We start from the raw sequence: 72,089 nt of genomic DNA, 5'->3' as shown, positions 1-72,089 counted from the left end.
CTTCAGGCAGCAAAATGTGTTGAGCAGGCCTGATTTTGATGTTGAAATGATACTCATGTGATTGGCAATGGAGACACCATGATCTCCAAATCTGCTGATGTTGTCCTAGGGCAGGGTTGGGGAACATGTAGCCTTCCAGATGTTGTTGGACTCCAACTCCCTACAGCTCCGGACAGCCTGGCCAATGGTCAGGGATTCTAGGAGCTGGACTCCAACCACATCTGAAGGGCTGCAGCAGGTGCTATTGCTAGGTTCTTAAAACATCTAAAAAAGGCCCAGAACACAAATTTGTGAGCGCACGTGTATATATATATATATATGTGTGTATATGTATATTGCCGAGTCTAAGCGGACCTCTAATATGTGTGTGTGTGTGTGTGTGTGCGTGCAGGAGGTGCATGTGGTGTGCTTATGTGTGTGCATAGATTACATACATAAGAAGTGTGCACTGACCCCCACACCCCATTTCAACACAGACCCCAATTCAGCATTTTGGAAAAAATCCCACTTCTGCTCGGTCCAGTTTGTAGTCAGTCCACTTCAGCTCAGCACCAAACTTGAGTCAAGGTTTGGAAAATTGAGTCATTATGCTTCCTGTTGACTACCATGGGAAATTGGGAAGAAAAACTGTAACTTTCTTCTCTTGGTTGAAACTGGATGATAATTTCAGGCACAGTAGCCCCCTAGAAGGGGATTACACCTGCCCAATGTCAGAAAAAGTAGGGGCAGGGTTCATATTTTGATTTTCTTTTAAAGGGAACTGCCAGTAATCTTGTTATTCCTTGGAAGAACTCAATAAAAATTTCAGGATTCATTGCCCCATCAGAGGAGATGATGCCTACCAAATTTCACAATGATAGCCACAAGGAGTTTTGTGCAAGGGTGGCCTTGACATTTTGAGGTCTCCAAAAGAGGACATATTTCCCTCTCTATGTTCCTTGTGGACCATTGTTCTGAAAATTACAGACAGCCTAGAGGAGTTCCTAAGTAAGAAATCAGCAATGTTTCAGAAGGATAGGTGCAGCAGTTCATGTGAAAGGGGAGTTCTCCACTTTGAAGGAGGGAGTGATTTGCTTTTCCTTCCATTCACCTCCTCCCCAATAGTTTTTGGGAAGATTTGTATGAAAATGCACAAGTCATTAGGGGTGTCCCTCAGGCAAGAAACCTGCAAAGTTTCTGAAGCATATAGATGCCTGCAAATTTAGAATTACTAGAATTTATTTACAGTTCACCAATGTTAGCAGCAGGGGAACATGGGTGGGAAGGTGCTATTGCACTCATGTCCTGCTTGTGGGTTGGCCACTGTGTGAATAGAATGCTGGACTAGATGGACCTTGGACTGATGCAGCATGGCTCGTCTTATGTTCTTAAATAGAGAGTGCCTCTGAGCATATGCATAATGCTTTTCTTTTACCACTGAGCACTTACATTCTCCCCCTAACAATTCTATTCCTCTCCATGCAACCATCCCTCCTCATCCTACCATCCCCCAGCAACTCTTCATAAAAACAGATGTTTTGTTTCGTGCAACTCTCCTCTACCTCTTCCTTGTTATGCACAAGCTCTCATTGTATCTTCCTCCCCATAACTTAATTTGTGCCAAGACTTCACCAGAACTCAGCCAATGAGTCTGTTTTCAAAACTCAGTGAGTCTGTTTTCAAACCTTGGACTAAGTTACAGAGAAACTCTGAGCATGTACTAAATGCCTTTCCCTCACCATTACTGGCTGAAGTTAGAGTTCTTGCAAAACCACCACCACCCACAAATGACAAAACATGCATAGGTCTGACCAGAAAGGGTAGTCAATTCATTAGTCAGAACTGGGTAGGCATTAAGCCTAATGAATATGGACTTGAGCACACTCTGGGAGAGAGTGGAGGACAGGAAGGCCTGGCGTGCTATGGTCCATGGGGTCACAAAGAGTTGGACACGACTTAACCACTGAACAACAACAACCATGCTCACAACTCAGGACTTATTGTTGAGTAAACATGACAGAACATAAGGGTGCAAACCTCCCTGCAAAAGTAACTTGTGCTGGAAACCTATGCACACTAGGGATGGCGGAAAATGTCTCCCCGAATCTTCGGGAGGCCGAGCGCCGAGGCATTCGACCCCCCGAAAGTGTTGGGGAAATTCTCTGCCAGCCCCCCGCCCCCCCACCGGGATGGGACTTACCGTGGCCAAATGTCCCTCTCGGCGGCAGGTCCCGGCGGCGTTTCGGCGGCGTTTCGGCGGCGTTTCGGCGGCGTTTCGGCGGGGGCGGCAGCCGGTCTCCCGACTGGCTGCCGCCACCACCATTGCAAAAAAAAAAAGTGTGGTAAAAAACAACAACAACACCCGTGATAGGCTACGTAACGATTTAGGTAGCCTATCACGGCTAGATTTCCAAAGTCAGCCATGATAGGCTACGTAAATCGTCACGTAGCCTATCACGGGTGACTTTTGGGGGGAAAAAAAAGCGCGTACGCATATGGCGGCGGCCCATGGGCGCCGCCATTTGCATTCCTTATTTTGGCACGTCTAGTCTACATAAAGATTTAAGTAGACTACAGCGAAAATAAGGGAACGCTATTTGCGTTGCCCTTATTTTCGCCGTAGTCTACGTAAATCTTTACGTAGACTAGACGTGCCAAAATAAGGAACGCAAATGGCGGTCCCCATGGTAGCCGCCATTTGTGTACGCGCTTTTTTTTTTTCAAAGTCACCCGTGATAGGCTACGTGACGATTTACATAGCCTATCACGGCTGACTTTGGAAATCTAGCTGTGATAGGCTACATAAATCATTATGTAGCCTATCACGGGTGTGGTTTTTTTTGTTTTTTGTTTGCTTTTTTTTTCGCAGCCGGGTAGACGGGGCGCTTCTACCCGGCCTGAATTTCGCCGGCGAGGGATGGGGCGCCTCCCCCCTGGCCTGAATTTTGGCCGGGCGAGGCGGGGCGCCTCCCCCCCTCGCCTGAACTTCGGGGGGAGAACCGAAGCGCCTCCCCCCCACCGCGAAGCAAGCTTCAAGGACAGGTAAGGGACTTTCACCCATCCCTAATGCACACTTCCTTGAGGGTAAGCCTCATTAAACTTAATGGGGCTTCTGAGTAGGTATGCATAGGATTGCACAAATGAGCAGTATTTATCTCCCCTCCACTTAAAAAACAAACCCCAAACTCCTTTTTTTTTTTTTAAATTGAAGCTTTCTGTTCATAGGAACATAGGAAGCTGCCTTGTACGGAGTCAGACCCTGGGTCCATCTAGCGCAGAATTGTTGACACTGACTGGCAGCAGTGGCTTTCCAGGGTTTCAGGCAGGATTCTTTCCTAGCCCGACCTGGAGATGCTGGGGATCGAACCTGGGACCTTCTGCATGCCAAGCAGGGGCTCTACCACTGAGCCACAGCCCTTCCTATTGCTGGATAATGGCAACTAGGAGTGGGTGGATCACTCACCGTCTGTTCCGTGATGGTGTCCAGAGTGGGGGGGGGAGGCAATCCGTTCCTCCCCCCCGGAATCGGTCCAGGCCAGCTCCGCTCCACCTCAATCCTGTGGAGCCAGCCGCCAGCTCCGCTTCGCTGGCGTATGTCGATACGGCCTGCAGCCATTGCCGTGCCTTTTCACAGTAAGTAAGTCTCCAGATGCAAATGGCGTAGTGGCCGCCATTTGCGGCTGTAAAGCTGGTCGATTAGCCTAAATGCAGCCGTAAATGGCTGCATTTAGGCTAATCGACCAGCTTTACGGCCGATTAGTCCCTGCGTCCCTGCTTTTATGTGATAGGCTACGCAGATATTTGCGTAGCTTATTGCATTAATTAAAAGCACGGCCGCAAATGGCATCCCGGACACCATTTGCGGCCGCAGTCAATCTGGCCCACCAGCGATACGGCAATGACGGCCGTATCGCTGGCACTTCGGAGCCAGCCAGCAGGGAGGATCCAGCTGGCGAAGATTCCTCATGGAGGTGGAGGTAAGTCTTCCAATCATCCACAGACTCCGGGGGCCCAGATACTTTTGAATCCGGCCTGACTGGGGTCCGTGGAGGATTTCTCCCCCCCCCATCCCTAGTTGTGCAACTGTGCTTGCCTTGTGCAAATGTAATTTTGTTTGGATTTTCCTTTTGTACATAGTTCGAAACCTAGTTTTTGCTAGCACAATGTCGTTTGTGCTAACAGAATGACGCAGTTGGATGCTGCCCAATGAACTGAAGTTCAGGGTAAAATCCAACATAAGACCTACTCAGAGTAGACCCATTAAATAAATGCGACAAGATAGTCATGTCTAACTTAAGCCCCATTCATTTCAGTGGGACTACTGTTAGTAGAGCTTATTGGATTTTACTTTTAGTTTCTTACAGTACAATTCTGTGTATATTTACTCAGAAGTAAATCCCACTGTGTACAATGGGGCTTACTCCTAGATAAATATGCTTAGGATTGCAACCACCATGCCAATTCACACTATCCTTGGGCATGTGGCAGGCTCCTTATTTTCTATCAAAAATTCAACACCCATTCTGATGTGTGTCCCATTCAAAAAAGCCCTTAGGTAGATTTGAGCAGATGAGTATGCTGAACTCAGATGCGCACATGTTGTGGAGTGCTCTGACAACACTTTGCCACAAACATTGTTAATTCAAATCAAAACACACATGCATACACTTATTCCGAGCCAGAAAATAAGCAGTCGGTCACAGGTTCAAAGGGCCAGGTGAATCAGATCTTAGTCTTCTCCAAAATTGTTACACACTAGTCAAAGATTGTAAGATAGGATTTTTTCAGTGTGAAGGCTTTCTAGATTGTCAATTATAAAATAGTATTGATCATTCTCTTGTATCACACAAGGATAATAAATATGATGGTTCTCCAGTATCAGGCCAAATAGAGGGATTTTCATAACATCCATATATTGAGATTCTAATCTCTTACTCCTTCCATAATGCTTGAAGTCATAGGTTTTCAGTTATTATTGAGTTCTCTGCCATATCAGAAAGTGCCAATTGCTTGGATTTTCTAGCTCGGCGCCGTTAACTACAATACTAGAAATAGAAGGATATACAAAAAAATGAAAACTAGCATGTGTGTGTGTGTGTGTGTGTGTATATATATATATATATATATATGTATGTATGTATGTATGTATGTATAACTGTATACTAATTCAATAAGCACCAACATGGAAAGCCTGTGTGGAATTCAAGATAGTGGAACTCTTGACACTGTTCTCAATATTAAGAAGTACGAAAGATATTATAACTACAACCATTTTATTTTTGCTATAGAAGGAAGCTCCATTTTAGAGAACATTTCAGCTTCCTTTCCTGCTGCAATTAGTTTTAGCCACACCCCTTCCACTTAAGTACATAGTTGCTTGGTCTATCCAGTAGTACATATCCTCATAAAGAGACCTTACCTGACAGTCACTTTGGATGCTGCTGCAAGTTATTTCATAATGCTGTCTACTCTTCACCAAACCATTTAATGACTACAGTGGCCTATAGCATTGGTCTTCACTGCTGGTGGATTGGAACCCACTGAAGTGGCTCACATTAGCAGCATTACCACCATACAAATATCTGGTTAGAAAATTAAGAAGTTGGTACTAAAAGCATGTTTGAACTAAAGATGGGCCCCAGGTCTGTAAAAGTTGAAGACTACTGCTCTGTAGCACTTCTTTCCACTGCAGATTAAAGCAGCTGCTCCTCTGGAACTGGAGTGGAGCCTGTGTTTTCCTTGTATGTACTGTGATTACACTGTAACCTTTATCTCGTTGTTAAAATTTAGTTATCACAGAAGAGAGAACCCCCCCCCCGCCTTCATTCACTATCTTCTAGGGATGTACGAAAGTTACTTACTGTTTCACGGATCTGCTTCGCGGTGGGAGGGGAGGTGCTCCGTCCCTCCCCCAGAGTCCTGCCCGGCCGGCTCCACTCTGCAGGGATTCCGCAGAGCCGCCGGCCAGCTCTGCCAGCAGCCGGACATCTGGCCGCTGGGTAGGAGGGACGCAAATGGCAGCTGCCGTAGCTGCCACCGTTTGCATCCCTGTATTCAACCATGATAGGCTATGTAAATATTTAATCACGTCTGGGTTAAAAAAAAACAAAAAACAAAAATCATGCGTACGCAAATGGCGGCGGCTCATTAAACAGTGAATCAAAAAGGAACGCAAATAGTGCCCACTACGCTATTTGCGTTCCCCTTTATTTTCACTGTAATAGTCTACGTAAATATTTATGTAGACTAAGACGTCGAAAAATAAGGAATGCAAATGGCGGCCGCTGTAGCTGCCGCCATTTGCGTACGCGTGTTGTTGTTTTTTTAACCCAGACATTCAACCGCGATAGGCTACGTACTTCTTTACGTACTATCACGTCTATGTAAAAAAAAAAGAAAAAAAGACCAGACTGCAAATGGCGGCGGTGGCAGCCGGTCGGAAGACCAGCCGCCGCCACCGCCAAAGCCGCCACCGGAGCCGCCACCATCCTGAACATCTGCCCCAGGTAAGTCTCGTCCTGGGGGGGATCCGCGGGGTGGCGGGGGGGTGGCAGGCCGTTCTGCCATGGATTTTGGGGGGCCGAATGCCAGTGCATTCGGCCTCACTGAAATCCGTGGCGGAATTCTCCGCCATCCCTATGTATCTTCTGTGAAGAGTAGATTAGGCAAGAAGGACTTTGGATCATTTTAATGCCCAGTCATCTCTGATTGACTGCATGTGGCTTTAAATCAAGGATTTGGGAAAATCTACTAGCTAGAATTAAAATTCAATTTTCTCATCTTTCCTTTCCTTTCCTTTCCTTTCCTTTCCTTTCCTTTCCTTTCCTTTCCTTTCCTTTCCTTTCCTTCTTTCTTGTTTGTTTGTTTGTTTGTTTGTTTAATTCAATTCAGAAAAAAAAATCCTATCTGTTCTTTCAATATTGGAGTGCATGTCTACAGTCTCAGTGCGCTGGCTCCTGTAGCAAGGAGAACTGGGGCCACCAAATGAAAAGGCATCTGACAAGTGGAAAAATAATGAACCCACCAATCCTTCTGCTTAGCAATATACCTTCCTTCTAGACTATACCAGCTGTATAAACCTTTCCAAAACACCTTTTCCTCAATCAGCTGTGTGTGTGTTTTCTTCTGGGGATTAGCGGATTTGCCTGCAACCTGCTCTCTTGGCTGAAAGGACAGACTTTGGAGTACAAATGCTGTGTCTAGTTATCTTCATATCCTGGCTGGTCCTCCTTATTATGTGCAGTACATTTAATAAAAGAAATGGGACAGAGAGGGCAAACGATATAACGCATTAGCGTTTTTCATCACAGGAAACCTGGATCAGAGAGCTGTGTTGGGTCACAGATGCCATGGTTTATGTATGATGCTGCAGCTTCAAGTTAAGCATTTGTTCCTATCTTCTTCTTCCTTTAAGCACACATTTCAGATATTTCTGGCACTTCTGGTAATGCACCCCCTGGGGAGGCTGCTACTGGAACAGGAGAGCTGCAGCAAGACAGCAGTGAGTCGTATTGTGAAGGACAGGCAGCGGCACCTGCTCCTATTATGCCTGGCACTCGCTGGTGCCATTTTATCTTTCACAGCACCCAAGATAGCTCCCCATTCAACTCCCCTTCCTCTTTATTTTCTGCTTTTATGACACTGAACATTTACATTTTCTATTCTGTCCTAGTCACCCTGTTTACAGCATACCCAGAACAAAGCTATTTTGAGTTGACTTATCTATTATAAAGATACAGACCATGTGTGGCGATTCACACCAGATCACTTTTGTAAGGTGGAGTACGGATGACACTGCATTGGAGTTGATTTGATGTATATTATATTTTCACCATGAGGCAAACATATCATTTTTCAGCCCTGTGGGTGAAAGCTACTGTGACCCCTGAATGCACCCCAAAATAGCATACATAGGAAGCTGCCTTATACCAGGTCAGACATTTGTCCTTCTAACCCAGGAGTGTCTACTCTGGCTAACAATTATTTTCTAAGGTAGAGATATTTCCCAGCCACTATTACCTCTATTCTTGAAGATACAAAGAATTAAACCCAACGTCTTCTGTATGCAAAGCAAGAACTCTACCACTGAGTTATGGCCCCATATGATAATCAGACACATAGAATGACATCTAGTTCTTGTCAATTGGATCTGTTTGCTCCCCTGAAAACCCCTTCAATTGCTCAAGCCCATAAATGAAGACTTGTTCCAAATCCCATTGTTGTCTGAAGTCAGGTTGGAGTTCCCAAAGAGCAGAGCCTTCTTAGTGGTGTTGCCTTTGGTTTTGCCCAAGGGAAGCCCTCCAAGCCTGCTCTCATATGTGTTCAGAAGGCTGATGGGATATAAGGATGCACTGAACATTCATCATGGAAAGAGGGCATTATTTCCCAAAACTGGGTGCAGGGAGCAGGTGTGAGCAACTTCCTACTGAAGCCCCCCTTGTCATATCCCAGGGCTTTCCTGAGGGTCCTCAAATGTTGAGAAACCTTTTGGTGGGTTCAAGTGGCTATAGTAGGGTGGAGGGGATGGAAAAGCACTCTTGGTGAGCAGGCTTCTGCTCAAGCTGCATTCCACTCAAGTAGAATCCAATATATTTTACAATATATTTCCTGAAAATTTCCGTCTCAGATCTGAACAAAGTCACAAAACTACCATGATGACTTGCTAAAATAAGATAGCTCAGAAAAGTAAGTAGTACAGTCAGAAGGTATACAATGGAGCTATTGTGATTTTAACTAGGTAAGGATCTGTTTCCATAGTCTCTGCCCAAATCAAAGAATGCCTTAAACCATTTGGCCTGTCTTTCCCCACACAACAATAGTAACCAAAAGAAAAATTCTCCAGGTGGCGTGGTATCCATCTTGACAGTGCCCATTGCTGCTTCTAACTTTGACAAGTCACTAAAGCAAAGCAATAGGAAGGCATACATATTCTTTGTCTGTAATTCAAAGCAATGGGTGCCAGATGTTATTCTAGAGTTCTTAGCTGTAGTAACTGAGAATCAGAAAAAAATTGAGCTAAGTAATTCAGAGGATCTGATTCCCTTAAAAAAATAAATTTAAAAGAACCTTTATAAAGCTGTTAATAACCAATTATACTAACATGTACGTAGAAGTAAATCCCATGAATAGTATTGTAACTTAATTCCAGCTAAGGCCCAGTTCATATACCGTCATTCCTCATGGCCATGTGGAAGAAGCAGCAGCAATGGGATGATGCAGTTTTCTGGCAACAAGTGTGGGAAGTAACATGGAAAAACATATGCACACATCTGTACTCACACACAGAGATCATTGCTAGGAAACTGACTGATCATGCCATCTTATACTTCCTCCACTGGGCAGCATCCACAGGGGCATGCCACACAACGTTCTTTAATGGTGCAATCCTATGCATGTTTAGAGAGAAGAAAGTCCTACAACGCCCAGCATGCCCCAGCCAGGCCTTTTTTCTGTCTAAACATGCATAGGGTTGCACCCTTAACCTCTCAGTGCAGCAAGAGACAATGCACCCATGTTTTCATGGCTCTTCCCTGTCTCTCTTTCTTGCCTGATGAGCAAGACTCAAGTTGCGGGCCATGGAGGAAATGGACAATGAGGCTGGGGATGGAATGGATGGAGGGAACCACAGTGGCCTAGACCCCCGTTTCACCTAGAAGTGGAAAAGTTTATGTTTAGGAACCTTTTCTGAGTGAGTTACAACATGGCGACCCAACGATATGAACTGGGCCAAACTGCTTCGGACTGAGTGTTATGTATCCACAGTGCACCTGGTTTTTGCTACAGTTCAGAATATGAGAGCATAAGGTTTTTCATGCTGAGTCATGATCAGACTAGCCCAGTGTTCCATTTAGTAGCCATCCAAATATAACCCTATGGAGCTGATTTCAGATGTGTGCAATGAGTTGCAGGGGAAAATTGCCCCCCGCCTCTCAATTCCACTGGTGGATATCTTCCATCAGCAAAGTACCAAAGTATCTTAGGGCACAATCCTATGCATGTTTATACAAGAAAAAAGTACTACAACTCCCAGAATGCCCCAGCTAGCCATGATGGCTGGGGCATGCTGAGTTGTAGGACTTGTGTCTGTCTAAACATGCATAGGATTGAGCTCTTGCAAGTGAAGAGAACTTGGAAATAGAGCTATTTCCATTGTTCTAAGTAGTACCAAATCTTCTCCAAACATGATGAATAGAAAGACACATTGTATAGAGAATTAGGCACCTTTTTTCTCAGTATCAAGTACCTTATTACCAAATATCAATATATCCTGGTGTTTATCTTTAAGGAGAACCTTATTAAAGCATATGCATAGTCGTCACCCCATTTAGTATCAACATATACTGAATATCTCCTCATATAACCACCACAGTAATTTTTGTTCAAAGTTTGATTAGCAGTTGTGAGATTCTACTGATACTTTCCTGAGGAAATGTTGATTTTCTGTGAAGACTATTTCAAAATTAGCCCAACGTGTAAAATTAAACTTTGGGAGAAACTTGAGATCTCATAAATGAGATGTTTGAATGTACTGTTTTGCTTCAGAAGGTGGGGCTTTGAAATATTTAGGCAATGTATAATTATGAAATCCAGGTTTTCTGAACCTTCCACCTATTACTCAAGCTATTTTAATAAAAGTCATGGGACTCAATCTAGGCGACATTTGATTGTGACATAACCCTATTGAAAAAAAGTAGAACAATTTAGTGATGATTACCCATTGCATTCATCAGCTGAACTTAGTCATGACTAATTTTAGCTGTTTAATGCTTCTACATTAAAGAATAGATACTAGGCATCCAGGAATTTCACTTTAAAAACATAAATTAGGTAAAATATATCAGAACTTAACAGATCAGAAAGTAAAAAGTGATGGGTTGTATCCAACGGTGTCCTTCTGCCAGTGGAACAGACCCTGCAGGCAGATCAAATTTCCCCTTCTCTTTGCAGCCTCTTGTGAACCCCCCAAATTCCCCCCCCCAGATGGTTGGGGGACCCAGTGAAACAGATTTGGGGATGTGAGAAGGTCTTCAGGTGGACATGTGGAAGGGAAAGCATGCAAGCAGAAGTTTGTTTGTGTAGCATTGGATTTACCCTGATACGTATATTTTAAGAAGAGACTTACAACCAGTGGGCAAAAGCCTGATGAGGGCAGGTGCTTAGCAGAAGTAAACCAATGAAATCACACTGGCAGATGGCATCATATGACCAGGCACTGCTCAGGTCAATGAAGCTAGAAGGATTTATATAACAAACTCAGGTGATAGATCACCTTTTTCTTCCTTAGCAGGCTTCCCTATTCCCTCTTTTTAATTCCCCCCCTCCTTCTCAAGTGTAGTTGCTTTAATTATTTTCTCTACCAGCTTCCACTGGCCCCAGATTTCTCTCACTTCATTTGCAAGAACCCTCTGCTTAGCTTATTTACATGTGAACAATGTGGAGCATCATGTGGTGAGTTTCCAAGGCAGACACAAAATCCCATTCAATTCTCATTTCCTCTCTGACAGTCACCATTGAATCAATCATGTTCGCCATGCCCTCTTCATGACCACCTATGAGATCCCAAATCACTTTTCATCTAGTGTGTCAATCACACTCGGACCATGTCCACTTTTCATTACAAACACACTGTCATGTGACTGGCTAATCTGTCACTCTCTGACAGTGGTTAGTGTGCCAATTGATTTAATTAGCAATCAATTAGCTTGTTACTATTGGAAGTAATTACCTTTTATAGAGCAAAGAGTGCAGCTGGCCACAGCACTAAAACCCAACTAATAAAACTGCTTTTAACACCCCTCTCTACATGCAAAATCACTAGCTCACAAAGGCTTGGAGAATTATTGGTGACATCCACATGACTTGGAGAGCCCAAGGGAATTCCTTCTTTTCTCTTATTATGCTGGCAGACTTATCTGTTAATGGCCCCCAGTATTTATACTTTAAGAAACAGATCTCATTAGAGATGTTGTTAATGTATAAATTATTTACATTGAGTGACCAGACTAACGAATGCTTGTTAATGACTTTGGGCATAGTCCACTGGAAGGTCACCCAGGCAAGCCCCCATTGAAATGAATGGGAGCTGCACAAGTGAGATGCCATGATCTTACACAGTTCCTATTCATTCAAGGCAGTTGCACAGTGAAATGTCCTAGGGGATCATGGTCCCAACTTCTCCTAAAAGGTATGCATCTGTACATATAGAATGTGGGGATATTTATGTTTCTGAAATCCAAATGTTTCAGAGGGGCTTTAGTTCGGTGAGGTCACAGGTTCAATCCCATAGAATCTCCAGTAATCCAGTTAAAAGCTTCTCAGCTGGCATGGGCTGGGGGAAATCTCACTGTCTGGGATTGTGGAGCGCAACCGTCAGTCAGAGAGTAGACAGTACTCAGCTAGATGGTCCAACTTCATATATTCAGTATCACAGTGGACACGAACTCAGTTGAACTTAACATGGAGCAATTAAGAGTGCAATCCTATGCATGTTTAGACAGAAAAAAGTCCTACAACTTCCAGCATTCCCCAGCTAGCCATGCTGCCTGAGAAATGCTGGTAGTTGTAGGAGTTTTTCTGTCTAAACACACATAGGATTGTGCCCTAGGTAACACTATCAAGATACACTGATCAAATATTGCAGATATAGAACAGTGGTGAGCACAAAGCATGTTCAGAATATGAAAAAATCCAGGTTGAAAAGATCTGTATAAATGGCAGACAGAATTATATAAGTGCGATTTGAATGTATACACTAGTATAAATAGCTTATGTAAACCAGTGGAATTCAAGCATCTTGGACTGGATTGGGTCAAAGAAGGTATTCCTCAAATGCTGTAGGATGTCTTACTGATCCCAGTACTGTCTTATTGATCCCAAACTATTCTAGGTGAGTTTTATTTATTATTATTTTTATTTAAATTGTGGAATGTGTGATAGGAAAAGGGGTCGATTATGATTATTTTTTGCTTTCTGCTCTCAGTTTTACAACCTGACTTGAAGAAGTTAGTTACTATTTGTCACTTGCATTACCCAACATGCATGATCATATATTTTAAAAAATCTGCTATCTTGCCATTTCAAAAGCTAGTGCAATTGTACGTATCCTGCCTGTCTGCCATTAAATTCAATCTGCAAAATACTCCCAAGGCACACAATGACTCGCTACATTAGCACTGTGGTGAACAGAAGAGTCAGTAATGAGATGAGTAAGTAGACTTGTACTCCATTCATCATCCTGTTTGCTTCAATATAAGTGTTCTTTTATCAGCAGTATTGGTACTGATGTCATCACATGAGGCATAAATCACTGCAAATGTGACAATGTCCTATTAAGGGTCATGGTCTAAAATCATTATTGACAAATTAAAGACCACAGTTTGCCATTTTTCCCAGTGCATTCTCATTTTGAGATATGGCTAGCACTTCACTGAAGAATGCAGATTGAATAGTCATTTATAGCTAGGAGTGGCAGCATGCATTAACATACCAACCCTCATACTCTTTATTCCATTAAGAATCATGGTGGCACTCAGAAAATATATGGGGCTAAAGAGGTAAGAGTCTGATCACAGAACACAAGGAACTTTGTTGGGTCAAATATATAGGGCTGCTTTTGGGAGGAGAGGGCCATAATTCAGTGGTGGAGCCCCTGCTTGGCATGCAGAAGGTCCCAGGTTCGATCCCCAGCATCTCCGGGTAGGGCTAGGAAAGAATCCTGCCTGCAACCCTGGAGAGCCGCTGCTGCCAGTCAATGTTGACAGTACTGGGCTAGATGGATGGTCTGACTCAGTATAGGGCAGCTTCCTATGTTCCTAGGGGCTTGCTTTGGTAAGGCTTCAGTCCTATGCCTGCTAATGCGGGAGTAAGACCAATTGGATTCAGTGGGGCCGATGGCCTTTTGGGCAAGTGTGCTTAGGATCAGGATGCTGCTGCACTTATTATGCATGGTGGAGAGCACCAGACTACCAAGAACCATGGCATAGTCTTCTCTCAAGCCTTCATGAGGGAAAGATAGGTGTCAGTGGCTATTTGCCATAACAGCTTAGTGGAACAACCACATACAGAGCCAGCACATCTATGTATTTCTGATGCCGGGGACAAACAGCCTGGCCACTGTTGGAAGAAAATGCTAAAATAAATGGTCCTTGGTTTGATCCAGCCAAGGCAGTTCTTACTGATGTCCTTATGACACAGCATATTTTACACCCAGGGTATGATTTTCATATGGGTAGTGCTTTCAAATGAATGACTAGAGCAATACGACAATGGAACCAATTACCCAGGGAGGTGGTGGGCTCTCCCACACTGGAGGCATTCAAGACGAGTCTGGACAGCCATCTGCCAGGGATGCTCTGACTTGGATTCCTGCACTGAGCAGGGGGTTGGACTCGATGGCCTTGTAGGCCCCTTCCAACCCTGCTATTCTATGATTCTATTACTTCCTCTTTTAAAAATTGAGATGGTACAGCCCCCACTTAAGGACTGTAACACCTTAAACTCACACCTTTGTATCAGTTGATGCATAACACAGGGGGTGGGGGTTTGAAAGCAAACAAATAATATTGAGGAAGTCATCTTTTCATAGTCTGCCATTTACCATCCAGATTCTGTCTGCAGAAACAGTCTTAACTAGACTTAACAAGAGCCCAATGATGCACTTCGCTTCTGGATTTCTGTGTTACTGTTTGCTCTTCTTTTCCTCCCTTTTTGGTAGAAAAACAGTACTCTCCGCAGTTATATAAACTTATGCTGTGACATATTTAAGCAAGTACAGCCATGTGGTATTTGTCTCTCTCTTGCCAGAGTCATGCCATTGAAAATTGTGAAAATTGAGATGTAAAATACACCTCTGGCCTTCCACCGTCCAACAGTGATGTAATGACTGTCTTGTACAGGTGTGGCAGGAAAAGGGTGGTGATGGTTAATCATAGGCTCTTGGTTTTAATATTCTCCTTGTTAGGCCATTCTTGGCTTTCAAATCTATTCAGCTCTATAATTCCACATATTAGGTAATGCAATCCTTTATAACGCTTATGCCTCACAAACCAAATTAGACATTATTATAACAATGGGAGACAATACTATTAACATGAAGTTATCCAACTTTTCTTACTAGTTGTGTGGGCTTAGTGTTGGGAGATGATGAACAATGTAGGGCTTAATTGAGGCCTGCTGAATCTTCCACTGGTAGGTAGAGCTGAAGGGCATTGCAATGTTATGCAACTTCACACTATGTGGAAGCAGGATGGATTTATTTGTGCCCCTTTGTGCCTGTAATCTTCTGGGTGACACTGTGTTCAAGTTCCTCCTCTGCCACAGCCTGGTTGTGATAGAGTAATTATCTCTCAGCTTCCCATCTATAAAATGGGAACGGTGTGACCTATTTTACAGAGCTGTTATGAGGCTGAACACACAGCCAATACTTTGTGAGAATTAGATGTGCTGTAACAAGACCAAAAAAGTAATGGAGGAAAGATTAGACTACGGCAGGGATGGGGAACATGTGGCCCTTCAAATTTTGTTGGACTGCAACTCCCATCATCCCTCACCATTGGCTATGCTGGAGCTGAAGGAAGGTGCAGTCCAACACCATCTGGAAAGCCACACGTTCCCCAACCCTGGACTACAGGAAGGGTGTTTGATAGAAAGAGGTATTTAATTGCGCTCTCCAAGCTAGTGAGCAGTGACAGGAGGACACAAGCAAGGAGAAGAGCCTCCATTCACCTTGCTCTCTCCCTCTGAGCAGTGGTGCAGATTGGGCCTAGAAGGACAGGGGAAGCCAGTGGGCAGCAGAAGGGAGGAGGAGGAGCCTCTTCAGAGAAAGGAGGGCTTGAGAGCACCTTGACTAGCCCCCCACCCCAAAATTGGTGATCAGGTATGACACTCAAATACAAATTAGATGTGTCAAATGCAGATAAGTATACTTCTGCTGTTTGCCAATTTATATAATGCCAAGTATTAAAATATATGCCAGCAGAAGGCCCACGCTTTCCCTGATGATCACTCATTTGAATCTTAAGGGGACACTTCATACATGTATGTTGTACCACTGAAAACACTGCCCAGCCAGTACCGGCTCCAGGTTTCAGAAGGCCTTTGGGCAAGATATTCTCAATGGCCCCATCTCTCTCTCAGTGAGTCTTCTTCTCACCAGCATTGTCAGCAACTGTTGCTGATTCACTTCCTCTTCCTCATCATTGCTACCACAGACAGCCAGTGAGTATCTACTGCTCCTTCACACCACTGTTGCCTGGGCCAGAGTGAAAGGTCAAGGTGGGTGAAAAAGCAGGTTGCAATGGTGAAGAGGAGGAGCAGGTCCTGGGGGCTCTTATCAGTGGGCCCTCTGCTTTGTGTGGCCCCTTGGCAGGTGCCCAACTATGCCAGTCCTTGATGCCAGCCCTGAACCCAGTCATCTTCTGGTTCCTAAACTGTTAGCAGAAATTGCCAACATGTTTTCATATTTACTTACTTACTTACTTACTTACAAGATTTATATACCACTCTACATCCTGTAGGATTCCCGAGCAGTGAATCAACAATACAGAATTAAAATACTTAAAATCAGACGATAACAATAAAACCGTAAAAGTGTGCCTGGCCCATCAGGGAAGGCTTGTTTAAATAAAAATGTCTTGAGCAGGCACTGAAAACAAAACAATGTCAGTGCCTGCCTGACATCAACAGGCAAGAAGTTCCATGAAGAGGGAGCCAGTACACTGAAAGCTGTACTCCGAGTGGACTCCAAATGGACCTCAGCGCCATGTGGAACCACCAGCAGTGTCTCCACAGTCATGAAGTCATTTTTTTCCCTCCATAGACATGACAAGTAAAAGTCTGCAAGGTTGAAATATAAACTGGTAACCAACACACACGTGCATTGCAATCCTAAATTGAGAGGGCCTTTTCTGTGGTGGCCCCCACTCTGTGGAACTCCCTCCCTAGGGAACTCCACCATGCCCCCTCTTTAATGAACTTCTGTCGTGCATTAAAAACGTGGTTGTTCAGGCAGGCATTTGGGGTGGGTTAGGGTATTTTAGAAAATGTTTTTATTGTAGAATTTTATTGTTTTAAACTGTTTTATTGTATGCTGTACATCGCCCAGAGTGGCTGGGTGACCAGCCAGATGGGCGATTAATAAATTTAATAATAAATAAATAAATAGGGTTAATCAGAGGTGAACTCCACTGAGTTCAATGGGACTTACTTCCTGGTAAGGATGTTAAGATTTCAGCCTTTCAATATAATCCTACATGTTTGCTCAGAAGTAAGTCCCAGTGAGTTCAATGAGGCTACTCCAAGGGCAGTGGTGTTAACTCTTGGCCTTGATCACATGTGAAAACAAATACACATCTGTACGAGTATACTTGACCAAGACGGAAATACAAAGATCTTGAGCAAAAACAGAATGAGAGTATATAAACCCACTGTGTTCAATGGGGTTGCCTTCCAGGTACAGGTGCATAGGACTGCAGCATGCTTGTTTTCTTTCTTCTCTTTTTGCTGTGTAATGGGCTGATCATTGATGCAACAAAAATGGATGTGTCATGTGTATTGGACACCACAGAGGCTTGCTGAGGAGAAGCTGGCTAGCTCCGCTAGATGCTGGCAATGTAATGAGGACAATGCCTCATTGAGGTGTAGGATGCGGGCATGTCCTGTAGTGCCTTCTTTTTGGTTGGAAGTAATTGCGTATAGAAATGTTATTCTTGAAAAATCTGTGATAATAGCAGACTTACATGGGCTTTTAAATGACGTCCCTGTGATTTGGGGTTTAATGGACAGCAAAAGTGGATACTGAAAACCCTTACAGTTCCAAAGAGACTTCAAGCTTGGAAGGGAAAACTCCCACCACCTATCACTCATGGACTGAAAATCTCACTGATCTTGCTACATTTGAGCATACCCCCAACAACCGTCAAAGTCATATGGACGCTTATTTAGATATATGAATTACTTATATTAATGTATATATTTGCAATGGAAAAATGTTAATTCTCCCCCCATATTTTCTTTTTTCCTTTTTGTTTTTCTTTTTCCTTTTCCCTTTATCAAGGGAGATGTTAATGATTACTATATATTGGGTTGCAAATAAGAAGGCTTATATTTAAGAGAGGCACCACGTAAAGACAATTGCTTCAGAGAAAAAACAATCCTAGACACATCTACTCAGAAGTAAGCTCCACTGAGTTCAATGGGACTTACTCTCAGGTAAGTGCATATTCTTTCAATATAGAAAGCATATATAAAAAGACAAATTAAAACATCAACTCTTCAACCAGTATGCCAAACACAATGTTCAATTCAGTTTAAAAATGAATCAAATTTTAAACTGTGAAATCATAAAATATGTTCATGTTAAAATGTTTAGGCAAAAAGAAACATTTCAATATGCTGCCAAAAATAAAACGATGTCAGTGCCAACTGCCAAGCACATCTCCTTTAGGAGGGCATTCCAAGTTGAAGTGCCACCACAGAAAAGGCTCTTTCCTTTGTAAATGCACAGTATATGTCTCCTACTGATGTAATCTGGACAAGGATCTCCTCTGAAGATCTTAGGGCATGGCCAGGTACTGTGGGAGAAGGCAGTCCTTCAGATATTTGGGTTGTTTCATTTTTAATTTCCCATAATGACCCTGAGAGATGCTACGTTGGGGCATTGTGGGTAATATAAAAGGCAGTTGGTTCATACCCACCTGTTCCAGCTTATGATGCTGCTGATGCTGCCCAGCACCGTTGGTATGCTTGCCAGGTGCCCCAATGATGTTGAAGTCCACCCCCTCAGATCTGGAGCTGGCCTTGTAGGAGAGACTCAGGAATGTACATGGCTGCTTCAGGCTCCTCAGGAATGCTTCAGACTACTCAGAAATGTACATGGTTCCCCTACATGGATACGTGCACACACACAACCACACCCAGAGTACATGGATGGTTATTCACCACGCATACCTTCCCTACTGCCACTTGGGTAGCAGGTGACTAGTGCTGTCAAAAATTTTAGGTGGCAGGGTGGTGATTCTGGCAAGCAAAGCTAAAAGTCCAGTACTCCTTTTTCACTGGAGAAGAGTAACTCAGCCCAAACAGGATTGGTGGTTAGAACATTTTCATCAGGAGCTCTATTCTGGGATCAGGGATGCGCAAGCTGTGGGAGTAAGAAAGAGAAAAGGGGTGGTGTCACTAGGGATGTGCAAATCTGCCTGGGTCCGGTCCGGGGGATCTCTGTTGTGGGGAGATCTGGCTCTCTTGAGACTTGATAGATTTCCCTGGAGCCTCTGGACCAGCTTGCAGATTTCATCTAAATTTTTTCCTTAAAAAATGGCAAGATATGTACATTACATAAGCAATTTGTGTATCTTGGGCAAATTATGGCCGTAATTAGCGTATGTTACACAAATTGTAGCCATAAAGTGCTTAGTTACGTGTAAACTGTGGCCACAGTTTATCTGCAAGCAGTGCATCGTCCTCCCACTCTCCCTGTTGGTGTTAACACCGGCAGGGAGAGCCGGTCCACTGCAGATTTTGGAGGTCAGATTCTTTGGAATCCAACTTCATCCACTGAGGATTTCTCCAGCATCCCTAGGTACCACTGCCACCCATTGTTGACATGCAGCCACAACAGATTATTAGGGGTAGGAGAACCAGGGAAGTTTGAGCTCATGAAAATTCTCCGAATGTCACTTCAAAGCTCAGCTTGGCTCACCCTCATTTTCATATGTGAACTGTTCTTCAGTTCCTTTGAATAGGAAAAGTGTGACTAAAGCATGAATTTTTTTTAATGCACATTTCAAAGTGCACATTTTTCAAAAGATACACATTGTCTAAATGCGATTGCAAGCTTGGGGATGTGTGACCATTTTTCTAAGACTTGAGTTCCCATTCATGTTCACCTTCCAGGTTGCAAAAAGGGCAAGTTCAGATGATTTATGAACTGAAATGAAATTTTCATACATCCCTACAGGTTATCCCCAAATAAACGCAGACCGAAAAAAGTTTATGTACCCTGGCCCAGAGTAATCAATAATCCTAGTTCTCTGGTTTGATCTCAGTGTGATTCAAATTCAACCTGCTTTTGATAAAAGAAGTACATTTAGGCTGCAATCCTATACCCACTTATCTGGGAGTAAGCCTCATTGAACTCCAGGGACTTACTTCTGGGTAGACCTGCATAGAATTGCAGTTACACGGCTTTCACAAATTATGATTAATAGTGCCCCCTATACATGTCTACTCAGGAATAAGTCCCACTGAGTTTAATAGGTCTTACTCTGAGGTAAGTGGGTATAGGATTGCAGCCTAAATCAATTTTTGCATGTCCTGCTGGATCTGAAAAGTGAATGCAAAACCATTTTGGCTAGAAAGTACATTCAGTTTAAAATGGATCTGTTCCATTAATAACATTCATGCTTCATATGTTCCAAACTAAAAGCCGTTGTTATCATCACCTGAAATTTTTTTTTTCACAGTATACTATATATAAATAGACCCTGGAACCTTAAAGACGAAATGAGCTTACAGCACTGTATTTTTTTTTAAGTGTTAGCCTTATACAAATGTATGTTGTTTGGAACATGGAACAAGTTAGAAATCTATATGACTTCTGAAATTATGGAGACAATTTGCTCATATTGAAGATGCTTTTAAAAAGAAGCCTATTGTTTGTTTAATAATTTCCATAGATCATTTTTAAACATTGCTTAAGTCTGCATATTAGGAGTAATCAAGAATTCGACATTTAAAATAATTGGTTGAGAACAGTGGCAAAAGAAGTATACAGGGTTACTAATATACACCAGGGTTTAAGCTGACATGAATTTTTATCTTAATTATCAGACACATTTGTACTCCCACTATTTAATTCAATTTGCATGCATCGGTAGACACTTATTAAAGGTAATATTACATCTGTCATTTTAAGACTGGTGAGAATTTTATCATATGAGCCGCATGAAACAGCTACTCTATTATGTAATGAACTCCTTTGTAAAGCTTAAAATAATCAGTATTTGCATCCTAATTAACTATTTGGAGGAGGAGAGAAGAAATGTTTTTGCAGCACAATTACAAAGCTTTTATGCATTTCTATGCAGATGTTTGTCTATTGCAAACTATTTCAGAATAGCAGTTTTATATAAACATATACCACTTTACGTTAATATCACACACTAAAACAAAGTAAGCCGCAAATGTGGTATGATATTGAACCAGTCTCTTCCAGTTAAAAGATGTTAGGACAACTGCATATGATTTCATCTGAAATGAATCACAGTTTTGCCACAAATTGCAAATGTCAAAATGACACTGATAAAGTCAACATTTTGGGGGGTGGGGGGCTTCCGCACATGGGCCTTTTAAAAATAAATAAATTAAACAAAACTTTAAGATAGCACTCCTTATACATTGGTGACAGATCTATTAAACTAAATATCAATACATAATTATATGACATTATCTAAGAAGACTAGAAATATATAAAGTTCAACATCAATGGTATTTGCCCAGATTTGTTTTACAGGCTTGTATTGGGAGAACAGCAGCTTCATTAATTGCCTGGGAAAACTTACCTTTAAAATATAACTATATTGAAACAGTTGGGAAGATTATAGTAGTAAGAGAACCACAGAGCAGGAACAACTGGTGTGTGTGTGTGTGTGTGATAATTCGCGTTTGTGACAGATCCCCCCACCCAACACACACCACCAAACGTCTTCAACTGATGGGCAAGTGACTTAGAGCAGGTAACTTCCCAATAAGAGAGAGAAAATGGATGAATTCAGCTGGGGATTAATTCAATTCAGGATTCAGCACTGCTGTTTTCTTTTCAGTGCTACAGTGTTCAAACTGTGGGGGGAAGTTGGGAAGTCCTTTATCAAATCTACAAGCCCTGATCCCTGATTCAGCCAAATCATGCCTTGCCCCTATACAGTAGCTAAGGAGGCTATCACAAAAGGTAAAGGGGCTGGGCCCACTCTTCCTTCTCTCTGCCCCCATATTACAGCACTGATGCTACAGCTGAATGTGAATATTGCAAGCTGGGCGATCAATGCATTTTCATGGAAATCTTCTGCTAAAGAAAGCAATTGTAATGCAGATCCTGCTATGGTAGCCTTCCCCAGCCTGATGGTCTACAGATAGTTGGACTACAACTCCCAGCATTCATGACCCCTGCCCATGCTGGCTGAGCCTGATGGGAGCTGAAGTCCAAAACATCTGGAAGGCACCAAGTTGGAGAAGGTGGTGCAGATTGCTACTTTAAGTTCATTTCCTACAATATAGCCATCATTGCATCATGTAGAAATGTCTTCAAACTAGCGATGGGAAAATTTACCCCAAGTGAATTTCATTATTTACTCAGAAAGTAACGAATTCGTCCATGTTTGCTCAGACAAGTGGTCTTAATCCTTAATACGAACTCTTGTTCTGTATACACAAGGTTTTGCACATGTGCAATATCAAGGTGCACCTTGGGAGCTGTAGTTTGGAATTGGGTAGTGTGGCATGATGTCATGGATCACCGACTATGTGGCTCCTTTCTGATTGGTTGTTTTCATATGGCATGTCTGCGTGATGATATAATGAGACGTTTACTTACCTTTGTCGATCGTTAGCATGAAGATGGACCCATAGAGTTCTCCTCCTCCTTGGAGCTAGAGCTGCAGCAGCAGCAATGATGAAGCAGCTAACGAGACTGCTTCCAGTAAAATTTGTGTGTGGGGGAGTCTAGGTGGTAGGATGACTGAAAATTTAGGAGGGGAATCAGTGTACTAAATTACTGTGCATGTTCTGAAGCTCTCAATCAATTCTGAACTTAATAAAAAAATTCACAATACATCAATCCAGGCTTGCTACAAAGGTGAGCATTACGAATGGATGGGTTTTGACCAATGAGCCAGGTAATTGCAAAATGTGGTGGCATCAGTACTTCAAACTGCCTCTGGGCAAATGGTTGCTCCATGAAATGATCTGTTTCCTGTTTGCCTTTATGATGCAAGCCTCTTCGGGGAACATTCGACAGTGTCGTAAAGGAAACGCCATTTCTTGCAGTGAACCAGTTACACATGAAATGGTTTGCCGTATGGCCAGGTCATGAGAAGAGTGCCACTGGGCCATTTCACACTGCTAGCAGCAATTGCATGTGCAGCATAACACGTGCCCCATCTTCAGGTTTGCCCTTGCTTTGCTGATCACATACAGGCAACCTAGTATGAGAGGGTCTTCCATATATGCCTATGTAATGCTTATTTCCATGATGTCTTCTGTCTAGTAGGAGGAGCTCTAGCAAAAAAAAATTCATGTAAGAACATAAGAGGACCCCTGTTGGATAAGACCTATGGTCCATCTAGGCCTGTGTTCCCTTTCTTTCAGTGGCCAACCAAATACCACTGGGAGGCCCACAAGCAGGCTGTGAAAGCAATGGTCCTCTTTTGTTATTGTTTCCAGCATCTGGTATTCAGTGGCATGTTGCTGCTGAACCTGGAGGCCCCATAAAGTTATCATGACGAGTAGCCATTGCTAGACATATCTTGTGCATCAAGAAACAGGGAAGAGACCTGTAAGGACCTTTATAGATCTGTAAGGACCTTTATTGATCCATAAGGCCATCAATGAAGAGTGATCTTGCTTGTGGTACTGTGAGCGGTTGACCATCGTATGACAGTGACCGGAAGCAAGTTTTTTTCTATAGCAGTGCTGGCTCTTTGAAACACCCTCCCTGGCCTGCTGCCATGTGGGCAGAGGCATAATATGCCATGTGTTTTAGATGCCTGCTGAAGATGGACTTGTTTGTTTGGCGTTTGCTCAGACGTTCCCTGGCTCTAGATTCTGGATTTTATATATTTTAGATGTTGTGTGCTGTTTTTTATGGTTTTATTATTCCTTTGTTATTGTACACTGTTTAGACATTGTTTTATGATAAGCAGTCTAGATATTATGTTACACAAGTAAATGAAATTATATTAAATTAAAATGCTGCTCCAAGTCGCGAGTCACAGGATGGAGAAAATGTAGCAGTCCAGCAAGCACAGTCTGGAGCATACTCGTTTAAGGACACACACACAAACCCACCTGATTCATTGTCAGTTCTCTTGAATAATAAAAGCACTATCAAGCCATCAGAACTGTTGCACTATCCCAGTTCCCAGGTACTGCCAAATCTCTTTGCTGCCTATATGGACAGGGTGGGAGGCCCAGTGGAGCTGCTGCCTGCATGGACAGGGTGGGAGGCACCATGGAGCTGCTTATGGATTAGACACTTATTACAACCCCCCCCCCCCAACCTTATCATGCAGCAGCCTTCCCCAACCTGATGCTGGCTGGGGATTATCGGAGTTGTAGTCCAACACAACTGGACAGCACAGCATCAGGTTGGGGCAAGCTGTAATACAGGAAGGAATTTAGGAGTGAGGATTGAGCCAATGCATATGAAATTTCTTTTGTGGAATTCACTGGCACAAGCTGTAGGTGACAGTCACTAGGTTAGATGAGTTTACAAAGGGACTAGAGAAATTAATGGAGCAGAGATTCATTATAGCCATTAGCCATTGTAGCTAAATGGAGCCTCCATGTTCAGAGGCAGTATACTCAAGGCTGGCATATCCATTAGGTTCAATAGGCACCGTGCCTAGGAACTATGAAACTCCCAAAGACCTATGAAGTATACCTCTGACCTTCAGCTGCTAGGGGACAAACAACAGAGGGCAGCTGTTGCCTTCATGCTTTGTTTGTGGGCTTCCTGGAAGCATATGGCTGGTCCTTTTTGGAAACAGGATGGTGGACTAGATTAGCCTCCCCCCTCCCTGGGTTCTTCCAGAGGTTTTGGCCTAAAACTCCACCATTTCTTACCATTGGCCAAGCTGGCTGGGGCTGATAGGAGATGTACTCCACAATACCTGGACAGACCCAGGCTTGACTAAATAGTTCCTTGGTCTGAATCAGCAGGGCAGTTTCTATGTCCGTAGGAGTGGCTATGTGTGTTTTGAAAGTAGATGTTAGAAATCGTAAGAGTGGATGGGAAAAAAATTGAAGCCCCAAAGAGTGTGCCAAAAAAATGGTTAAAAGGAGGATCAGCCTATTTCTTGTCCATGTCAGTTTCACATGTGTCAGTTCTGATGTTGTGATGTTGTCGTTATTGAAGACACATGAAAATTCACTTTTAAATTGTACATATTTCCCCTAAAATGCTCATTTTATGCATTTCCTCCTAAATATGTATTCTTGTATGCATTTTTGACACAAAAATTGTATTGCAAAATTCAAAGAAGAGTGCAGTCTGAAGGATAACTGTGTTCCAATCCACATATTCATCTAGGAAGGGCAAATTAGGTCAGTTTGCATTAAAAAGCAGACCAAATGAAATTCTCTAGCTTCCCTAGTGAACAGCCTTCTGCACAACCACTCCTATTGAGTTCAGATATGGACCTCCCCCTTTCCACCACTCTCTCCCATCAGTCTAGTATCCTGATAACCCACTAACTCCTTCATCCACCTAATGAATTTATTAAGTAAAACACAGCCACGGCCACATGTGACTCTGAAAGGATGGCATAATATGTTGATTTTCTACAGAAGCAGAAGTCAGAAAATGGTACAAATGCTGTACTTCTGTGATTCATGCATTTTTTTAAAACAAAATCCTGTTTCTTTACCATGCAACACAGGCTGGCTTTGCAATAATAAATGCAGGCGTTCAAACACTGGATTGTAAAGCCACAGCTTTAATGCAGTCACTGCCAAAGATTTAATCTGATCAGGAAAATGGACAAAGGAATGAATCATTTGCCTGGCATAGAGGAAGTCCTGGTGAAAAATTCTAAACAATGTAACAAAGAAATGGGGACCGAACAATCACTTGATGTTTTGTCAAAGAACAGTCCATCAATCTCAACACCCCCCATCCCCCCCAAATTGTGAAGAGAACAGGTTTTTCATGCCTGTGCGCTGGGGGAGTGCCAAATCTGTGTTGCCATTTGATGGTAAGAATCAGTGTACACCTGTTCCTACCAGCTGGCAACATAACCTGTGTCAGAAGGATATGTCATAGCCACACTAATTCCAAACTGCTAGCTGCTTCTGTGTGACAGACAGCAAAGACAGAAAGAGGAACTTGGGGACCAAAAGAGGAGGAGTTTACACTGGCATTTTAGGGACACAGATGTGTGAGGAGTGTGATAAAAAGGAGGAAACATCTGAGGGAATACGCTCAAACAAAAAAGCAAATGTCATTTGCATTATGCAATTACGGACAACCATTGAGTGCATTGTAATAACACTCAGTAGGGCAATGTTAAACCTACTGCGGGTGCTAAAAGGGCTTCCGCTTGGAAAAAGGTCAGTGTGAATTAGTATATATTTGCAGATTAATTCTCAGTGTTCCTTCATAAATTTTGTAGGTTAATGGGAGTGGAGAGGAGCAGGGCTGACACTAATTCAATTCAAATAGCGCCGATTCAGAGTGGACTATCTTCTAATTTGTTGCAATAATTTGTGGCTTGGAGCATAGAGATATATGTGAAAATATACACGGATGTCTAGAATGTGGTATCTTTGCTGGGCACATTAACAGAGTCACTTTCTCTCTTTATGTGCTCTTGTCCTAAGCAGCATCCTCAAGACCATAAAGCTCTTAAAATGAAATAAAAATGGCATGGGTTGCATTATTCTGCAACATAGTGGTGCACAGTTGTTACGAATTCAGACTGATGCGTTATTAAATCTTAGGCTCGTGTGCACGTGGCTACTGTCTTTCATACCCAGCTTGCCACTGATCACCTTGAACAAATAAACAAATTGCTCTGTGACATCACGACAAGCACTGGTGCAATGCATTGTAAAAATGTACAACCAGAAGGGTGGATGCAAGCTTTATCTCTAAGGCTTGTCTGCAGCTCCTGTTGTATATTCAGTGTGGCAGCAGGAACGAGAAGAGACTAGGAAGAGGCTTTGCACACTCTTCTTAGGTGCCATGAAAATGACTAGGAGCGTGGGTTCCAAAGTTACCCAATGTCACACTTTTGAATCAATATGTGAACCAAAACTCAGTTATCCTTTGAAATCCTTTGAAACTCACACTTCTCCAAATTTTGCAATGGAGTTTTCCAAATAAAATGCATACAAAAATGTGAAAATTAAGGGAAAGGGCACATCAAAAATACATATATTACTGAAAATAACATTTAAAGATGTACTATATTAGAAAACGTACTTGCAAAAATGTGTATATTTGGTAAAATTGTGCACAAAATGCATGTATTTGGATTTGTACACATTTGCATATACATTTTCATGTGAACTTAAAAAAAATCAGTGTTTGGGGCAAACAGAACTTGGTGCACTTTGGCATTTTGGTGTTCCATGTTATAAGTACAGTTTTACTACTCTGGCTTCATGCCTCCAGTTTTCTGTGGGGCTGCCCCTGCATTCTGTTTATGTTGTTATTTCAATTAGATAACAGAACAGTTACAAGCACCATTCCCAGACCATGCTGACTGGCCCAAGTCAGACCAGCTAATGAAAGCACATGCTCATTATGATGCCATGGAATCAGGGTATCACAGGGAAATCTATGCAGTAACAAATGGGGGAAATTGTGCTAGCTGTACGAGTAGGGAAGAGGATCTCCTTCCATTACTTTACCCCTTCCTTTCCTCTCCCACTGGTGTCTGCAGGTCTCACAACTCACAGCAAGCTACATCCATGGATGGCACTCACACAGGGAAACAGCAGCAGCTCTCCCTATCCAGCTGGGGGCCATCTCACTCCTTGTTTGGTTTCACACAGATCCAGCTTCCATGGCCCAGTAATTTTCCTGGGCAAACTAAGCCGCAGGGTGGGTCAGCCTGAAAATTAGGCAGAGTGAGATGTGGTGAAGTGGTGGAAAACAGAGCTGTGTGAGCCATGCAGCCTGCCCTGCCCCCTTTCAGCTAGCCTGCTATCCTTCGGTGTTGGAGGTTGTTGTCCTGTTGCCGGTTCAAAGAAAGATTCAACTGCCAGTCCAGTTGGCTTCTGTAGGTAGAACGGAAGTGGAGAGGGGCGTGCCATTTGGTCCTTCTCCTCAGGCAGCAAAATGTCTTGGGCCAGGCCTGCTAGACAGTTAACAAAGTATTGCTGTGAGGCAGTCAAAGACCAAGGATTACCTTTATTGGGCAGTGATCGTGGTGATGGAGATGATGGGAGTTGGCACATGGCTTCTCATTTTCCACAGCCCAAGATCTATTTCTTGGTGACGGTTCTTCCTAAACACTCATGAAATACTTGGGGCTTTGTTTGGTTTGGAGAGCATGGGCAGCAGACTGGCTGGCCCCCACCTCTGGCCTTATTTGACTCTTTCCTTTTCCCATCTGTGGCTCGCCCTTCCTTCCTTCCTTCCTTCCTTCCTTCCTTCCTTCCTTCGTTCCTTCCTTCCTTCCTTCCTTCCTCTCTCTCTCTCTCTCTCTCCCTCCTCCCTCCCTCCCTTATTAATTTCTTTTCTATACTTTCCAATAGCCAAAGCTCTCTGGGCATTTCACAAAACAAAATATATGTGCAGTAGCGTCGGTTGTCAAAACATTGCCAGGACTGGAACTGATAAATAAACAAGGACTCCAGTGTGCGTGTGTGTGCGCGTGCATGTACAGTGGTGTAGTGGAGCCAGAGCTGACAGGGATGCAGCAGCACTGGCACTGTTTTTTTTTTTTATTTGCAGGGATGCTGATGTCATCTGCCAACTGCCCAGGCTTCTCTGTTCCCTCTGAGCTTAGCTGCAATTCTCACAGTAGCTGAGGGGAATTGATTTTTTCCAGCAACAATATATTGTTCCCTGTGGTAATGAAAAGTATTTTGCGATGGCTTGGTCTTGAATGGGCAATTAAGACTCATTAGTTTTACAAAAGAGCTGCTCCTGGTGGAGATGAAAACTACTCAAACTGGTTTATTGATATGGATGAGCTGCCTGCATTTTTGGCCTCTCCTTGGAGATGTGGTTTTGGGGACAGTCATAATGAGTGCCTGCACTTCAGAATTTACCACTACACCTCTCTCTCTCTCTCTCTCTCTCTCTGTGTGTGTGTGTGTGTGATATTTGCCACAAAAGGGGGAGAAGTTTTCAAAAAATGTCAGAGTCAAGAGCAAAATTATTTAGGGAAGATGAATCTCACTGGCAGCTACCATTGTTCCCTTAAGGCTCTCAAAAATACACTGTATGATGGAGCATCACTCTTACAGAGGCTTCTGGCAGAAAAATGGTGGATTCTAGCTGGCAACCACCAGGAGGAATTCTACTGGTGGTGGTGAGTTTTGCTCCTTCTTTTTCAATCCCCATGCCCCTGAAAGCTCATGGTGGGGTTGGTTATGGTTGGTTAGCCTCCATATCTGACCTGAATAGCAAGTAGGGATGTATGAGAAAGTGGTTGCAGTTCAGTTTTTATCAAGGTTTACCCAGTTCATACCTTCCACTAAACACAGACTTGGACACAATCTGCAGTTGAAGTCCATACATTTCCCAGCTTGTAATGTGAATCATGGACCTCCCCAAATGCGTTTGACAGCACGTGTACATTTGAAGAATGTACATGAAAAAATGTGTACTTTTGAAAATTCTGCACAAATACCCTTTAATCACAGGGAGAAGAATGTGTACATTTCAAAGATGCACACAGTTGATGCATACATTTGGAAAAATACACATGAAAATATACACAGATTTTCACAGGAAAAGAAAAAAAAACTTACAATCTGATATGGACTCGAGCCAGAACAAGATGGAATTTGGAGAACTTTGGAGAGCTTGAGTTTTGCTGATTTGCAAATCTTTCACTGCAAGATTATTATAAAGTCATAAATCACTATGATACAACAACAATGGTCTGAAGAACTGCAGTAAGGATAGAACAACCATTATCTTCATAGGGAAAAAAAGGTCTGTGATTGTTCTGCAAGTAGGCGTTCTTTGCATGATCTTATGTATGCAAATAATCCTTCTGAATAGGGAATCATCATTACTCTTGTAAATAAGGGTCTAAGCTCAGCTCTGTTTCAGGTGATGTGTGATACTGAAGTCTTCCTGGGCCCACACACTGCAAAAGAGTCCAGAAAAACTTTGTTCACCTAGTTCTTAAGAGTAATGCATACTCTTGTATGAACCAGTAAAACATCACTGAGGGTCCTGCCGTATATATACTGAAACTGAAACTCTCAGTGGTGTTTACTGGTGCTTATGAGTACTAGTGTTTGTATGGTTTTTTGAAGTTAGAGCCTGGAGTGGTATTCCATTGCTGCTTTATGTGCTCATGGTTGCACTGAGTTTATAGAGGTATGCAGTTCTGCATGTTACATTAATTGTGCAGTGTGTGTAGCTGAGGTTAATCTTTCTTTTTACTCTAGAGTAACTGCATGCAGCCCTGATTTGCATTGTGACCATCACACACTGGGAGGGGAGGATTAAACTCCCCCCCCCCAAATCCCCATTGTCAGTGGGGGCAGGGAGGTTTAATCCTCCCCTCCTCGTGATCCTGATCCAAATTGGGGCCATGCACACTTACTCTAGAATTTTTTTAAAAAAATTACCAGCTATACAATTAACATACCATATAGTTTGAAACTAGGAGGCTTGGTTGTATATATGCTTGTTAACAGGTTCATACAAGGAATAATCAAATTGTAATATTTGATCGCTGAACAAGACAAGACGTTATGGTCGAAAAGTGTTTAGTTAGCTTTAAAGGATCACACCAGCAGCCAAAAAAACTGATGCAAAATCATTGTTATACGTTCCAACCTCCTAGCTTCCACCGATATGCAGGTGGCTACATTCTGCACCAACTGAAGTTTCTGAACTGCTGAGCAAAGGGCTGGATGCACCCTATTTCATCTGATCCTGGAAGCTAAGCAAGGTCATGGTCACCCCTGGCTAGTACTTGGATGGGAGACTGCCTGAGAATCAGGCTTCCTGCACTGAGCAGGGGGTTGGGCTCAATGGTCTTGTAAGCCCCTTCCAACCCTATCATTCTATATCTATATATCTATAACTATCTTCAAAGGCAGCTTCATATAGAGCATATTAGCATAACCTAGTCTGAATGTAACTAGGGCTTATTTATTTAGTTTTATTTTTTTATTACAATTCTATACCGAAGCTCTCTGGGCAGTTCACAGAAAACTGCTGCCATCTTTGCTGGGAGATTTTCCAGCAGTGAGGAACTAGCAGTAGCCCCATCTCATCTGTCCCCTTTTGTAGAATGCAAATGTAAAGAAGCAACAGTCAAATATTAAACACAACCCCCAAAATAGAGCTTGAGTAACCAAGGCCAGGTTTGACCTCTGGATAAAGTCACAACTGGCACATCACTAATGCCACCTCCACCTCCACCTCCACCTCCAGAGGTAGCACCATATCCAGGAGCACCTCCAACTACACACTGCAAGCTTGACCCTTCAGGGGGAGTGCAACCCCATTCAAGACCAGTTCAGTCAGCTTCCTGTCACTCAGTACCTCCATCTTTATTTATTTATTTATTTATTTATTTATTATATTTCTATCCCACCTTTTTTCCTCCTTAAGAACCCAAGGCAGCATACAGAATCCTCCTCCTCTCCATTTTAATTTCACTACAAAAGCCCTGTGAGGTAGGCTGGACTGAGAGTCTGTGACTGGCCCAAAGTCACCCGGTGAGCTTCCATGGCTGAGTGGGGACTAGAACCCGGATCTCCCGACTCCCAGTCCAACCCTCTAGCCAGTACACCACACTGGCACTACACCACACTTGGATTATGTTTCAGTGTGTTTACCCTCATCGCTTCCAAAAATGCCTCCAGGCACATGTTCAAGAGTTCCACAATTCCCTGGGATACAAAGATGGAAAAGAGAGGTAGAGTTGTATGTCATTTGCATATTAGTGACATCACAGGACAAACTTCCAGATGTCCTCTCCCAACAGTTTCATGTAGATGTTAAACACTATGGGGGACAGGATGGGAGCCCCAAAAGCCATGGAGGAGAAATGGAACAGACATCCCCAAGCACCACCCTCTGGGATCAACTCTCCAGGAAGGGCCAGAGCCACCAAAACCCAATGACTCTTAAGCCAAACCTGGTTTCGGGCCCAAAAGTGTTCCATGATTGAAGACATTGAAAACCACTGAAAGGTTTTTGGAAGAAGCAACATGTTTGCATTCCCCTAATCCATTCTCCAGCATAGGTAATCCACCAGGGTGATTAAGGCTGTTTCCATCCCCAAACCAAGCCAGATTCCACATGAGAATGGGTCCAAAACCACCTGGTGTTGTAAGGCTATCACATTCTCCAGAAAGGAAGGTTAGAGACCAGACAATAATTATCCCAGATCATCCAAGTCTAAGCCTGGTTTCTTTAGCAAAGACCTCAATGTTGTTTTTTTAAGGGCAGGAGGCTCTATATGTTCCCTCAAAGAGGCATTCACTACCTCAGATGACCAAGTCTTCACTCTAATCCTGGCAATTCTTAACATTAATAATGGTCAGGGGCCCAGATAACAAGTGGTAAAACCTTAAATATCCAAATAGGTTGACTACATCCTCAGGTTGCACAAGCTGGAAAGGAACCAATCCTCAGGTTGCACAAGCTGGAAAGGAACCATCCGTCAACAGTGTTCCCTTTGTAGCAGACAGCACCCATGCACCTCTTGTCTAAAGAGCCCGGGATGGTAGGGTCTCCCTTGTTTGTTGTTGTTGTTGTTCAGTCGTTCAGTCGTGTCCGACTCTTTGTGACCCCATGGACCATAGCACGCCAGGCCTTCCTGTCCTGCGCTCTCTCCCGGAGCGTGCTCAAGTTCATATTCATTGCATCGGTGATGTTATCTAGCCATCTCATCCTCTGCCGCCCCCTTCTCCTTTTGCCTTCAGTCTTTCCCAGCATCCGGGTCTTTTCCAGAGAGTTTTCTCTTCGCATTAGGTGGCCAAAATATTTGAGCTTCAGCTTCAGTATCTGTCCTTCCAATGAGCACTCAGGGTTGATTTCCTTTAGGATGGACTGATTTGACCTCCTTGCAGTCCAGGTAGCCCGGTGGCGGGCAACAGCCTCATCCTAGAGGGCCCCAGCATGGTTGGCATGGCACCGCTCCTCCGCCTTTTGAGACGCTGCCCTAACTGGTAGGACTCGTGCTGCTTCGAACACGGCTCCACGCTAGGTTTTCGGAGCCCTTTCCGGGGTTGGCATAGCCATAGGCCATACTTGGCCCACAAGCAAAATCCGTCCTTGCCACGTAAACTTCCTTGAGTTGTTCTCCCTTTACCTAGCTGTTCACATTGTGCCAACCTCATAGCCAGTTGGTGGCCCTCCTTTGGTATGACAACGTGGCCACCGTGTACGTTATCAATTCTCAGTCCTCCAGGAATCCGGCGGACATGTTATGGTCATAGCATTCATGCTCAGGTGTCTGTGTCACAGCATCTGGTTCCGGGCCTACAAGTGCCGGGTTTGGCAAATCCAATTGCCGATACTTTGTCACGCAATCAGATCAACAGGTTCTGGGCTTTGCCCCATGGGCACACCCACTACCAGATCCCATCCTTGCAGTACTTTGGGAGACTGGCGTACAGAAGTTCACCTCCCTGCACGGGAGCCACCTACGACTGAGTAAGTAGGGAGTTCCCTGCCTCAGGAACGACCTCAGTTACAGGATTTAAGGCCCTTACCTTTGGATCATTTGCTGCAATTTGGTGTTTCTTTAAGGAACAGGGGGCTCTCTGCCAGGACCATAAGGGGCGGGCTGGCCATTGTTGCCTTCTGGGCCACAATGATGGCAGTTTCTGCCTCCCCGTCTGATTTCAGGGCTAGGCGTGCAGTGCGGGATTGTGGCACAGGTGTCGCCTCCTTAACAGGTTCTAGGTGTCCCCGCTCTCTGGATACCCTTCTCTGGCTTGGGACGTTTTGCCCTCCATTTGCACTCCCCAGCATGACTTTTCCCCTCCCTATGCAGCAGCCTTAACGGCCTTTTCAGGGCCTTTGGGATTTTAGGGTTGGTTCGGGCCTCCCAAGTCCGACTTATATGGGAGAGCCTTGAGATACTCCATCTCAAGTCTGTCCCAATGTAATTCACCTACCTATTCAGAGGTCAAACACCGAACAGCACGGGCATGGCGGTGGCCCATGGCTGAGCGCTAGTTGAACATGGTTACGCCCAGCCAGGGCCTTACGGGTTTTTGCTGAAGGCCGTGGGTTGGTGGAGGGGCCCCCAGCTTTGTCACTCCAACGGCTCACCACTGATGAAATTTCAGTAGGGGCAGTCACTCCTTCAGCTCTATCACACTGGGCCTACATGATTTTCAATTCGGGACCCACTCCTTTTGCATTTGAGCGGTCTTCACAGCAGTCACTTTAGGTTTTCTTTCACAGGTGCATTATGGCAGTGGGGAGATGGTGCTTCGATGCATTCCAGCCTGGCGTTCGTGAATTTGTCTGCTTCTACCTGTTACAATTCCCCTTCGCTTGCCCTAATGTTCTTATTCCTTAGACCATTGGACTTGGGGTGAGCTGGTATCGGTGCTCTTATGTGAGCACAGTACGATAATGGTGCTGCACGAAAGGCTTCTACATCGGCCTTCGGATCTCCGCTTCAGTTACCCTGACACGTTACAACCCAGTTGTTTGCAGACACGGAGTGTGGTGGAAGTTCCTCCTCCTCATCCTGTTCCACCATGGTCTGGTCATTCTTCCTCCTCAGGCCCAGGTGCTGCGCGTTGGAGGGACCAACTTGGGCTGTAAGCCAGGCAAGGACCTGCTTGTACAGGCCTTGGTTAATGTGCAGGTGGTCCGGCATACCTGGCTGGAAGTAGCCATATTGTGGTCCCCGCTGCTCCCACAGATCTATTGGAATGCTCGGAATGACTCTGCCATTGTCAGGGCACGTGGAAAGTTAACAGGGAAATGCCTTCGGGCCTATGTATTGAGGTGGTGGATGGGCCACCCACCAGGAAATTTTGTGGACAAGGAGGGTGCTTTACAGGCAGGACAGTGTCCACCTGTCTAATATAGGGAATATCATATTTCTGCCCGATCTGCAAAGGGGCCTGTGGGAAGTACTTCGGCGCAGGTAGGGGGAGTTTCACAAGCACTAGTCTTGTGACTCCTGTGGCAGCTAGGACGGGCAAAAGCAGAAAGAGATTAGGGATGGTGTGCATGCAGAGGCACCTTATGGTGACAGGTGATGCCTGAGGCCCCCTGAACGGGTTGTGCAGCTCGACAGGGGGATAAGGGTTGCCTCCTCAGTCACCCAAGTGTTGTGCGGCACCGGGAGGGGGTGACAGGGGAAGGTCTACCTCCCCCAGAAGGGGCAGTCCAGAGGAGTGGCGAGATTGACACCACCCCTCAGGCTGGGTGTGTTTTTGCCCAAGAAGTGCCAGCTAGTCACTGGCACAGTTAGCTGCCTGTCCTAGATCCCCCTTTGCAGATATTTTCAATAAAATGTGGCCCAATTTTCAACCCAAGACTTGTTGTCTGACTCTTCTTTAATCCATCTCCGCTAGCAAAGAACAGCACCTTTGCACATTGGTGTTAAAGGCTGGTGGTCTATTTGTGATCATTTATCTTCACTGAAGGTGCCAGGGGGACTTAACAAGTTAGGGTTGCTTGGCAAAAGGTGTGTGGGTACTGTGTGTAACTTAATAAATGTATTCAGTGAAGATCAATATATCAGATTAGTACATAAAGACATGACAAAATTGGAGCTGCATGCGAGGTGTTGGATAGTGAAAAATGGGTGGTATAATGCTAGTAAATTTGAAGAATGAACAAGTCTGCGCTAATAGAAAATGGCTGGATTTTCCCTTTATTGGCCTAAACATTCAGAGAATATACATAGTTACCTGGGAGTAGGTCCCATTGAACTCAATGGGGTTTACAACTGAGTAGACATGTACAGGATTTCACCACACATCAGTCAGCACAATATAGATATATTAATTAGCCTTTTGTAATGCACAAATAATTCTGTTGTCTATTTATTTAAGTCCCAAAGTGCGGCCTAGATAAAAAAATTAATATTTCACAACCAGCCAAGATTCATTTACACACTGGCTGGTAATTTTCTCTTGTATAGCTTGAAATTGCACTCTAGATAATTTTGCATAGTAGTATATCTGCATGTCAGGATCACTGGTTTGCTATGTTGAATGGCTCTTCAGAGCTGACAACTGGATAATAGCTTTACTTTCAGCCAGCAGAGGAACTCAAGAGCAAGAATGTAGAGATAATGTGAATATAATTCATTATTCAAATATGCAAGTGATGAACTGAAAACAAAGAGGGAAGAGTAATAATGGTGTCATTATTTTTATTACTCTTGTTTTGCAAACGTAGCGTGAAACATTAAAGGAGATCTGGGAGAGATTTTCAACTGCAGTGACAAATTTACTTTCTTGGCAATATTGATAAAAGGAAAGTAGAGCAGACAGCTTTCTGTGGAAGGTATGCATTGCAGTGCTGGGAGATGTACTATTAAATGCTTTTTCTTTTTGCTTGTGAGCCTTTCTTGCTTCTTTAAAATTCACGTAATTACTTACCCGTTTTAAGGCCAGATCAGTGATGGAAAGAAAAGTGCACTGTTGTTCTTGTGCTTCATTTTACTTAAGTCACCCTTCAAAGCTTTTGACTCTGTGTAGCGTGACTAACAAAGGCCAAAAGAAAGCTTTTAGCGAAAGGGGTGGGGTGCTTTTTTTATATATATAATAAAAATTTGCATGTGGGAGAAAAATAATGCACTAATACCATTTGAAAATCCAAAAGGGACTACTGGTGTATGTCAGGCCTGCATAACTTCTGTGTTACAAAGCTTAACACACACCCTACTAGCCAGGTATTGTGGCCTGCCAGATGCATGATAGCTCCCTTTTTGGGGTGGTGGTGTTGAGGTGGAAACCGGTTGATCAGAAAACCAGCAGTTCCAATCCAGCTATAGTGCAGGTAACTAGACATTTGTAACTGTTGTTGGTTCCAGATGGTTGCATTTGTCTCCAGACTACCTCTGTGCATGGAAGGCTGCTGAAATACACGGATCTTTCTTCCTGGATTGGAGTGAAGAAATTTAACTAAGCTCCTGGGAAGTTACCCTGACTCTCTGCCTTCTTAGAGTTCACTACCTTCAGTCCATTCCTCAGTGCAAACCCAGGGAAACTAAAAAAAAAACTTAATACCAACCTAATTTAATTGGAAGTATATGAGTGGCCTTTATTTCTAAACAAGCGTGTCTAGAATCACAGCCTTAGCAGTGTTCATATTTGTATTTATTGGATGAAGTGTAAGGTGATATCAATAAACCATTTCATATTGCAATCTTCAGGGCTGGGCAATAGGTTTCGAACATAGGAGGTTGCCTTATACTGAGTCAGGCTATAGGTTCCCCTATCTCTGTATTGCCTGCACTGACTGGCTGCAGCTCTCCAGGATCTCAGATAGGGGACTTTCTCAGCTTTACCTGTGCTTGTAAACCATACTGTTACTACTACTAGGGCCCCATCTACACGGAGACGCTTTCCAATGTGATTGCATTTAAAAACGGATTTTCAAGACATCGAATTAGGTCTGGATAAGCGAAGATTTAAACCAACGGGCAAAGGAATTCTCCTGACCCTTCTCTCCACTCCGTATTCTGTAAAGTGCAATTGAATACAATGAGTTGCTTCCAAGTAGACATGTTTAGCCCACTCCGTGTCCACCCTTTCATGATGGCAACTCTCTGTTCCGCCAATCAGCACTACTCCCCCCAGCCTGCACCGAAGCCAGGTGAGGACACACAGACTACCAAACCACACTGAAGCTGCCACAATGGGAAAATCCATCACAAAATGAGTTTTTTAAAAGTGGGGTTTATGGCATTAAAACACTTGCTTGTGCAATGGTTGTCAGGGAGCCATAGTAGAGCCAGAGTACATCTCCCATGTAGATGGGGCCTAGACTTGCAATTTACATAAAAGTAGGTGCTTTATGCCCACATATGGTTAAAATATGCCAGTTACCTTACGGCTGTAATTTCGCTGCGATAGGCTAATGGCAGCTGCCATTAGCTTATTGCACCTTTTATAATGCTGGAGAGGTGCCCCACAGTAGGGATGTACTAAAGTGACTTACCTTTTCATGGATTCTGTTCATGGTGGGGGGGGAGGCATTCTGTCCTTCCCCCCGGAATCCTCGACGGGGGGGGGAGGCGATCCGATCCTCCCCCCCGGAATCCTTGATGGCTGGCTCTGCTCCGTAGCGGCTCCTTGGAGCAGCCGGATTTCCAGCTGCGGTGGCTGCTGGGTAAACCAAAAAACAAAAAACAGCGTATGCAAATGGCGGCGGCTACGGCTGCCGCCATTTGCATTCCTTATTTTTCACCGTCTTAGTCTACATAAATATTTTTGTAGACTATTACGGCGAAAATAAAGGGTAACGCAAATGGCGTAGTGGGCGCTATTTGCGTCCCTTTTTGATTCGCCGTAATAGTCTACGTAAATATTTACGTAGACTAAGACGGCGAAAAATAAGGAACACAAATGGCGGCGGCCATAGCCGCCATTTGCGTACACCATTTTTTGTGGGTTTTTTAACCAGGATGTGATAGGCTACATAAGTCTTTACGTAGCCTATCACGTCTCTGTAAAAAAAAAACAAACAAACAAACCAAACGACCAGACGGCAAATGGCGGTGGCGGCAGCCGGTCGGAAGGTCAGCCGCCAAAGCCGCCACCGCTGCCGGAGCCACCGCCGCCCGGAAGATCTGCCCCAGGTAAGTCTCGTCCTGGGGGGGGATCCGCGGGGGGGTGGGGGTGGCAGGCGGTTCCGCCACAGATTTCGGGGGGCCGAATGCACTGGCATTCGGCCTCACCGAGATCCGTGGCGGAATTCTCTGACATCCCTACCCCACAGGAAATCCGAATGACCTAGAGGTGAGTGGAGCTGGTCCAGTGCAGAATCCACAGGTGGGATGCTTGGGAATACAGCCTCATTGGAGTCCACAGTGGATTTCTCCAGCAGCATCCCTAGTTGGGGGGAACCTGAGTCCTAGAGCCCAGACTGTACTGTACATATATTTTCCTTTACCTAGCTATTTCTATTTTTGAATGTTAGACATCTTTGTCATGGCCTTTAGCTTGTGCCGTAAAATGTCAAACTAGAAACTAGACAATAATCATTAAAAGTGCTACTCTTATTAGTTAATGATGTAAAGCAGTTCTTCTTTGTATGTAAGCCAAATCTCCCTAAATAGCCAAGCCTTTGACTAGCTCAGTTTGACTACATCAGCAACCAGAATGCGGATCCAGCCTCAACTATTGTTATCAGATTCCTCTTTGCTACTTTCAGTGAATCTTGCCTACTTGACTGTATCATTAGGTCCTAGCTATTCTGTCCTGTTCCCTAAACTGCATCTGCATCCACATTCATTGGGAAATTGAAGGTAAGTTTTTTTTATTTTAAAAAAGCAGAACAAGACTTACAACCTGCATACCACCAGATTGGCATAAGGTCCAGTTTATGCAATCCGGATAACTGAATTTTAGTTATTTATGGGTTAAATCATGTTTGATTTTAGGCAATCTTTAATGGTTGTCATTTTCAGAAGTTATTCTAAGTAGATGTTTTATTTCTAAGAGGCAAAGATAAATTAAAAAATGAAGATGAAAAAAACACTCACAAGACTGAAAAATGAAGAGCCAAGGAAGGCTTCAGACTCTTCATTTATTTTAGTGGAGCAATACTGTTTTCTGCTTATTTTCAAACGAGATGCTTTTCTAAAGTTCAATACACATAATCGTAGGAAGCAGAGAGAGAAATGATATGTGAGATATTTTCACAAGTAAGAGATGACCTCATAACTCACAAAGGTATACAACTGAGCCTGCAGGTTATGTTTTTCATTAGCTACCTGGCTGTTAGAAATTAATTTATGATTTAGCATGTAATTTCTCCAAACCAACAAACAGAAAACTCTCTTTTTTTGGTACAAATCCAATAAAAAGCATAAGAACATAGGAGCTGCCTTACTGGATCAGACAAAACAGTCCATCTAATCCAGAGATTGGTCTCCGACCACAGCAAGCCAGGTGCCACAGAGAAGCACTCAACAGAGCATGGTGGTGACACCAACCCCTAATACTTTTCCCGGCCATCAGAAGTACACCACCTCTGAATTTGTACAGTCCAATTTTAACTATTATGACTATTAGCCAATGATAGACCTATTTTCCATTTCTCTGTCAAATCATTTTTTAAAGACATATAAACTAGTGGACATCACAACTTCTTCTGGCGATTAGTTCCATTGGTTGATTGTGGTCAAATGTGAAGGAGAGTCAAAAGGTTCTCTCTCTTTGCTCTTATTTACTGTTCAGCTCTTTTTGGGAAAACAAAACCTGTCAGATAAAGAAGAGCAGTTAATCACTCCAATCTTTAATTGATTGAAAGCCCTACTAGTATTTTGCAAAAAGTTGGATAACTAGATACCTGGCTCACTGCTGTAGACTACTTAATGACCTAATACATATTTATTTATAATGTGAGAGTGTGATTGCAGGGTATTAGAACCAATATCCTATAATGAATAGGTTTGCTTCTTTTTTTTTCTTCTTTTTCTTTTTTAAAAAAGTAGAAATTCATTTTCATCAGTAGAAAACAATCATACTGTCAATACATTTTTGCTATTAATACTTATTCTTCGGTGCATAAACAATCCCATTTGAAATTCTAGCTGCTTTTCTAGCTAATCTTTCAGTGGAAAGAAACTGATCTGCAGAAGAATGAAGGGTCGGTAAGTGGAATGCATTTTGTCTGTTTGAAATAACTGCAAAACTCACAGCATTAGGATTAAAAAAAAAAAAACCCTTAATGAGTATCGCACTAGTCAGCACCAAAAATAGTGCAATACAGAATTGCATTTGCTCTGTCACAGGGATGACTGACATTTAATTATTGTCTATTTTTTGTGCTGATAATTTCATCCTTATCATTCATTGTTAAATCCTTTTCGAACCCCAAGAAAAATGAGATCAAGTGACAAAAATGAGATAATGAAATCATGTGCAATAGAATAAAATTATATCTTGTAAGTAAGAGGCAATTCGGGAAAGCAGGTTATTTTATGGGGCTCTATAAGCTTTGTAAGGGAATGTGAATTAAATATGGTGAGTTCACAGAAAATCTCTGGAAAGGGTTTGTCAGTATTTGCAAGCCCAGCTGACTCTTTGGTTACAATTACCCAGGATATACCTTATGAGATAATATAAACTCAGTAGATAACTCGGAGGCTATGAATTTAAGTCCTTAAAAAAAAAAAACACCTCTATCAAGCTCACTATTCCTTTCAACTCTGTGTTCCTTTTATACTTCCATGAATCTTTTTCAATGCCAGTGGTCATAGTGGCTGTAAATCCAAAACCTATTTTTATCATTCTTAGCTTTCAGCATGCTTCCCACTTATCTTTCCCTCCCCCTAAATCCATTATATTGTCCAACACCTCTATGACCCAACCCTTGAGCGACTTTCCTTAGATCCAGAATAATAAACCACATTCTAAAGAAGCAGAATTCTGGACCTAATACCGGATTCTGCACTTGTTCTGTGCTTCTGCAGAATCATAGTTCAACTGTCTCCTTATTAAGTAAAAGGCCCAAGACAGTTTGTCTGAACCTTTCTGGCTAGATTTTTTTTTCTTTTTTTATAATGCAGACATTCAGTTACAGCCTGAATTGCATGGTACAGATCTACATCCTTATAAGTAAGAAGCCAGGATGATAAGACCCAGGGTTCCATATGTGTTCTAGCTCATTGGGGTGGGGAATGTGTGGCCCTCCAGATGTTGCTGGGCTGCAACTCCCATCAGCTCGAGCTAGCATATCCAATAGTGAGGGATGATGGAAGTTGCAGTCCAAAAACTTCTGGAGGGCCACACATTTCCTATCACTGTGGAACATTAATGGGAGGGGGGCTTTTGAACTTGTAAACCATTCATTTCAATGCAGGGAGTGTTTGGTGGAGAGGGACTAACATTAAGGGACTGAGAATTTCTGTCTGCCTCACCCCACCTTGGAGCCCAATAAAGCTTGCTGCTGGAAGATCAGTGCTAGAAGGAATAATGTTTGATGGAGAGGGACTGAGTAATGTCAGTACAACTTTGTGGGTATGTGGGGCTTGAAGGAGGACTGCCAATCTTTACCTCTCCAGGTGGGAAATGCGGAAGGAACTGCGAGAGGAGACTCAGGTAAGAGCTGGGAGGCAGGCAGGCCTCCACAAGTGAGAGGTGTGGTTGCCAGCCAGTGTTTGCAGGCCAACTGTGGAGAGGCCATGCAGAATGGAGATGTGTTTATCTTCACAGGGAGTCTTGCTTATATTTCTGTGCTATGCTTTATTCTCCCCCCTGTTTAGTGCTCAGCTGTTGGATTCGACCAGTTTATTCACACTGTTTTTATTAGATATTATATGTATTGCTGTTTCTCTTACATATTTATTTTCCAACATTATGGCTGTTTGTAATGGCTTCTTTTGTGTTTTTTGTAGATTGTTATATTTGTTTTATATGTTATAAATTATAATTTTATATGTTGTAAATTATATTTACTTCTGTTCATTTGTTATGTTGTGAACAACCGATTGGTTCAAAATTGGGAAAGGAGTATGTAAGGCTGCATATTGTCACCCTGCTTATTTAACTTATATGCAGAGTACATCATGAGAAACGCCAGGCTGGATGAATCACAGGTCGGAATTAAGATTGCCGGGAGAATTATCAACAACCTCAGATGCGCAGATGATACCACCCTAATGGGAGAAAGCAAAGAGGATCTAAAGAGCCTCTTGTTGAGGGTGAAAATGGAGAGTGCAAAAGCTGGTTTGAAACTCAGCATTAACAAAACGAAGGTCATGGCATCTGGCCCTATCACTTCCTGGCATATAGAAGGGGAAGAAATGGAAGCAGTGACAGATTTTATTTTCTTGGGCTCCAAGATCACCGCAGATGGTGACTGTAGCCATGAAATTAAAAGACACTTGCTCCTTGGGAGGAAAGCTATGGCAAGCCTAGACAGCACAGTAAGAACCAGAGACATCACCTTGCTGACAAAGGTTTGTATAATCAAAGCTATGGTTTTCCCAGTGGTAATGTATGGGTGTGAGAGCTGGACTATAAGGAAGGCTGAGCGCTGAAGGTTCGATGCTTTCGAACTGTGGTGCTGGAGAAGACTCTTACGAGTCCCCTGGACTGCAAGGAGGTCACATCAGTCAGTCCTAAAGGAAATCAACCCTGAGTGCTCATTGGAAGGACAGATACTGAAGCTGAAGCTCAAATATTTTGGCCACCTAATGCGAAGAGAAAACTCTCTGGAAAAGACCCTGATGCTGGGAAAGACTGAAGGCAAAAGGAGAAGGGGACGGCAGAGGATGAGATGGCTAGATAGCATCACTGATGCAATGAATATGGACTTGAGCACGCTCCGGGAGACAGCGCAGGACAGGAAGGCCTGGCGTACTATGGTCCATGGGGTCACGAAGAGTCAGACACGACTGAACGACTGAACAATGAGCTGCTTTGGGCACAATTTTGTGGGAAAGAGGAATAAAATAAATAGTGGTGATGAGATAAGCTCCTCAGCTGCAAAGGGATGCTCCCACAGTTCTGCTTCATCAAGTGAAATTAAAAGAGATCCCTTTCTAGGGTGGGGAGATCTGTATATGTATTTGAGGCTAGGTGGCCAACCTTGGCACAGGGGGAGAAATACATTCAATTTGCATTTTAATGTGAACTTAATCTAATTTCGCACTTCCGAACCAGCGCATGAACCACAAAAATTATCTTCTGAAATTCACACTTGTCCGAATTTTGCAATGGAGTTCTCCAATCCAAAAATTAATACAAACATGTGTATATAAGGGGAAAGTGCACACAAAAATGCATATGTGAAAATAACATTGAGACATGTATATTAGGGAAATTGCTTTCAAAAATGTGTTGTTGTTGTTGTTCAGTCGTTCAGTCGTGTCCGACTCTTCGTGACCCCATGGACCATAGCACGCCAGGCCTTCCTGTCCTGCGCACTCTCCCGGAGCGTGCTCAAGTTCATATTCATTGCATCGGTGATGCTATCTAGCCATCTCATCCTCTGCCGTCCCCTTCTCCTTTTGCCTTCAGTCTTTCCCAGCATCAGGGTCTTTTCCAGATAGTTTTCTCTTCGCATTAGGTGGCCAAAATATTGGAGCTTCAGCTTCAGTATCTGTCCTTCCAATGAGCACTCAGGGTTGATTTCCTTTAGGATGGACTGAATGGACCTCCTTGCAGTCCAGGGGACTCGTAAGAGTCTTCTCCAGCACCACAGATCTAAAGCATCAATTCTTTGGCGCTCAGCCTTCCTTATAGTCCAGCTCTCACAGCCATACATTACTACTGGGAAAACCAAAGCTTTGATTAGATGGACCTTTGTTGGCAAGGTGATGTCTCTGCTTCTTACTATGCTGTCTAGGTTTGCCATAGCTTTCCTCCCAAGCAGCAAGCGTCTTTTAATTTCATGGCTACAGTCACCGTCTGCGGTGATCTTGGAGCCCAAGAAAGTAAAATCTGTCACTGCTTCCATTTCTTCCCCTTCTATATGCCAGGAAGTGATAGGGCCAGATGCCATGATCTTTGTTTTTTTAATGTTGAGTTTCAAACCAGCTTTTGCACTCTCCTCTTTCACCCTCAACAAGAGGCTCTTGAGATCCTCTTCGCTTTCTGCCATTAGGGTGGTATCGTCTGCGTATCGGAGGTTGTTGATAATTCTCCCAGCAATCTTAATTCCGACCTCTGATTCATCCAACCCGGCATTTCTCATGATGTACTCTGCATATAAGTTAAATAAGCAGGGTGACAATATGCAGCCTTGTCGTACTCCTTTCCCAATTTTGAACCACTCGGTTATTCCATGTCTGGTTCTTACTGTTGCTTCTTGACCCTCATACAGGTTTCTCAGGAGACAGGTAAGGTGGTCTGGTACTCCCATCACTTTAAGAATTTGCCACAGTTTGTTGTGATCCACACAATCAAAGGCTTTAGCGTAGTCAATGAAGCAGAAATAGTCGTTTTTCTGGAATTCTCTTGCTTTCTCCATGATGCAGCGAATGTTGGCGATTTGATCTCTAGTTCCTCAGCCTCTTCGAAACCCAGCTTGTACTTCTGGTAGTTCTCGGTTCGCATACTGCTGAAGCCTAGCTTGTAGGATTTTGAGCATCACCTTGCTGGCATGTGAAATGAGCGCAATTGTGCGGTAGTTTGAACACTCTTTGGTGTTGCCCTTCTTTGGAATTGGAATGTAAACTGACCTTTTCCAGTCTTGCGGCCATTGCTGAGTGTTCCAAATTTGTTGGCATGTGCACTTAAAAAAATAAATCTCAAAGTCTGGGATGAACTAAACTTAAAATGGGAAAAACTGAGAAGCAGAGAGAAACCAAAGTGGACAGATTGTCCATCCTTAGTCCCATCCCGCCAGGCCACCCCTTGCAGTGAAAGAAGCCAATGAACATATATTGTCCCATGTTTCAGTTTTAAACAACATGATAATTCTTGTCACAAAAGTTTGAAAAATAATGGTTTGGATTAAAAGAACCATGAGTGGAAGGTAACTAGCAGTCACGGCTTAGCTGTTAAGGCTTAGCAGGATATCCTCCAGGTTGCCCACGTGGGGGAAAGGACCGAGACAATGGATCAGGCAGTGGCATCTTGTGTGAGTGGAGCATGCAAGCTGCTTGTGCTCAATTGTCTCACTCTGCAGCCCCTGCACCACACCCGAAGCCTTTCCAGAGGGTCCCCCAACCCCCAGGAGCAGCTCTTTGGTGGGTTCGGGGAATTGCAATGGAGAGGAGGGGCTGGGAAAGCCCATTGTGCAAGAGGCCCTCCACTCAGGTAACTTTGGATGCAACCCAGTATCATTAGTGTAGATGTTAATTGCTAAAACATTACTTTAAAAAACCCAGTTAAGGTACAGAAAAACACACACACACATAGCTCAGGATCTTCCTTGTTGTGGGATTGTGTTTAGTGCAGTTGCCTGTTGTGTTTTGTATTTGCACCATGGGCCCTATCAGACAGTGCTTATTTCCTGTTCCAATCCAGCAAATGGAAATATGCAGGAACACATCTGTCCCCCTCAACATCCATGTGGGAATATTATATTCAGATACAGTCTATGCATGTTGAATCTGATGCACATACACCAAAAGTTGTGTGGCTGATTGCCATTTTTCCCCCCGGGAAACTGATGACAGAATGTTGGTCTACACTCACAGACTTTCTTTGAATGGGATGTTCCTTCATGGACTCGGAAGCAGGGCAGATGCGTCACATGGGTGTGACATTCAGATTTTCTCCTGCTCCTCTCCATACAATGGGCTGGACTGGGGAGGCAGAACTATTGTCCAATCAGACCTCATGTCAGCCAACACCTGAGAATAGTTGTGGGAAGCCCTTTTCTGTCACCTGCCTAGTATGTCTCCTTTCATCGCAAAGGGCTGGGAAACAAAAGGGGAATCACACTCTGGCTTTTGCCATTGGCTAGAGGACCTAGGGCCACTGGGAGACGGTGCCCCCTGTGTTCCAGAAATAGCTTCAAGGCAAAGAGGATGTCAACCTGGCCCCATCCATTGGCCAGAGAAAGAGCAGCTGGAGGGAATTTGCTTCTCCCTGCCACCCCACCCCACCCCACCCCACCCCTGCAGAAAGAACACTGGGCTTCAGTTGCCTGTTGCCCTGGGACTGGAGTGCTGAAGGAAGCAAACACTGTCCTCATCCATCTACCAAGGGACTAAGGGCCACTAGGAGGTTCCACTCACAGCCACCCATCATGAGAAAAGAGAGATCAGCCTGGCCCCATCCATCGGCCAGAGAAGAAGCAGCTGCAGGAACGTACTTCCCCCTTCCCTGCCAGAAACAACGCTCAGCAGCTCCAGGTGCCTGTCGCCTGGAGACTACAGAATGAGAGGAGGGAAGGACATGCTGGCCCTGTCCATCAGCCAAAGGAACAAGAGCCAACAACTTCTCTTCAAGCAAGGGAAGGTCAGCCTGAAATAGAAATGCCCACTTACAGCTCACCATGCTATTCTGGGTCTGGGGAACTGATCTGCTTCCTGTACCTTCCATCCATTCCCCTTCCCGTGTGTGTGTGTTTGTAAGTTTGATGGTAGCCTCCCCCCCCCCCCGACCTGCTTTGGGAGACAATAATTGACGCAAAAGCAGGATAAAAATACAGTTAGTAAGGAAATTCAGTGGTGATATCAGCCTGCTACACAGGGTCTGGCTGATATAAGGAATCTGTAACTTGCCTTATGGAATGGGCTGCTTAGAAGGATACATGAAACCAAGTCAGAAGCTTATTGTTCATCTGTACATTCTATATTAGTTGTAGACTGATTACTAATAATAGATAATATAATAATACAAAATATACTTCCAGATGAAGAAACGGAAATGCTTTGGGGTCATTCATTTGTCAGAGAGGAACAGAGTTCTTTGTGTTTACTTAACATTATGTTCAATGAATGACTTCTTCCTCCAAAAATGAAAAGAAATTTCAGTCATGAGCTTTTATGTTGTCAGAATGCATGTGGCTCTGTCTAAATAGGGCTTTTTGGTAACTCACTGTCGGTCCACAGGCGTAACATGCCACCCTCAGGCAGAGTTGAGACATATGACTTGCTAACCTATTGACATCTACAAGCCTGTCAGTGTTAATATGGCCATATCAGATAGTGTTTTTGACAGAGACCTCCCCACACACAGAGATACAACAGGACTGCAATCCATTTATTTACAGATTTCATTCCTTAAAGCTCTCTTAAAATCATACTTATTTTTAATTTGAAAGGTATGGGATTAAAACAAATTTAAAAGGCAAAACACATGTAAATAAAACTCATCATTATAATATCAACACATGCATTGACAATATTACTGGGATGGGATAAATTTCTAGACCTAGTTTAGTTAAACATGGGCAGGAGGCAGCGCCAAAAATGTCAAAAAGTCAAAACCAGGTTTGAGGGTCCCTCCAGCAAGATGCCTTCTCCACTCCCATCTTTTCCCCCATGGGGAAAAAAAAAAAAAAAAAAGTTGACTGACAGGGCTGCTCTGCTTGCTTCCTCCGTGCTGCCACTGCCTTTCTCAAAAAAAGTCAAAAAGTCAGGAAAAGAGGCATAAGTACTTAAAAGTAAAAATTATTGAATTTGCTCCTGAGAAAGGCTATATGATGAAGTGCACTGAGCACAATCAAAAAGCATAAGAACATAGGAAGAGCCAAGCTGGATCAGACCAAAGCTCCATCTAACAAAACTTAATAAAAGCCACTACAAACACTGAGAAGCTAAATCATGAATATAAACTTTGGAATAAAGATTATGCATGCCTAAACATTACATAAACAACTCATCAATATCTATATCTATATACACACGCATATACATACATACACACACACACACACACATACGTATATGTATGTGGCTTTTTTTGTATGCACAGTTCTCAAGAATGCTTTAAAAATAATTAAATCAAATTCTTTGTTATGAAAGATTGGATTCAAAGACTTTAATGAAATGGATTAACAGCTGAAGGCCAACTAAAGAAAAGTTAGGGGGGAAAAACATGTCAAAACATCTAGATACAAAATTTGAACAAAGTATAAGATATTAGAGGCCGCAGACTGGGCTTCACTAAAACATGGGAAAATATATAGGACTGCTGTATAGCCTCAGTAGGTGCAAAATAAAATTTTAATAAGCCATGCTAAATCAATCATATTCCAAACTTCATGGTTCTGCTGTAGAAACTGCTCAGCATATAGACACTGATCCTGCATAGTATAGGAACATAGAAACAGTTGCACCATTATTACTAGACTGTGGGGTAAAGATCTGGGCCCTGCACAGCACCCCCAAAATGCCGGGAAGGCAGTGGCACCCTGAAGGTGGCATTTGTGTACCAGCATGCACTACAAAGCAAAGTGCTGTTCTGGCCAGTTTAAGGCTACAGCCATGCACAACTTTAATTGGAAGTATTTCTTTTAGTCTGGGAGAGTGGCAGCAAGCGGAGCCTATCAAATGTTACTTTTTATGGTGAATGGCCAAAAGGAACAGTGAGGGGGCAGACCAGCAGCATGGCAGGGAAACGGGTAGGGTGGGGGGAGAGAGAGAGAGATTAAGGGCAGAAGAGAGAAAGGCAGTGGCAGCACGGAGGAAGCAAGCAGAGCAGCCCTGTCAGCCAACTTTTTTTTTTTTTCATGGGGGAAAAGATGGGAGTGGAGAAGAAGGCATTTTGCTGGAGGGACCCTCAAACCTGGCAGTGCCTCTGCATCGGAAGCTGCCTTATATCAAGTCAGACCTCTGTCCGTCTAGCTCAGTATTCATGAATACTGTCTCTAAGTCACTGTCTACAAGTTAGTCCAAGGAACCATAGAACCAAGTACGAGAAAGGATCTGATGTCAATGATGAGAACTGGTAACAATTGACAATCTGAGTCTTTGACAAATGCCACCCCAATCTCTTCTGGAAAAGCTCCAACAAAAGCCCTCTGCACATTTAATGAATTTGCATACAGCAGGGGTGGATCTTGCCCTCTTCACCTCCACCTCTTGGCAGTGCATAGACCATCATTAAATATCTGAGGAGGGCTCAAGAGTCTACAGCAGCCCAACCCAAATCTTTCTCATTACTGACCTGAGTTTAATTTAGATTATCTTTAATGTTTAATTTCCTTCCCATTTGTGTAGATTAAAACCATTGCTTGTTGTCTGTCAACTTTCAGAAAACAGGATATAATTATACTCAAAAATAAGAGGAATTTGTTTCCAAACAGAGAGGTCCCACAATTTAAGGTGGCACATTTCTATGGGTTTTGTATGTAATATCCTAGGCAGTGTCGGTACTCTATAATCATAAAACCTTTACTGCAGTTGACACCCACTGATAGTTCTATCGGGCACTGATAGAACCCGATCAGCCATATGGGAAGGGGGAAATCTTTGTGTCAGTATACATTTCTGACCCCTGGACCATGACCTGGAGAACAGAAAATGGCCGCCTCAGTTACCCAATGCAAAAAAAGAACCACTCTAAACCAAAGAAATATATGTAAGTGAAGTTACCTGAAGTCTATGCAGCTCCAAATATTACAGTGATATATATCTACCTATATTTTTTCTTTCTTCTCTCTCACATAAATTGTATCCCAGTTCCTCTTAGCAAAGAAGGCAGAAGTTCAAAGGCCATAATATTTGTTATAAATGGAGCATACTTCTAGATAGCCATGGAACAAGAAGATCATCCATACAAGAAGTGACAGGTATTTAATTTTATAGTCAGGGACTGTTGTTGCCAATTCCACTGAATATGCATAATGAAAAACAGGTGATGGAACTGTGTACGAAACACATTGTGCAGGAATCACACAGTATGCGCACGCGTGCGCGCGCGCACACACACACATCTTTTCTTATCTTTTGGGGACAGAGAGTGGAGAAAGAGAAACTTTTGATCTGCAGCCTGTACAGGAGCGAGCAACTCAAGTTAAAAGAGCAGTGTCAGATTTATTATAGTACTGAAAAGCACTGATATTATGTCTGCCATTACTCAGTGACCTCTTTAGATTTTTGCCATTTTGGTGTGAGATTTATTATCTCCAGTGTTTTAAATGCAAAAGGATATGTCCGGTTAATATTCCTGTTCTTCTCTGGAGCGATGACTTCCTGTTTTGCCAGGACTATGGGTAAAGAAGACACAAACCACAAGTGCCAACACTATGTAATTTTTTTTTAGGGTCCTGAGCTGCTAATTTCTCAGCCATTCTATGTGTTCTGTCAAAATGCAGCCTGAAAGTCTAGACCGAGAGATATCTATGAGAGAAAATGCACATCAGTATTTCAAGCCCTTGAAATTTATTCTTGCCATCTGACAGTTGCTTGGAGATACAATCTCAATTTTTTGCAGTAGTCCCTTCAAGGGGATATTTATGGCAGATACAACTGTAATTATTTACCTGTAACAAAGTCCAGGTCTGCCTGCTCCAGGTGATTCAGACAACAGAAGGACACAAAGAAAATATTAATCTTTTCCCTGTCCAGTTCTTGACCTTTACGCCCTGTCTCATCCATGCTCTTCATGGACTTGCTACTATGTTCATCATTTTGTTTACATATTTGCTTTCCTCTTTTTCATGTTTTTCTTGAGACATTCATGTATTAATCACAACTAGCCAGAATACCTTGACTATTACTTATGTTTTCTCATCTGTTGAATTTGGATAGGACTCAAGGGGTTGGATCCAGGCAGTGGATGCCTGGGTGTGGTGGTGGGGACCAGCAAGGTGTCTGAGTGCAGAACTGTGTGTGTCATGTGGCCTGCACTGCACCCCCTAAGCTAGCTTGCTGCCCTCACATGAGTGGAGAATGCTGTCCTATCACCAAAGTGCCAGCTCAGTCAGCTTCACTCTGTGGAATGGGAGCATGGGTGCCATCTTGTCCTTCAACTCAGGCAGCAAAATGTCTTGGGCCAGCCCTGCACAAACACAAACACTCAAGAATGTAGTTGTTGATATAGTGGATTCATACTCAGATGTATTATCCAAACTATATTAACCTAGCAAGATGATTTCCTTTTGCATCTTCCACGTGCATGGTGGGAGGTGTGAATGCTCATGCACCTCCATCACACCTATAACATAATGTGTGATGAGAGCAACATGTGGACATAATGCTTTTCCCTCAGAAAAAGGCGGAGAAGATCATGGATATGTGATTCCTGCAATTGCATCACACTCACACTCACACATTACATTCATATGTAATGTGAATGTTCATCTTCTCCCACCCTGTTTACAGTCTTGTTCTGGTAAGTCTGTTTACTGGCCCAGAGGATCCATTTTAGAAAGATTTTTTTCAGCTGTGCTTTGGTATATTGGTCTTTAGTTAGTGGGTTGGGGCCCCAAACTGGGTCATAGGCCAACTTAAGATGGATTTAGGGATGTCAGAGAATTCCGCGACGGATCTCGGTGAGGCCGAATGCACTGGCACCCCCGAAATCCATTGCGGAATGAAGCCCCTGCACCCCCAACCCACGAAAGGTGCGTGGGACAAAGTCCCTGCTGCCCCCAACCCACAAAAGGTGCGCGAAACTGAGCACTTATCTGTTCCCATCCACGCTGCTTTGAGAATGGCGGCCATCCTGCGGCCGCCATTCACTTCCTCCTCTTCATAGCTGTGATAGGCTATGTAAATACTTACATAGCCTATCACGACTAATGCAGGGATGCCATTTGTGTCCCTGCGGAGGCCGTGATAGGCTACGTAAGTATTTATGTAGCCTATCACGGCGGGGGGGGGGGAAACCCAGCGTACGCAAATGGCGGCAGCTACCATCATTTGCGTACGCTGAGGTTTTTCCCCCTGCCGTGATAGGCTATGTAAATATTTACGTAGCCTATCACGGCTCAATACAGGGACGCAAATGTAGGGGTGCACGAAAGCCACTTACCTGGTCTCGCAGCTTGCTTCGCGGTGGGGGGGAGGCTCTTCGCTGCTCCCCCCGAAGTTCAGGCCGGGGGGGGAGGCTTCCCGCCTCGCCCGGCCGAAATTCAGGCCAGGGGGGAGGCTTCCCGCCTCGCCCGGCCGAAATTCAGGCCGGGGAGGAGGCGCCTTGCCTCGCCCGGCCGCGAAATAAAAAGTTAAAAAAAAAACGCCCCCGTGATAGGCTACGTGACGATTAACATAGCCTATCACGGTAGATCTGCAAAGTCAGCCGTGATAGGCTACGTTAATCGTCACATAGCCTATCACGGGTGACTTAAAAAAAAAAAAAGCGCGTACGCAAATGGCGGCCCCCATAGGGAGCTGCCATTCGCGTTCCTTATTTGGTCGCTGTAGTCTACGTAAATCTTCATGTAGACTACGGCGAAAATAAGGGCAACGCAAATAGCATTGCCCTTATTTTCGCCATAGTCTACGTAATCTTTACGTAGACTACAATGACCAAATAAGGAACGCGAATGGCGGCTCCCTATGGGGGCCGCCATTAGCCGTACGCGCTTTTTTTTTTTTGAAGTCACCCGTGATAGGCTACGTAATGATTTACGTAGCCTATCACAGCTGACTTTGCAAATCTAGCCATGATAGGCTACGTTAATCATCACGTAGCCTATCACGGGGGCATTTTTTTTTTTTTACTTTTATTGGAATGGCGGCGGCGGCAGCCGGTCGAAAGACCGGCTGCCGTCTCTGCCCCTGTCGAAGACCTGACGAACCGCCGCCGGGAGGGACATTCGGGAAAGGTAAGTCCCGTCCTGGGGGGGGTGCGGGGTGCAGGGGGGTGCGCGGGGGTGCGGAGAATTTCTCCCCGAAACTACTTCGGGGGGCCGAACACGTTGGCACTTGGCCCCTCGAAGTTTTGGGGAGAAATTCTCCCCCATCCCTACGCAAATGGCAGTGGCTACGACAGCTGCCATTTGCATCCCTGTAGGGCTGCCCAGTGGCTGGATGTCCGGCTGCGGGTGGCTGGAGCTGGCCAGTGGCTCTGTGGCTTGGCCGCGGAGCGGAGCCAGCCGGGCAGGATTCCGGGGGGGAGGACTGGATCGCCTCCCCCCCCGTTGAGGATTCCGGGGGGAGGGACAGAACACCTCCCCCCACCGTGGATTGCCCAGTGCAGAGCCAGGTAGGTGTTTCGTACATCCCTAGATGGATTGCACTGGAGGGGTGTGTGCAATACCTCAGGCCCACAGGTCAAGCCTGGCCCACCTGGGGTCCCAATACAACCCTCTGGGGTTCCTCAGATGGACTCACCCCCTGTCCCCAGCACCTTTCCCTGACCACCAATTGCTCAGTAGTATCCTACCACTGGAATGTGCCCCGGACAGCTTCTCTGAAATGGAATTTGGCCCTCTGGTAAAAGAGTTCCCTTCACTAGCGGCATGGGCACCATTTATTTTTTTAATAAAACGATTGCGAAAAAAGACAGTAAAGTACAATAATGGAGGGAGTACCACAGAGAGAAAGAAGGAGAAATTTGCTAAGGGCAGAGGGCAGAGAGAGAGAGAGAGAGAGAGAGAGAGAGAGAGAGAGAGATGGAGAAAGAGATGGAGAAAGAGATACACATACATTGTAAAACATAAAAGTGATCTCCATCTTCAAGGGTCCCAGTTATGAAAAGGTTAAAGACTGCTGCTCTAGTAGTCCAATTTAAGTAAGATCAGCTTTAGCACTAACAACAAAACAAAAACAAAACAACGAAAAAGATTTTTAAAAGGGGAGAAGAGGGCTCCTTTCTTAAATATGCACTTAAGGTAAAATATGGTCTCCCAGAGTTTGCAAGGAAGTCAAGTCATAGTGTTATTTTGTCCCAATTGTGCAAACGAAAGGCTATTTAAACTATGTTACCAGAAAATCTTATACATGTTTAATCAGAAGTAGGGAAGTGCAAATCAGCAAAACCTAAGCTCAACTATGTCCACCAAATTCCACCCTGAAGGTTGTTCTAATTTGTGTCCATATTGGATTGGGTGCTCTATTTTTTTTTTCATGAACATTTGTGTATAATTTTGTATGCATTTTTCCAAATGTATGCATCAGTTGTGCACATTTTTTAAATGTACACATTTTCTCCCACTGATTGAAGCACGTTTGCATGCATTTTTCAAAAGTACACTTTTTCATACACGTTTTTCAAATGCATTTTTTGTCTGTTTTGCGAAATGTATCACAAACTCTGAAATGTATGAACTTTAATTTCAGATTGTGTTTGGGTTCACGTTTGGTTCTGGGAGGTGTGAATTGGGTAAATTCTGATAAAAAATGAACTGAAATAAATTTATCATATATCCCTACTCACAAGTAGGCCGCATTGAGTTTAACTGGGCTTATCCCAGGTAAGTAGGTATAGGATTGCAGCCTCAAGGGGTGAACTAATCTGTTTTAAGTGATCTCAAGAATATGCCTTAAGCTGTTGAGTGCTGCATCCAATCCATGTTAGTGATCTAAGAAATAGGATTCAAAAAGTGTGATCTTTTCACTGATAGCTAAAAGCTGTGTAGCACTAATCAGCTGTTCAGAGCTGTGAGTATTCGTAAAGTGTTTAAAGCTACAGACAATTCGTCCTGAAAGCTTTACATTAGCACTGAGTAGCTACTAGTGATAATCAGTTGTTCAGATGTAACTGGCCAACCTCTTGTCAGCCCAGTGTAATATAGGGCATTCATAGTTGCTGAAGTCAGAACATCTGTAATACAGCTGGGTTTGACTTTCGCCATAATTCGACACAAAGTTAGACATGCTTAAGTCCATTGATATCAATTAATGTAATAAGTAGAGTGACAGAGTGGAGGATTTATGGTTGTCAAATTAGCATGGGTTGGGAAGTGTAGTTTTATGAAAGTGACTACTGGTTAGAATATTGTAGTGCCTTATATGTGGGGCTGTCTCTGAAGATGGTTCAGAAACTGCAATTAGTTCAGTTTATGGTTGCAAGACTGGTAACTCAGACAGGGCATTATGAGCATATTAATGAGTGTTTTGACAATGGCACTGGCTCTTGGTCCATTTCTGGGCCCAATTCAAAGTACCAGGCTTGATCTTTAAAGCCCTTCATGGCTTGAGGTCAAGGTACCTGAAGGATCCCCTTCCCATATATGCCTGTCCATATTTTGAGATCCTCAGCAGAGGCCTTTCTCTGGGTTCCCCTACTTTCTGAGTTATAGCAGGTAGCATATAAAGAGAGAGCCTTTTCAATGGTGGCACCCTGGTTTTGGAATACTCTCTTCTCAGAGATGCCCACCTGGTGCCCACTCTGATGTTTTTCTGGTACCAAAGCCCTTTTTTTTATTTATTTTCCAGGCTTCTAAGCTTTGGGAATTTGGTTGATCTGTTTTATTTGGATCCTGCTTTTAGAGTTGCAGTTTTTAGCTTATTATACAGCACAATCATATACATGTCTACTGATAAGTAAGTCTCATTAGCTTTAGTGGGGCTTACTCCCAGGTAAGTGTGTATATGATTGCAGCCTTAATCTATTGGTTATTTTATGGTGTTTAAAATATTTGATTGTGAGCCACCCTGATAATGTATTTGAAGGGCAGGGTGTAGATTGACTGAATCTTTCTCTCTTCTACTGTCTCCTAAAATTCTTACTTCCACTCCCTTTAGAGGATGGACCAAGAGAGGTTATGCCTGCTTCCTGACAATCTGCTTGTCCATTCACTAGGGATGGCAGAGAATTCTGCCACAGATTTCAGTGAGGCCGAATGCACCGGCATTCAGCCCTGCGAAACCCGTGGTGGAACGGCCTCCCACCCCCTCCCACCTCGCGGAATAGCCCCAGAACAAAACTTACCTGGGGCTCCGGTGGCGGCAGCGGTGGCTGGTCTTTCGAACAGCTGCCATGGCCACCATTTGCGTCCTGCGAGGCTGCCATGATAGGCTACGTAAGTATTTATGTAGCCTATCACGGCAAAGAGCAGGGACGCAAACGGCGACCGCTATGCCATTTGCGCCACTGCTTTTTCCGTGATAGTGGCCGCCATTTGCATAGCTGCCTTTACCGTGATAGGCTACGTAAATACATAGCCTATCACAGAAAAAGCAGCAGCGCAAACGGCGTAGCAGCTGCTGTTTGCGTCCCTGCTCTTTGCCGTGATAGGCTACGTAAATAATACGTAGCCTATCGTGGCAGCTTCACAGGACACAAATGGAGGTCGCTACGGCGGCCGCCATTTGTGTCCGTAGCAGCCCATCCGCAGCCGGAACTCCAGCTGTGGATGGCCCTGGCTGGTGGCTCCATGGAGCCGCCGCAGAGCGGAGCCGGCCAAGGAGGATTCCGGGGGGAGGGACGGAGCACCTCCCCCTCCACCGCGAATCACATCTGCGAAAAGGTAAGTGACTTTCGTACATCCCTACCATTCACCCTAGAACCTAGATAATGTTCTTGATATAATAATTGTTGGCTGCTCCTCAGGCAGGAAGGGGGAGCTGTATGTGTCTTCAGTCTGTGCTGCCTAGTGGGTAACAAAGTTCTTCCCCTCAGTTTTTAGCCATAAGCAGGTCATTAGGAAACAGCCCCACCACAAACATACCCAAATGGTGACTGACATCAGCAATGAGGGAGACTGTGACAGATCCTATTTTTTGATCTTAGGTGATGCATGCATTTGGGGGAAGGATCACCAGATGGAAAGGGGAAGAAGAGATTTTTGTCAAGTGGAAATAATTCTGCAGGGATTAGTAAAGTTGCATTTGCCAAAATTCCCTCTTCTGCACAACTATTAAAGGTACAAGAGTTTGTCCTCTTTCCATCTGTTCACCTTTTGTAATTGTTCATTCATAATATTTACATTGGATCTGACTGGTTTATTATTCCTGCTTTCTGCTCTCCAGATGGTGCAAATAGGTAGGGAAACAGTCGTGTGTGTGTGTGTGTGTGTGTGCAAATGGGTGTGTAGGCTACATGCACACATGGGCTATATAGGCTATATGGGATGTGATGTGTGTGTGTGTATATATATAAGAAAGACAGAAAGACTAACAACAGAGTATTAAATATATTTTAAGCGAAATGCTTTGGCTTCCTGTTTGGGGAATGCTGGGAGATGTAGGACTTTTTTCTGTCTAAACATGCATAGGATTACACCCTAAGGGGGATTTGCTAGTTAGCAACATGGCCCCAAACAAGCCTCCCCCAACCTGGTGTGCTCTAGATATGTTGGACTTCATCTCTCCTCATTCCCAACCAGAATGGCTAATGGCCAAGCTGGCTGACAGTGATAAGTTTGAAGCAGTGGAGGGTGGTGGCTACAATTTCAATTGGGCTGCGAATCCATTCTGGGTCTCAGTCAGAACCAGCCAGAACTCTAAAGGAGCTATCCAAGGGTCTGAACCTATTTTGGGGATAGGGTTCAGCACCTTGGATAGTTCCTTTAGAGGTCTGGCTGGTTCTGATTAGGGATTCTGGAGAAACCCTCTGTGGACCCAAATGAGGCTGGATTCTGAGGATTCTGCAGCGGACTGGCACCCTCTTACTTGGCACGTCTGCCATAGTCTGCAGGTTAGCTCTTTGGCTGTCTAAAAGGTGCAATGGGCTAATGGTGGCTGCACAGGAAAATTATAGCCATAAATTGCGTATTTTATGGCATTTGCAGCCCTAAAGCACTTCCTTCTATGTAAGTTGCAGTGTAAAAGACTACAATTTAAATAGAAGAAAGTGCTTTAGATCTGCAAATCTAACTACATGCCACAAACTACACAATTTATGGCCATAATTTTACCACAATAGGCTAATGGCAATCATCATTAGACTATTGCACCTTTTAGACAGCTGGAGAGCCACCCCACAAACTACGGTGGAAGTGCCAGTGCCATGGGGAAATCCACAGGGCCCTAAGCAGCCTGGATTTCCCCATGACAGACCCAGAGCCCCACCCCGCGGATCAGACACCAGAGGATTTGCCCATCCCCTAGGTCTGACTGAAACACAGGATGGATTCACAGCCCCACCCAAACTGAACCCACCAGCATCCAGTAGTTTGTAGTCCAACGCATCCCGAGGGCATCAGGTTGGGGAAGGCTGTCCCAGACCATCTTGCCAGTTTCTGAGCGTGCAAATAGGGGCAAGGAAAGAGGAAGAGGGTTGGTCTTCGGGCTTCTGATGTCATAAAGGCATTCCGTTCCACACAATGAAGCAGCAATTTTCCCCACTGCAGTTCCTAGAGGCAAAACATTTTTGGCGTCTCTTTCCAGGCAAAAGTCACAGGTCTCCAAGTACAAGATGTGCACCAAATTGTGGTTAGGAATATATGTGACCATAAAGATAGCCACAAAGCTGAATAAGCAAGCGAGTGTCAGCCCCAACTTCAATTCTCTGATAACAGGCTTTACCTCGCCTTCGCTTACTGTGCTCCCTATTTCTCACAGTCCCCTCTCTAAGTGCCCTCCTTTCTTCCTCCTTTCCTAGCCTCCTACCTGCTCCTGGCCCTGCTTCCTTTGTCACTCACTTTTTCCGTAACTTTTCAAAGGTCACCTGATTCCTCCATATGTCCTTCCCTCAGATCCGTAACCTCCTCCCCCTCTTTCCATCAGCCCTACTTGGTATCCTCATCAGAACTTGTATGGAAACATGAACTGGTGAGTCCCTACTCAAGGGTCAGATTTCCTTTTTGTTGGGCATGTTATCCCCTCCCCCCCAATTCTTTGATGAAACCCCTCAAGAATGCAATGCTACTTCCTGAAGCCCACCATTGTGTGAGTCCAGTGTGAGTCCAACCATAATAGGATGTCTTGTTCAGCAGTTACCACAGTCTTGGGTGGTTGTCTAATCAGTTTGACATGCACACAAATTTGTGTAAATTACAGCCAAATTGAGTAAATTATGGCTGAAATTTGCATACATTACAGCTGAAATTTGCATAAATTGTGCAAATTGAAGGTCCCATTTGTGCAAATTTATTTTTACACAAATTATAAAAACCCGGAACATCCATGAACTGGCCCAACTCAGTGTAGATCGACTCAGGCCAGCTCATGGGGAAATGAACTGAAGTCTGGGGGGCTGAGCTGATGAAAACTTGGCGAGCTCCACCCCTCAGGATGGATGCCACTGGCACCCCTAGTGGTAGGCATGGCGAACATTGCTTTTTGCATAAGCCATGAAATGTTGTTTGCTACGTTCCTTGAGCGAGCAAAGGTAGGGATGTCAGAGAAATCCCCCACGGACCCCAATGAGGCCGGATTCTATTGAATCCAGCCCCCCAAAGTCTGTGGAGGATTGGATCTCCTACCTCACGAAGTCCTCGCTGGCTGGATCCTGCCTGCCGCCGGCTCCGAATGGCTTATTTGCATCTCTGTTCCTTCATGCGATAGGCTATGTAAAGATTTACGTAGCCTATCATGTCAAAGAGCAGGGATGCAAATGGTGTAGTGGATGCCATTTGCGTCCGCAGTCCATCAGTCCAGCCAGCGATACAGCAATGGCGGCTGTAGCGCTGGGGCTTCGGAGCCGGCTGGCAGCTCCATGGAGTCAATGCGGAGCCAGCCGGCGAGGATTCCAGGGGGGAGGAACGGATTGCCTCCCTCCCCGGCGGACCTCCCACGGACGGCAAGGTAAGGGATTTGTACATCCCTAAGCAAAGGGCAGGATGCGCCTGATCTCGTCTGATCTCGGAAGCTAAGCAGGGTCAGCCCTGGTTAGTACTTGGAAGGGAGACCGCCTGGGAATCAGGTTTCCTGCAGTGAGCAGGGGCTTGGACTCAATGGTCTTGTAGGTCCCTTCCAACCCTATCATTCTATGATCTATGACCTCTCAATATTAGCTGGTCATGCAGTTTCTCTGAGTGCCCAATAAGTGCCCCAAGCAGAGCAAGTGATAGCACTGGGAATGGACGTTTTGAAGAGTTGCTTAATAACCTGGTATTGTTCCCTCTGAGACCTTGCTGTTCATGTGGCTCTCCTGAAAATTCCTCTTTCCCTCAGCATGTGCAAGTAGTCATGCTGATTTTGACTCAGCAGCAATGGAATGCCGGTCAAAAGCCCCAGCCAAATGGGCAGCTCCCGTTTCTTTCCTCTTATTCAGCCACCCACTGGCCACAAACATGCTGCCACACCCTACACAGCCGAAAGCTTGGGCCTCAGTGAAGCAGTCACGCTTAGGGCATTCACAACCACCACTCCTCTTAGATGGAGAAAGAAGCTAATCTCCCGCTCAGTTTTTGTGTCCCTTGTTTTCCTAGATCTCCCCCCTCCCGCCCCAGTCCTTTTAATGTCTTTTCCTCAAATTCACAACAGCTGGCTAGGAAGACGCTTCTTTTCCAAGGCAGCATTGTATCATGCAGTTCCTCATGTCCTACTGATGTCCCCCATTTGACTTTTTGGAGTTTGGGGATAGACTTTGGCAAATAGCTATGAGAAGAGAGATGGGATTCACGTATTGGCTGGCAACATCACAAAGGCATTGAAAGCTGCCTTGAAATAGCTTCCCTTTACAAGGGTCTTAGGGAAAAGGGGGGCATTTCTGCATTACCTACCAGAAGAAAGGTTACACATCCCCCAAACATATTACCTCTCCCTCCTCTTTTCAATGGCAAGTTGGCAACTTTTCCTCCCATGCCAGCAAAGTGGTTCAGGAAGAGCAGGCAGGATCTCACACAGAGGTGTGAAAGACATGAAACTGAACACTCTGGCATTACTGACAGAACCTGGGGCTGAGCTCACAGGTTGCAGAGATGCATCCAGGTTCAAATTAAGGTCTGTATTGCTGATATCAAAATTACCTTTCTGTGATTCCCTACCAAATCTTTTATCTATATCTATATCTATATCTATATCTATATCTATATCCTTACTTTTTATTTAGCAGCCCTGTGAAATTCTTTCTTCTTTACAATGTGTCAATTGTAATGACAGATAGCTCAATTTCCCTCAGCTAGCCTGGGCTGTAGCATATTAAGTAGCAGTAAAACTGTTATTTAAATCTGACCGTCAAACAGAATCACTACAGAAGGTGCATATGGTGAGCAGATCCATAGAGCAAGGGCTGGTATTTTTGCTTTCTATGATCACATAACTGCGACATAATATGAGCAAGTAACAACAGCAGAAAAGGGGAATCATAGCACTGTGGTTATGAGAGAAGCCACAACTCCTGCGATCACTCTGTATATGCAATTCTATTAGCACTATCTGAACTTTGCTGAGTTCAGTGGGTCTTACTCACCAGATGCCATGAGGTAGTCCACAAGCAGGGCAGGAGCAATAGCTCACTCCTGCAGGGGCAGGTGTTCCCAGGTATAGTGCCTCTGAAAAGTGAGATAGACCTCTTGGTCACAAATGTGGTTTAAAAGGAGAGGACAAGGAGAAAGTGGGACTGGGCCAAACCTGCACGGGACCGAGGGATGGAAACAGTGAGCTGCTGCCCAGAAGGAAATGGACAGGTGAGAAAATGTGAGGACAAATTCAGAGAGCCAAGGTGGCATGAGGCTGTTTGCTATGCAGGGCTGTGGACAAGGGTTGGCATACTCGGCCACCCGCCAAGGGCCCACAAACCAGCAGAAGGCCTGCTGACAAGGACCCCCTGGACCTGCTCTTCCTCTTCACCATGGCAACTGTCTTGTTCCACCCTCCTCTCACCCTGGCCCAGACAATGGTGGGGTATGAAGGAAGGAGGAGCAGTAGATGCCACTGCCTATTGGCTCCTTGGCTGTCTGCCTGGCAAGTGAACAGGTGGTAACAATGATAAGGAGGAGGGGGAGCTGCTGCTGCTGCAACAATGTTGGTAAGAAGGTAAACTCACCGAGGGAGAGGGTATCTTGTTCAAGGGTCCTCCAAAGACCACCACTGTCACTAGGCCCACTGCTTCAAAAGTCCCCCGTTCTTTAATGCTCCAGTCCTAAGCATCCCTTAGGATTGGCCATTGTGGGAAACAGGATTGTGGAATAGATGAACCATTGGTCTAATCCTGCAGGGCTAGTCTTCTTACACTTTGTCCTAGAGGAAGCAAGGCTTCATTTGCATCTGTCCAATTCCAATGATCGTACTTGATGGATAGGAAATCCAACCCTTCCCCCCGCCAACACCAAAGGAAACTTGATCGGAGAACAAGTTTATCCTGGATACCTGGGACTGTAAACCCAGGCCCTAATTCTGGGTGAAGGAAGTGTACTCTGCCCATGCTGAGAGGTAGGGATGGGTAAGGATTTAGGTCAGTTCCTTTTTTGATAAGCACTTACCAAAATTCACAAATGTCCACATAAACAGGACAAAAAAACCCCTTGGGATTTAAGCAATCTGAATATGGGAGAAACCGACACTGTACACCTGTGCATCCAGGCAGATCTGTCTATCCAGGCAGAGGTGCTGAATTAGGGTTTCTACTTCTTTTCTTCAGAGAAGCTCCTCATCTTTGACAGCTGCATGGCAGGCAGGTATATCATGGTCCTGTCTTTTCTGGGAATTCCTGTTCCTATTGAATTTGGCCAGTGCAGATGGGTGAGAATTTACCAACCTTCACAACTTCCTTCATAAATGGGATGGAAAGATCTTGAGATTAAGATATCTGAATGTGGAAGAAAGTGATTGATCGATCCCTACGAAGAGGTACAGTGTTCTTTACACCTCTGGACCCATCCAGGTCCTTTTATATACACAGACACTTTGTCTCTCACTTCCACACATACCTCTGCCTATGTATGCAGTGTTAGTGCTTCAGGGAAGGAAAATAACAAATAGAAGAAGGGTGTTAAACTCTTGCTACTTTTCTCAACTTATCTAGACTCATCTGTCTGGTGTTACGTTTCCAAAAGATTAGTTAAGTCTATGGGCAGCCGGTGAAGTGCCTTTAATTCCCAATGGAAATTGATCTGTCCTATTTTTTGTTCCAGTCAAAGAATTTTGTCTGTTCAGATGAAGCTGTACCCCTGTTCATCATAGACATATCACACCCCTGCCATAGCAGACCAATTGACCCCCAGTTTGGAAACCTCTGACCTAGTGCATCATTAGTCATGAGCACATCTATAATTTCAATCTTGGCAGTGTCCCTTTTAATCAAAGCTGCTGATTAGAGACTTTTCTCATGAAGGATGAACTGCTGCTGGATTTAAACATACGGTGCACCGTTAGTATCAGCTGTGGGTTTGGGTGGGTTTGGGTGGGTGTCCCCCCCCCTTTGGAAAGTACTCTTATCTGATCCAAGCTCTGAAGGGTAGCACTTGATCTCCAATATTCTTTTGCTCTGACAGCAAAAATGTTTAAACCAATCAGTGTTCTACTGTTCTGTGTTTGTTGGAGTGACTTTGGTCATAATTTATCACAAACCAGATATTTGAACGGATGCCCACAGCGTGTTAGCTCTTGTATTCACAATCAACACAGAATAAGATAAGAAAAGAAAGTATTTGCTTTGTTTGGATTGTTCAAAGATAAACAGAGATCTATCATTTGCTATTGCAACTACACACACACACACACACACACGTGTGTGTTCTGTTTGATTAGGGGGGAAAGATTAGCTTGTTTTCTTGAAGATAAAACTGTTCCTTGGCATTGACTTAGGCCAATATTGTCAGTAGATTATGAATCTGGTTCTGTAGGAGAGGTCTTTCTTATCCTTGACCTTTAGGATCATTGCACTGAAGTTGACAAAGGAACCTCATCGATTTGGAGCATGTACTCTGCCACCAAACTGTGAGCCTCGTCCACTGTGCAGCTCACTGTATTGGTTTCAGAACTTCTGTGCCACAACTCAGTAAATGTCGTGTTGCCAGAATATAAACATAAGACTTTTGAAGGCGAGTGATGTCAGCCCAAGCTAAGGCTGCATTTAAGTGTTCAACTGACCACACTTAAAACTGTGTTGGTATACATTGATCCCAACAAGCCCCATCCTACACTTTAAAAAATACTCAGAGGCAATGTATTGTGTGATGGTTAGTGTGTTGGACTTCAACTGGGTAGACCTGGGTTTCAATCCCAACTCACTGGGTGATAAGAACATAAGAAGAGCCATGCTGGATCAGGTCAAAAGCCTATCTAGTCCAGCCTTCTGTTCTCAAAGCAGACAACCAGATGCCCAAGAGAAGCCCATAAGAACACATGAATGCAATAGCACCCTCCCACTCATGTTTCCAGAAACTGGTGTACAGAGGCAGACTGCCTCCTCATGAGTAGTAGCCATTGATAGCCTTCTCCTCCATGCTTTTATCTAATTACCTTTTAAAGCCATCCAAGTTGGTGGGCAGCATTACATCTTGTGGTAGTAAACTCCATAGCTATGTGATGTGTGAAGAACCTCCTCTGTTCTCAATCACCCACCAGTTTCATGGATGCCTGGGTTCTAGTATTTTGAGAGAAGAAAACTTCTCCTTATGCACCTTCTCCAGACTTTGTACAATTTTATTCACCCCTATCAACCACTGTAACCTGTCCTGATAGGGGAGTTGCTCGAGTTCATTTTGGTTGTCCCATTCTGAACCTTTTCCAGCTCCACAATAGCCTTTTTAAGTGTGGTGACCTGAACTGTACACAGTATTCATAAACTGTGAATAGTACAGTATTCATAAACTGTGCACCATAAACTTGTATTGCAGTTTTGCTTTTAATACCTTTCTTAATGATCTCCAACATGGAATTTGCTTTTTTTTTTACAGCAGCCACACATTGGGTCAACATTTTTATGGAGCTGTCCACCACAACCCCAAGTTTTCTTTCTTGGTCAGTCTCCACTAGCTCGGATTCCATCAGAAAATACATGAAGTTAGATTTTTTTGCCTCAACATGTATCACTTTACACATTTCCCATTTTAATGTCCATTCGCCCTGTTTGGAGAGATCCTTTTGGAGCTCTTTGCAAGCCCTTTTTGTTTTAACCACCCTAAATAATTTGGTGTCATCAGCAAACTTGGCCACCCCACTGCTCATCCCTAATTCCAGATCATTTATGAATAAGTTAAAAAGAACCAATAGACCCTTGGGGGTATCCACTGCAAGAGCTGACCATTTACTCCTACCCTATCCCTTCTGTTCTTTACGAGCTACTGATCCATAAGAGGACCTCTCCTCTATTCCTGTTGGTGAGGGATTTTGGTGAGGGGCTTTGTCAAAAGCCTTTTGGAAGTCAAAATAAAAAATTAGTATGGGATCACTTCTCTCCACATGCTTCTTGACACTCTCAGAGAATTCTAAAAGATTAGTGAGACAGGACTTATCTTTGCAGAAGCCATGTTGATTTTTTTCCAGCAGAACTTCTTCCTCTATATGCTTGATAATCCTGCCCCATCAGAGGCTGCTGAAGCCACTTCCGCATGGCAGTGGTTAGAGAAGAGTCTATAATATTTATAAGTGACTTCCCTTGGATTTTGGCCAAGTATTATATTTTTATGGAATGGAAAGCATCAGAGGCATATGCAGAGAACAGAACAGAGGAAGCTGAGATTATTTTAAATCCTGACCTTTCCCAGAGGCGGTGGGGGGTGGGATGGCTGAGCAGATGTTTCTATTGAACTTCATGTTAAAGTGATATCATGTATGGGATGCTGTTCCGCTTTAATTTGTTCATTTTTTATTATTTATATATTTTCTACCTGTCCCTATATTCCTTTCTGTCCCCAATCCAGAAACCAGCAATATGCATAGAAATACCTCCAGCTATTCAGAGGGTAAATATGGTATGAGTCCTCCTAGGAAGAGAAAGTTATTCTGCTCTGGAATGTTTATGTTTTGGGACAAGGATTGCCATTCTCCTGTTCAAAAGAATTTCATATGAGGTCACAGTTTAAAAATAGTAACAGAGCACAGTTGCCATGTGCTTAATGTAAGTTCATGTAGGCATTACTTTATTATGAGAGATGGCACATCACTGAATATAACAATTATAAGAAGGCAACTGTAATGCTCATTAGGCTTTTTTCTAGTTGAATTTGTGCCATCTGATTTATTGCCCCTTACATTGTTTCTGTTAAACATTGTGTTTAATGTGATATTACATACCTACTCGGCTTCTGTATTCACCTTTGTATGTGTGTGTGTGCACGCACATGCGTGTATGTTACATATGTAATTCACTTACCTATATTGGGATCTGTTTTTAATGTTTATAATAACATTTAAAAAGAGAGCGAGAGAAAGAAATGGTAGATAAGATAATATTGGGCAACTCATGGCTTCCTCACTCACAGGGCAAATTTAACCAACTTGAGATCCAGCTTGGAGTTAGAGCTTGATCTGGCCAGCTCAGAATGGTAGAGAGGACATTAAACTAGAATTCAAAATTCAAACTGGAATATCCATATGTTTGAACTCTTAAAATAAGCCTGTTTTCCCTTCTCCTTCACGTGAGGGGAAGCAACAGCTCCCATTTTCAACTCACCACAGTTTGCTGTTTTGTCCAAACTGGACTGTGGTTAGTTTTAACTAGGGTTTATTCAAACAAGCCAGGATGAGAGACCATGGTTTGACCTTGGCTTGTTCAGGCAAACCACAGTCTAAACTAATTACGGTTTGTTCTAGGGATGTATGAACCTCCCACTGTCTGGTCCAGGGGGGGTCCACTGCGGAGCAATTTGGGCTGCTTGGGGCCCGGTGGAGTCCTTTGGAGCCCTGCCACATCTGCTGGAGTTGGTAGAGTGTCTCTCCGGCTTTCTAAAAAAGCAATATGCTAATGGCAGCTGCCATTAGCCTATCATGGGAAAATTACAGCCGTAAATGGTGTATTTTATACCATTTGCAGCCATAATGCACTTACTTTTACCTAAATTGCAGCTGTTTACGGGTGTATTTAGGTAAAAGTAAGCGCTTTTCGGCTTCAAATGGCATTGTTGTTGTTGTTGTTCAGTCGTTCAGTCGTGTCCGACTCTTCGTGACCCCATGGACCATAGCACGCCAGGCCTTCCTGTCCTGCGCTCTCTCCCGGAGCGTGCTCAAGTTCATATTCATTGCATCGGTGATGCTATCTAGCCATCTCATCCTCTGCCGTCCCCTTCTCCTTTTGCCTTCAGTCTTTCCCAGCATCAGGGTCTTTTCCAGGGAGTTTTCTCTTCGCATTAGGTGGCCAAAATATTGGAGCCCAGCTTCATTATCTGTCCTTCCAATGAGCACTCAGGGTTGATTTCCTTTAGGATGGACTGATTTGACCTCCTTGCAGTCCAGGGGACTCGTAAGAGTCTTCTCCAGCACCACAGTTCGAAAGCATCAATTCTTCGGCGCTCAGCCTTCCTTATAGTCCAGCTCTCACAGCCATACATTACTACTGGGAAAACCATAGCTTTGATTAGACGGACCTTTGTCGGCAAGGTGATGTCTCTGCTTCTTACTATGCTGTCTAGGTTGGCCATAGCTTTCCTCCCAAGGAGCAAGCGTCTTTTAATTTCATGGCTACAGTCACCGTCTGCAGTGATCTTGGAGCCCAAGAAAGTAAAATCTGTCACTGCTTCCATTTCTTCCCCTTCTATATGCCAGGAAGTGATGGGGCCAGATGCCATGATCTTCGTTTTTTTAATGTTGAGTTTCAAACCAGCTTTTGCACTCTCCTCTTTCACCCTCAACAAGAGGCTCTTGAGATCCTCTTCGCTTTCTGCCATTAGGGTGGTATCGTCTGCATATCAGAGGTTGTTGATAATTCTCCCAGCAATCTTAATTCCGACCTCTGATTCATCCAACCCGGCATTTCTCATGATGTACTCTGCATATAAGTTAAATAAGCAGGGTGACAATATGCAGCCTTGTCGTACTCCTTTCCCAGTTTTGAACCAATCGGTTGTTCCATGTCTGGTTCTGACTGTTGCTTCTTGACCCTCGTACAGGTTTCTCAGGAGACAGGTAAGGTGGTCTGGTACTCCCTTCACTTTCAGAATTTGCCACAGTTTGTTGTGATCCACACAATCAAAGGCTTTAGCGTAGTCAATGAAGCAGAAATAGACGTTTTTCTGGAATTCTCTTGCTTTCTCCATGATGCAGCGAATGTTGGCGATTTGATCTCTAGTTCCTCTGCCTCTTCTAAACCCAGCTTGTACTTCCGGTAGTTCTCGGTTCACATACTGCTGAAGCCTAGCTTGTAGGATTTTGAGCATCACCTTGCTGGCATGTGAAATGAGCGCAATTGTGCGGTAGTTTGAACACTCTTTGGCGTTGCCCTTCTTTGGAAGTGGAATGTAAACTGACCTTTTCCAGTCTTGTGGCCACTGTTGAGTGTTCCAGATTTGTTGGCATATTGAATGCAGCACTTTAACAGCATCATCTTTTAGGATTTTAAATAGCTCGGCTGGAATACTGTCATCTCTGCTAGCTTTGTTGTTACTAATGCTTCCTAAGGCCCACTTGACTTCACTCTCTAGGATGTCCGGCTCAAGTTCAGTGACCGCACTATCATGGCTATCAGGGACATTCAGATCTTTCCTGTATAGTTCTTCTGTGTATTCTTGCCACCTCTTCTTAATCCCATCTGCTTCTGTTAGGTCCCTGCATTCTTTGTCCTTTATCATGCCCGTCTTTGCACAAAACGTTCCCTTGAGATCTCCAATTTTCTTGAAGAGATCTCTAGTCTTTCCCATTCTGTTGTTTTCCTCGATTTCTTTGCATTGTTCATTTAAGAAGGCCTTCTTGTCTCTCCTTGCTATTCTCTGGAACTCTACATTCAGTTGGGTATATCTTCCCCTTTCTCCCTTGCTTTTCGCTTCCCTTCTTTTGTGAGCTACTTGTAAAGCCTCATCAGACAGCCACTTTGCTTTCTTGCATTTCTTTTTCTTTGGGATGGATTTTGTTGCTGCCTCCTGAACAATGTTACGGACCTCCGTCCATAGTTCCTCAGGCACTCTGTCTATCAGGTCTAATCCCTGAAATCTATTCCTCACCTCCACTGTATATTCATCAAGGATATGATTTAGGTCATACCTGAACGGTTTAGTGGTTTTCCCAACGTTCTTCAATTTAAGCCGAAATTTTGCAAGAAGCAGCTCATGATCTGAGCCACAGTCAGCTCCAGGTCTTGTTTTTACTGACTGTATGGAGCTTCTCCATCTTTGGCTGCAAAGGACATAATCAATCTGATTTCGATATTGACCATCTGGTGACGTCCATGTGTAGAGTCGCCTCTTGTGCTGTTGGAAAAGAGTGTTTGCTATGATCAGCGTGTTCTCTTGGCAAAACTCTATTAGCTTTTCTCCTGCTTCATTTTGTACACCAAGGCCATGCCTGCCTGTTATCCCGGTGATTTCTTGACTTCCTACTTTAGCATTCCAATCCCCTATGATGAAGAGGACATCTTTTTTTGGTGTGAGTTCTAGAAGGTGTTGTAGGTCTTCATAGAACCGATCAACCTCAGCTTCTTCGGCCTCAGTGGTTGGGGCATAGACTTGAATTACTGTGATGTTGAATGGTTTGCCTTGGATTCGTACTGAGATCATTCTATCATTTTTAAGATTGTACCCCAGTACTGCTTTTCCCACCCTTTTGTTGACTATGAGTGCTACTCCATTTCTTCTAAGGGATTCTTGCCCACAATAGTAGATATGATGGTCACCTGAATTAAATTCACCCATGCCTGTCCATTTTAGTTCGCTGATTCCCAAGATGTCGATGTTCAATCTTGCCATCTCATGTTTGACCACCTCCAGCTTACCTTGATTCATTGATCTGACATTCCAGGTTCCTAAACAATATTGTTCTTTACAGCATCGGATTTTCTTTTCACCACCAGACACATCCACAGCTGAGTGTCCTTTCGGCTTTGGCCCAGCCGCTTCACTCTTTCTGGCGCTACTTGGAAATACCCTCTGCTCTTCCCCAGTAGCATATTGGACACCTTCCGACCTGAGGGGCTCATCTTCCGGTGTCATCTCTTTTAGCCTTGTGATACGTTCCATGGGGTTTTCTTGGCAAGAATACTGGAGTGGGTTGCCATTTCCTTCTCCAGTGGACCACATTTTGTCAGAACTCTCTGCCATGACCTGTCCGTCTTGGGTGGCCCTGCACGGCATAGCTTATGGCTTCACTGAGTTACGCAAGCCCCTTCGCCACAACAAGGCAGTGATCCATGAAGGGGTCAAATGGCATACAATACACCATTTATGGTTGCAACTTTCCTGTGATAAGCTAATGGCAGGTGCCATTAGCGAATTGCCTTTTCTAGGAGGCTGGAGAGCTGCCCTGCAGGAACTCCTCCAGACCCAGAGGTAAGTGTGGCTGGTCCGCCACAGACTCTGGAGGTCAGATTCTTTGAAATCTGGCCTCCTTTGAGTCCATGGTGGATTTTTCCAACATCCCTAATTTGTCCCAGTATGGGTGAAACGACAAACTGGAATTAATTGCAAATGGAAGCAGATGTGTCCAATCTCCTCTTGGTGGCACTGGAGGAAGAGAAGGAAGAGGAAAGTGCATGAGCTCAAGGATTGTTTATATAGCATCCAAATGCAGCTACTGTTTCTGAATCTCAAATTTGATTGTGACTCTTGAATGTTGTTGGTTATGCTTAATTACAATGGTGAAGTTCAGTCCTTAGTAACAAAATTTAGGTACCAGGAGAGCCACATCAAACCAGTAATGGGAATTTTACCATAGAAATTTTTAAGGTCTAGCCCCAGGCCCTGATCCAGATCTGTACATAATGCTTACTACCCAGACCTGCTTTGGACTGGGATAGTTGTCTCAAAGGAATTTTATGGTAAGGAGGGAATAAAGGACTCCTCAATACATCTCTTGAATGTTAAAATGCATGGTTCCTAAATGTAGTTGTCTAACCCAAAGAATGTGCAAAATGTCTTCCACTGCACCATATTTGTTCTCCAAGAAGAAGAAGAAGAAGAAGAAGAAGAAGAAGAAGAAGAAGAAGAAGAAGAAAGTGGGTTACTGTTAATATTTTAATGGTGGCTAGAAATCTGAATGGAGATGGGTCATGCATGCCCTTCACAAAAAAAACAAGGAACATATATCGGTATATCCTGGCAGCAAGGCTGAGGCTGGGAAGAACCATCTGAAAATACCTTACCCTGACCTTTAGAATCATTAGCTGTTTGTGGTCCACAACTTGGAAACAATCTGTTCAAGCATATATAGAAGGTGTGTTGGTTGCAGCACAGAAAGGGGGTGTATCACATTGGCAGCAAGTGCAGCATCAGTATAGCTTTAGGCAGTGTTTACAATGGCCACTGCTAAAGAAGGCAAAGGAGTTAGGACATGCCACATAATCCATCTCACAGTTGGTGCAACCCACCCACTGCACACACATGCATGCACGCACATACACAGAAGCCAATGGCAAAGCTCCCACTAATTTTCATATAGTTAGATTGCAAGCTATAGGTCCCTGAATACATGCAGCAGTTTTTCAGCACTGTTAAAAACGCAGGCTAAAATGCCTTCTTGATCTCTGTACTTTTCTCATTCCCCAGTCATGCCTCATATCAGTTTACTCAGAGCATTTACTTCACTTCATTACTCCCTGGCCAAAATATCTTCTGAAGGCCATCGTGACAGATTTATATTCTGAGCATCAGACAGGAATGAGGTTCTCTGCTTTTCCTTTACCTATACTACATAAACATGTCCACTATGGTGTACATAGGGCTTTTCCAGCCCAGCTAGTGCACAATATTCCTGGTTTGAGGACTAAAGCTATATAGTCAAATGCCCCCAGAAAGAGAGAGAGAGGACTGTGTGTGAATAGGGAAAACA

This window comes from Heloderma suspectum, chromosome 1 (assembly GCF_057233095.1).
Source record: "Heloderma suspectum isolate Gila_16-S chromosome 1, 16-S_ref, whole genome shotgun sequence".
Taxonomy (NCBI): Eukaryota; Metazoa; Chordata; class Lepidosauria; order Squamata; family Helodermatidae; genus Heloderma; species Heloderma suspectum.
The sequence above is the reverse complement of the archived record's forward strand: the minus strand, read 5'-3'. Positions refer to the sequence as shown.